At 38.0% G+C, this 72,089-nt stretch overlaps 4 protein-coding genes across 5 annotated transcripts in view; 1 reads left to right on the top strand and 3 right to left on the bottom strand.

The window, feature by feature from the left end:
• LOC132860996 (neuronal pentraxin-2-like) overlaps positions 1-4,247 on the bottom strand; it is an 8,281-nt gene extending 4,034 nt beyond the window's left edge. The window contains exons 1-3 of the mRNA XM_060892322.1: positions 3,396-4,247; positions 1,256-1,508; positions 385-626 (exon numbers count right to left, since the gene is read on the bottom strand). Of these exons, the coding sequence (XP_060748305.1) occupies positions 385-626; positions 1,256-1,508; positions 3,396-4,046 (1,146 nt within the window). The 5' untranslated portion in view covers positions 4,047-4,247. The remainder of the gene's footprint in view (positions 1-384; positions 627-1,255; positions 1,509-3,395) is intronic.
• A 4,560-nt stretch (positions 4,248-8,807) lies between these two features.
• LOC132860997 (chromobox protein homolog 6-like) lies at positions 8,808-15,043 on the bottom strand. The gene is made up of 5 exons (XM_060892324.1): positions 14,859-15,043; positions 14,046-14,089; positions 13,892-13,957; positions 10,854-10,920; positions 8,808-10,762 (listed from the first exon to the last, which is right to left on the bottom strand). Exons 1-5 carry the CDS (start codon positions 14,925-14,927, stop codon positions 9,512-9,514), a joined length of 1,497 nt encoding a protein of 498 aa, XP_060748307.1. The 5' UTR covers positions 14,928-15,043; the 3' UTR covers positions 8,808-9,511.
• Positions 15,044-17,965: 2,922 nt separating this feature from the next.
• On the top strand, positions 17,966-28,445 carry baiap2l2a (BAR/IMD domain containing adaptor protein 2 like 2a). Its single transcript, XM_060892331.1, has 14 exons — positions 17,966-18,191; positions 18,981-19,056; positions 20,849-20,935; positions 21,604-21,665; positions 22,025-22,096; positions 22,188-22,268; positions 22,428-22,559; positions 22,893-23,000; positions 23,094-23,151; positions 23,319-23,526; positions 24,276-24,338; positions 24,412-24,562; positions 26,164-26,204; positions 26,297-28,445. Exons 1-14 carry the CDS (start codon positions 18,138-18,140, stop codon positions 26,370-26,372), a joined length of 1,269 nt encoding a protein of 422 aa, XP_060748314.1. The 5' UTR covers positions 17,966-18,137; the 3' UTR covers positions 26,373-28,445.
• A 2,233-nt stretch (positions 28,446-30,678) lies between these two features.
• Positions 30,679-65,756, bottom strand: pvalb6 (parvalbumin 6). 2 transcript variants are annotated; one of them, XM_060892333.1, is made up of 5 exons: positions 65,533-65,756; positions 32,345-32,413; positions 31,942-32,074; positions 31,744-31,853; positions 30,679-31,168 (listed from the first exon to the last, which is right to left on the bottom strand). In XM_060892333.1, exons 2-5 carry the CDS (start codon positions 32,403-32,405, stop codon positions 31,143-31,145), a joined length of 330 nt encoding a protein of 109 aa, XP_060748316.1. In that variant the 5' UTR covers positions 32,406-32,413; positions 65,533-65,756; the 3' UTR covers positions 30,679-31,142. The 2 variants fall into 2 exon arrangements, with proteins under 2 accessions (XP_060748316.1, XP_060748315.1); XM_060892332.1 differs by lacking the exon at positions 30,679-31,168 and having other exon boundaries at positions 31,417-31,853.
• Positions 65,757-72,089: the final 6,333 nt, after the last annotated feature.

The raw sequence follows: 72,089 nt of genomic DNA, 5'->3' as shown, positions 1-72,089 counted from the left end.
CCCATGTACTATAAATATTAAATCTAGAACTATTAAGGAAACCCATTATGAAACCCATACTGGTTCTATGACGAAGCGTAAATGTGTAAACATAATTGAAGATCCATTATTTAAACCGTATAAATTCTTTAAGCACATCACGGCACATCAGTGGAATATTCTGGAAACCCTTTCCGGTTAATAAACAGGTTGTGTTGTGTGGGCTATTGGCAAATATTCCTTAAAAATACAAAAATACTTCTTGCTCAAATCCAATATATAACAGAAATCACAAAATTTGTTGTACCCTAAAAATAACATAAGGGAGAATGTGTGATTGTCAGTGATGTCACACTGTCTGAAAGGAAGTGGTTGGTCCTGGATGAAAAAAACATGTTTTTTTACCTCATTTTTGATGATAAGCTCAACAGGGCCTTGGACTATCTGCTGCAGCACCAGCTCGTGAGGTTCCTCTGACAAGGCGTAAGAAACTGCCGTTCCCAAGATGCTTTGCGCAGGTCTGAGCCACATGCACACAGTGAGCGCGTGAAGCATTGGGATTGCCCGCTTCACCACAGCATACAAAGAGGTGCTTCTCATAGGAAAAGAGAGTCTGTAACCCTCTGGGAACCTGTTCTCAGACAGACCTGAGAAACAAACAAACATACACACACACACACACACACACAGTCACTACCAGACTACCGCATAATAATAGAAGTGTTTTCTGCAGTTTTAATATTTATTACTATGAAATAATGATATGATTAAAAAAAAAGATTATTTGATTTGAAATAATTCATGATGAAGCTTCACCCAGGAGGCTTTTATGTTTCCAAAGACCGAGCTCTATAATACTTTGATTTCTAAATGTCATGTTTAAAATTCCTGTTTTGGAAAAAATTATATATATTTTTTATTTTATGAACTAAGGTTGTTAACCACTTTCTGTCAGTATTTATATGTTCAGCTTTACAGGGAACCTATGAAATGTTTATTGATGCAGTCTCTCTCTCCTTAGCAGATATGAATGCAACACCATTTTCCAAATCATTAAATCAATGAGACTTGATTAAACAATTTTTTTTGCAGGAGAGTGCTTGATGAAGACATGCTCATTTTGACCAGATATAGACGCAATCCTTTTAATTAAATGTAAAATTTAATGACCTTTTCACAAAATATTTTCCGAGTGATCACACACATACAACCATTTGGTTACTCACTCATACACCCATTTCATTAATCTTTCTCTGTCTTGCTCTCACTCCCTCACCTTGCTCAAGGCTGATAATTCGTTGATGAACAGCGTCCAGTCCGTGATCAATGTGCTGTTGATGTTTCTGCGTTTCCTTGCGAAGTGCTTTCCTCTCCTCTTCCAGGACTTGCATCTTCCTCTTCAGCTCTCGCTCCAGATCCTCCACTCTTCTCTGTGCTACGGCTCCCTGTACCGTGATTGCACTTGAGACACTGACTTTGCCCTTCTGCCCTGCCTCTGTGTGGTTGTGAGCCAGTGGAGCCATTTCTGCCTACAAGAACACTTGTGCATTATAAATGAGTTTTGAGCTCATATGCACTGTGACACTGAGAACTGACGTTAGATAATACTGGCTTCTATCTCTGGCTTGGTATTTGCATATATTTCAATTTATCTTTCAACATAATTTATATTGAATTGACGTGCAGACTCAAATCATGACTATGAATTCAGGACACTGTTTGTTTCCAAGGAGGCCTAAATTAATACCATTAGGTCTAACATAACATAACACAGCAACAAAAGATTATGTAGGAAACCAGTATTAGATCAGTTTCAGGACCAGAGCCTGATATCAAACATAATATATATTAAAATAATGGGGAAATGGGATTAATACATTTTGGGTGAGAATTTTCTACATTTATATTCATGTTCAACCGCACTGCATCATTGGTTGGGACTGTGAACAGCAAGCACAACATTCTACACTGCAGCATCTACAGAACTCATACATCTTCCGAGCCATGTGATCGATCACGCATGCTCCAGTGTGTTACTGTAATAAAAAAATATATACGAATAAATGAATAAATAAGCCAGCTTCTTCACTTGTACTGTCAGCAGCCTATCATTTATTATTTTACTTTTTTTTTTCCTTCTTCTTGATGCAACGCGCATCTTTTTAATTTATGGTCAGGAACATTGACGTTATTGATTTCGAATGAGGTTTAATCACGCAAGAGAGTGTAACGTGAGCACGCGCGCGCTGATGACCGCTGCGGCACTCCTTTGATCAAACGCGGGACTGGCGCGAGCGCTCAGGCTGCAGCTAATTAGAGCAGCGCGTTTCTAGCGCAGGGCCGTAAATCACCGCCGCCGCCGCGACGCGGAGCAGAAATGCACTGCAGGGGGAGCACCGGGGAGGGGGACTTTGGGGAAAAAGCGTTATTATCTGCACAGCAAACAAATCCACCACTGCTCTCCTGAACTATGTGTTGGTGTAGGTGTGTCTGCGCGCGCACGCACGTGTGTGCGTATGTAAATGCTTGCGTTTTGACAGATTGTCTTACCTATCGTTGTGTTCCAGTGTTTTGCACGCTCGTAAAATTCAGCATGCTTCTTTAACATAATTTAAAGCTAAGGGCATCAGCAAAAATGCCACCTGTTGTTTCATGCTAAAAGGGCAACAAATACGCTACCCGCAGTTGAAACACAAATAGTACCAAATATCTGGTAAATTGTTTGACGAAGCTCCAAATGCATGCTACAACAGAAGAATTGGGACAAAATTGGTGCCATTTTTACACAACCTTGGCGACAGTAAGCTGTATGGGACATGACAGACTAACAATTAGATATGCAAAGCTCACGTGCTTTGCGTTTCACTTCTTTTCCCATGTCCAATATCTCAATATTGTCTTTTTTTTTTAGAAGCACATTGTGACCAATGTCTTTTCTCTCTCTTTTCCCCTCCCTCTTAAGTTTGGTTGGAATAATTTTGGCTACACATTTAAATGGTTGAAATTCTATATTATAATAAATAGATTTAAGCGCCGAATGAGCATGAATTTTTTTTCAGTAAACATGACTACATAAAACATAGGCTACATGAATCCATGTATACTAAATAGATTATATACTTTTTCAACACTAAGGTGTGCAGCATTTGCTTAAAAAGTTGTTTGAAACATGCTTCCTTATCATCTCACAATAGTTCTTTTAATAGCAACTTTCTAAAAGGGTTTTATTTTAAGGGGATCTCTCTCTCTCTCTCTCTCTCTCTCTCTCTCTCTCTCTCTCTCTCTCTGTGAGTGTGTGTGTGTGTGCACTACACAATGATATTACACAGAGATACTGCACATCTTATTTTTTGGCCATCTTGGTCTTGTGAAACTAAATTCTGATACACACACCACTAGCTTGTTTGATTGTGTACCTCCAGTTTCTCGATGCGCTCCTTCATGTGCATGATGGCTCTCTCCAATTCCCGGACGGTGAGCGCGGGCGCTCCCGCGTCGTCCTGCATCATGAGTCCATCTCTGCCGTCTCTTCTCCCAACCCGCAAGCCCTGTCTCCCGTGTGTGCCGCTTTCGCAGACAGAGAGTTTCCCGGTGAGCTCGCGGATAGTGTGCTGCTCGGCGCGGATCTCCTCTTCCTGCTGCTCCACGGTGCGCCTGAGCTCTTCTGCTGTGGCGCGGAGATCCCCCCATTGATCCCCCGCATACACAGACTGATCGTCAGCCTGGAAGTCTCTCGGTCCGCATTCACCAGCCGGAACCGGAGTACAGATCAGCCTGCTGACTGTTACCACCTGCTGCTCTCCGCCCTCGCCACCAGTTCTCACGCCGGTGATCCCATAGAAGGTTGGAGACCCCGGGCTGTTTCTCTCTCCGCTGCCATGAAGCGCGTCCAAGGGTCCTGCCCGGGCCACGGAGCCTGACGGTAAGGTGAGCACACTCGAACCCGCAGTCAGGGACTGATTATCGGCGAGCGGCTGTGCGGCGGTCGAGGCTGCGGCTGCAGGAGACGAAGAGCCGCCGTGCACCGCGGCGATGATGCAGATTACGGCTCCGACAAACGCCACCATCCCGGCGGCCAAGATCACAACAATGAACTTCAGGGTGGCGGTTTGAGCAGGCAGTGAATATGAGAAAAGGGGGGAAAAAGACAAAAAAATCACCACAATACTAATTCACCGATTACTCCTCTGATCTCCAGCTGTACACTGTTAATATGGCAGCAGATCAGTAGTGGCTTCTATTTCCTAATGATGCCACCAGTGTTTTCAACATAGTCTGCCCTCACACATAAGCCCCGCCCCCTCATTCTGCTTCAGTCGCTTCTCTAGACAAAAGTCATTCAGACTAGTGCGCCACATCGCGTGCACTTAATATACTGCTTAGTATGCTGTTTAGTATTCTGCCACGGTGGACAATAAACAATAAGCATCGGTACCATGTTATGTTTCATCTCACACAATGAGCTATTATTGTTTCTCATACAGCAGTGAAATCCAGAGTTATTGGAATGAGCAAAAAAGTATCATAACGTTTTAAATATATATCTAAACCGAGCTGATCTCTTAATTTCATGCACAACAGTCTCTAGAGTTTTCACAGAATGGTGATAAACAGCATGAATTCATGGCCCCAACATGCCTTGTGTTTAATGGTTTAATGGTGTTTGGAATATCTTATTTATTGTCCCCTTTATTTAAGATATAGAATTTTTGGTGAATATTTAAATGATGTAGTATGAGAAAATACTGAATTATTTACTTATTTTTGTGAATAAATGACAAAAAACAAACAAATTTGAATTAAATCCGCATTTACTAATATTGCAAATGGTACAAAAGGTGAGGCACCAAACTTTACAGATAGCAGACTGATGTGATCAATCTGTTCTTATATACAGCTGAAAACAACAGGGAAAAATGATGGAAAAGAGAGGCACAGTGTCAAGTAGAACAATTTTACATACATGACCAGACCTACAGGGAGAGAGAGAGAGAGAGAGAGAGAGAGAGAAACATACAGAGTGAGAGATAGAGATGGGGAGAGAGAGATGTACAGAGAAAGAGAGAGAAAAAGAGAGAGAGAGACATGTACAGAGAGAGAGAGCATGAGAAAGAGAAACATACAGAGTGAGAGCGATAGAGATGGAGAGAGAGGAAGAGAGAGAGAGAGAGAAAGTGTGAGAGAGAAATATGTACAGAGAGTGCATGAGAAATAGACACATACCAAGTGAGAGAGAGAAACAGAGTATAATAAACTAAACCAGGCCATCAGTTCTTCGCATCACGTTTTACTGATCAGTTTCTTTTTCAGTCAGCACTAAGATACTCATTCATTACTTCACATCCAACCTCATTTGAAAGAAACTAGATCTCACAGAGCATCGAGTCTATTTTCAGCAATCCCAGTGCACTGCCAAGCTTTAATTATACTGGCTTTAATAGCTTCCTGAAGGCCAGAATTTGATCATGTCACACCCGTAAACATATAAAAGTCACTTGTGAATTCTGTTTCTGCTTCATTCTTGTGATTTTCTAAGTCACTTGTGAAAGTCACGAATCCTCTTTCATTTAAAGGAACACAAAACAGAGGCTAGTTTATTATGTGGAACATTAACATTCAACTAGTGGAAGGAAATGAGCAGACGCCTGAGGCCTAAAAGCTGTTTTCTTTGTTTGCTGGTGGTTCAGTGCCATCTAGTGTACACACGGCTCCTTTAACTACTTTGCCAGATTCCCCAAAATGTGTGTGCAAAGCAAGGTCCAGAACCTACAAGGTATATCTCAGCCCTAACACCTTAATGGATGTATGTGGAGCAGGATGTATAGCCTTGAAACTGGCTTAAAAGATCTTAAAAATGACCTGGATTTTAAATAATATGGTTTCCATGGGTTTTGTATAAGCTGAACACTATTAAACAAACAAACAAAAAAAAAAAAAAAAAAAAAAAAAAAAAAAAAAAATTTGATTATATTGTTTAGCTTCCTGTAAAGACCTGTATTTAACATATATAGAAGTCTCTAGTGTCTGTAGTGTCTTCAAGACAGAGGACTTCCCTGTGTCTCTGTAAACCCCCCCCCCCCAAAAGAAACAGAAATTAGAGGTTGTTACGGGAATGACTGTTAACTGAAATGAATTATTTTTTGCGGATGGTGGAAAAACACCTACAGTATGTAACTACAAATGATTAAAAACATCGTGTCTTTGAAAGAAAGTGTGACTGTGGAGTGCAACTTACTCAAATCTAGCACAATTGCATCCTTAGAGTCTTATTCTAGTTGTGCCAGCTGAATTGCTTTCACTGTCGGGTTGAAAAGTAGGGGAAGTTTTTAGAGCATCACCACACCACACACTTGTTTGCAAAAACCACAATCAAGCATTTATTCAAACGTTTTTTTTCCTTTTCATGTTTTTTTCTTTCTTTTACAAGCTATCCTACTTCAGAGCAGTAAAAAAATTCATGTTCATTTTGCCATACAATTTAAAAAACCTATATAGTATACACCATCAAAATAACAACTTCTTTACCAGTTAAACAAATTACATTTTAAATTATCATCTAAAAAAATCATTCATTATTAAAAAAAAATTAACCATTCATCACGAGTCTGTTTGTCCAAACTCAATACATAATTCAGTATTTAAAAGGCATTATTTTCATGATTACATCAGCAGAAAGAACACCAAGACCTACAGAGAGAAATGTGTACAGCTCCATCAGAATTAATACTGCAGCACTAGAAACAGATAAGGCAGAATATCGTCCTCACCATGCCTTCATTCACTCACTCACACAAGGATGTGTCCAAGGATGCTTACTGCACATAACTGCACCAAATATCTCAGTGTAACGCTGCAAGATGAACACGAATGCATCAGGGATCAACAGAATTAAGTGAGTCTGAAACCAGACCAATGCTGCAGGGGAATAATCGTGCTCTGATTCGGACAAACGTGTCCATTGTGAAAACTAACAGAGCTCAGGTTCTCTACTCTCATCCTGATAAAGAGTTTTCCCTGCTTTAAGACACCCACCTGGAGAAGGCTGTTAATTGTTTAGAGCAGGGAAAATACTAAAAATGTGCAGGACAAGCTCAGGAACCTGTCTTTTAGAGAAATCCTTCTTGTATTACAAGAAACCATTACAATAAAATAAAGAAAAAACTTCTAAATAAATTCTGCAGTGCTTTTATCACCATCACTATAGGCATGTACTTGGATCAAATAAATAAATAAAAGCAAATATGTAGCAGAGCAAATGGAAATGTAAGAGTAAATATAAGCATTTCACAGGTAATACGTATAAAATGAATGTTACTGTAAAAGGTTTCATGGGTGGGTTGTGCAGACTTTCAAGATGCTAAATCATGCAAAAAAAAAAAAAGACAATGAAACAAGCATCACAGATGTGAAGTGGTTAAGTGCAGGAATCAAATAAAAAATGATCAACTAAGGCGATCACAAAGCTTTTCCTGAAGATTTGTGGTTAATCTGGCACAAATATCTAAAAGCTGGGTTTGGACATCAAGCACTCCTCTTAGTTTGGGATGATAGGAGCAATTACAGGGCAGGAAAGTAGCACTGGGGGACCTTTCAGGGGGATTTGTTGGCAAATGGTGAAAGTTGAAGCCAGTGCCAGTTTCTCACCCGAGCATGAAGCAGCAAATTCTTCATTTTGTAAAAGCGCCTGCTTTTCTGTTAGTTTAAACACACAGCCATTGTGTCACTGAAGTCTTTTTGTAAACATGACCAGAGCGTGCATTGATGGCGGATATAAACAGCGCATTATCAGCATTATTGTACGATTGTTACTTGAATGAGATATGTGTGTGTGTGTGTGTGTGTGTGTGTTGATTCCAGTAAAATCCTGGCTGTGTTCTGTAACAGACTGAGTATAAAGGTGTAACAGATGTGTGTTCTCTTCATCATATCCTCTTCATCATATCCTCTAATGACAGACCAGAGATTAAAAAAAGTGACTAGGATTTAGATAAATGTTATTATAATAACATTACACTAACCCTAGTGTTAAAAAAAAAATCATGATCATGAAAAAAGATCATGAAGATATTTTTTCCTTTCCATAAGCATGTTTCACTTATTATTATTAAATATAGTAACAGTATAATTTGAATAGTTCTAATCAAGAGGATGTGCTCTCCTTGTTATAAGTCTTTGCTTTGTGTTTAAGAACATGCTGTTGAGCTGGGCACTTAGCTGGAGCATGCCTTTAATTACAACCTAACTGCAGGCTAAGAAAATTATATCAGCATGGGAATGAGATCAAACAGGCCATTTCCTTTACAACTGCCACATGGCGACCAGTGCTGAGTCAGCGATCAGCATTCAGGAAACCTTACTGGATTATCCACAAAGGAAAAAAATGACCTGGGTGATTACTGTGCTGGAAATGTACCTGACTGGCTCAAGGGAGGAGAGAACCATATCCCGAAAGCATACTGTCTGAATTGTCTTTTAACCATTTTTTTGAGGCTAAATTGTGGAGCATTTTGTATAAAAATAATTATAATAAAGAAATTCCGTCCTGATCTTCAAGATGAATTCATGCTTGTCTAATTTCCTGTCATATGTAGCCTTTCTTACCGGAGACGACTCAAAATAAACGTTCTGAATACAGGATAAAAACAAAAAGAGAGTGTAAATATGTATCCCGGCAGTAGACCTCTGAACACTGAACTATTAACTGCAGGTTGTGATATAAATAAATAACCAAAAAAATAAAAAAATCCCACACCAAAACCTGTTGTTACATAGTCATAAAAGTGTTCGGTGCTTTAAGCCAGTTAATCATTACACCAGACTCAAAAATATTCATATAACCGAGTGTATATCCTCACACACTGCACACAATGTGATGATAAATGTCAGGAAAAACAAATGAAAAACAACACAAGCGCAAGATGAGAAATGCATTTGTCTGCCTCGAGCTAAAGATGCCGCAGATGTCCAGTGAGGGAAGAACATTAATCTCCACCTGGAATAGGGTGAAGAGCTGGAAAGGGCAATACCCTCTATAGCTTATATTCAGCAGCTGTGTTTACTGAGACAGCAAAACCAGCATCAAACTGGATTCTGCATTCATCTAAATCATGATGGCTCCAGAAACTACAATCTTTTTGTCCCCTTGTCTCTACAAGCCGATTTTATGGCTCAATAGTCTAAGAAAGTCCAATTTGTAGTTGCGGGCAAGTCTCAAATATGCCTTTTGAGATTAATACCTTATGGGGAAATTTATTTAAGTGCACTGACTGGTCAAAGTGCAAAATGATCACTGCAGCAGTCAGAATTGTGAAGTGTTATGCAATAAAATGTAAGAGCTAATCATGACCCAATATGCAAATACAAGCCAGGAAACACAGTCGATCAGGGGAGAAACAGCATGCGCATGTAGGGTTTGGGCCATTTCTGTTTTGCATATACATCTAATATGTAATATGAAACTCATTTCCAAACATGTAAAAAGGCAGTTTGCGTGGCATCTGAGTTCAGAGTATTAATTTTTTGGTTGTCACAGTTAAGGGTTTGTCTTTTTTGAAGAAGATAAATTATTGGTGCAGCAGGGAGAGGAAGCTATTGCCGGAAGTCCAGGAGGATGACAAAACTCCTTAATAGTGACAGTAAGGAGGTTGGTTGTAACGTCCGTAATGACCACGTTGGCACACTGTGCAGCCATCTCCGGATGCCAATCCAGATCCTGGTCTTCCTCCGAGGCCTCTTCGGATATAGGAATTTCAGGAACTTTGGGCTGCCGACGGCCACGAAAGTGTGGCCGTTGTCTGAGTCGCCTGTCGGTTCCATGAGGCACGGAGAGATCCAGGATGTGCTCGTTGTCTTCAGAGGAGGACGATAACGAGGAGGAAGAAGAGGAGGAAGAGAACATGGGGGAGGAAGGCATGGCTGACTGAGTCAATTTGGCTTTTGAGTCTGTTAGCTTAGGTGTGGATTTGGCAGCGTGTGAAATTTGAGTGTTGGCCTCACCCGATTGGGCTAATTGATTGGGGTGGATTTGGTGTGAAGGTTGGGGTAGAGGTTCACTGTCTGAGACCTCTGAGCTCGAAGCAGATCGAGGTGGCTCGAAGATTGCTTCTGCCATAGCTGAGGTCTTGACTTTTGAAGTTTGAGAGGAAGACAGCGATGGATTTGTACCTGGTTTGTGACCGCTTTGTTCAGCCTTTGGCTTTTCCGCAGAAGAGTCTATTGAAAAAGCCTCAATTGGCTTTCTAAAAACTGAAAATCCAGAGCCACTCATAGGTTGCTGCAGGCACCTAAAAGATACATCTCCAAACCCCCTGTTCTTCCCAATCACTCTGTTCCGAGAAGGAACTTTCTGCCGCCCAACATGAGACTGAAGGCTGGAATTTTGAGTCCTTTTGTTATTGGCTGGTCCATTCTTGTCCATCACTTTTAGATTTAAAATTACCCGTCCCTTCTTAACCTCACGAGGTTTGACCTTCCGGTTAAGGATGCGGACTGTCTCACAGAAGGGGCTGACTGTAGGATGAGGCGAGAAGGGACCAGAAGAACCAATTTGTGGAGCTAAAGGATCAGGGCGGGGCAAAGGCCGCCGTGCCATGCGATGACATCGGTGGATGTCTTTCTTAAGTTTGGGCTGGGCAGCTCCAGACTGCAGCTTAGCATTGGAAGGGCCACTGGGATGGTACGAGGGTGCAGGTGTAGGTGCAGGTGGAGGTTTAGAGGATGGCTGGGGTCGACTAGGTTTAAACTCGAGGACTCTGGGTGAGCTCTCAGCAGCCTGTGCTCGTGACTAAGGAGAACAATAAAGAAGGTGAATATGGTATTTTTCACAACAGGTAAAATGATTCTGACTATAAAATATATACGGCACATTTACCAACCTTCAAAAGGAGTGTTTTAGGCTTAGGCCCTCTCTTTTTTGGTCCGTAAAGTTCTTGTTCTCTCTCCCTGGAGACAAAAATGATTTGAGGTGAACGCTTCATGAAATAAAGACTTTAGATGAAATGAAAAGAGGGTGGTGTACATAAACATGAAGTGAAAAAAAATGTAATGTCCGCAACACTGTTTATAACTCCCATATTTATTAAATATTTAAAAAGCAACGTTTAGACCCTACTTGGTCTTCTTCAATGGAACACATTTGAACACAAATGTGTTCCATTTGCCTGAAGAAGACCCAGTAGGGTCTAAACTTTATCAGTTTCTTTTGTCCTGCACCTGCCAGAAGGTGGGATGTGCACACAATTACTTGTTTAACAGATGCTGTACATAAACACACATGAGGTGGTTTATATGGTATAAATTATAACTGTAGCTTAGAACCTAATCATGCCATAACTACTCAACATCATTACTAATTATTAACTGATTTCTAATCTATTACATCTGTACAAACCACTAAAAAGAATGGTTGCCTTTTAACAACCAGATGATCTCACTATAAATCAGCTCTCTGACCTTTACACGACACCAGGACGGCTTTGTGAGTGTCAATGATTCACTTCTTTCTGATGATACTGGTGCCTTCAAAATTCTTATCCTATAAGCTCTATTGTAGACTTTAATGACCGCTATTAAAATCTCTGTCCAGTATTTCATTTGTAGTTGCAGTATGGTTAATGTTTGTTTAACAAATCATCTTTTTGATCATTACATAAAGGTAAATTCTTTATTTCCCTGGTAAACAAGGTGTCCCTCAGGGATCAATCCTCATTCCCCAGATTATTACATGGTCTTAGATCCCAGTACTAGGTCGAGCTGTGTTGGACCTAGTACTGGGATCTAAGACCATGTAATAATGATTACAATTACCTGTCCGGGGTAATTTTAATTTAATAGATTCAGGCTTTTACAATATTAATCCCTAGATTATTCAAACTCAATCAAATCACATACACAACCATAAACTGTATGCAATGTAGCAAATGCTTTCTCTGTGCCAAATAGAACAAATCAATGAGAATAATAATCAAAAAAAGGTTAAAATAAGAATAAAAAAATATACCAAACGTATAATTACAATAAAACAGAATTTCTTATACAGATGGGAAGGGGGAAGAAAGTACATAAAAATATTAAAATGTGCATAACGAATGCACATTGATGGTAACAGTATGGTGATGTTGAATCAAATATGACAATTTACCATAATTTTCTCTTCACTGGCATTTCTGGAAAACCCTAGATAGAAATCTCTACATAATTTTATATACTTACACATACCCTAGTACACAAATATACTTATACAAATACTCAACCAATTCTATTGGCTACCCATTTCACAAATCAATTAATACACAGCCTTGCCCTATCTCCATTTCCTTACCTACCCCTATACACCTACCATCTCAGGTCTACCAATACTGGCCTACCAGAGTTGTAAGAGTGACAGCCCATAGCAGAGTTCTTATGTGTCTAAAGTTGACTGTTTTATGACTTAAGAATCATTCATATTGTTATCATCTTACTCATACAGACCACTTCAAAACACTCTACCAACAGACACAACGGCATTCAGAGCACACTCATCTCTGTTCACAATAGACACCAGAGATCAGCGTTAGCCCTATTCACTTTCCTCTACATGATGATTCTGCACTTTCACACACCACAAATGTTGCTGGGTGATGGCAGATTAATGGATTAATCTACACATATGATAGCTTATACAACCAACTGCTTCACCATTCCTTTACTGTTTGTTGTCTTGTGGGTCAGTGGACACACTCCTGTTAACTCCTAATAAAAGACATTGGCCAATCATAAGCTGCTAAAAGCTATTACATTAATTTCTGAAATCTGTAATTAAAGAGCAACTTGTTTATGCAAACTATTGAGCCACTGAAACAAATCTGTCACTAACCAACTGCATAAAAAAACAGCCTAACTGACTTGTAAAAAAAATTCAGGATAAAAGGAAATATGTGGAGACTGAAAAAAATGTAACCTATGTATATGTAAATTCTTGGATTTAACTATACATAGTTTGTAGTTTTGGCTTGATGTGCTGTTGGCACCATGACCTATATTATCTGTTCCAGATGAGTGTCTCTTTGAAGCTTTCGATCAAAGTAATTTAAGTACTTTTAGTCATTAACTGATTCAGGCCATGTACTAACTATGAAAGTGATAAATCTGCCAGGTAAGAACCGTACCCATCTACATCGATGTGCCAATCATCCATCTTCTGTAAATATTCTGTTTTCATATTTACTTTTTTAATACTTACTAATTAACTAATTTGTTTGTTGCTAAATTGGTCAGAAAATACTGTTACAATTGCGGACAAAAAACTGGGATTGGAATTAATTAACCTGGGTTTTTAAAAAGTTCCAGACCATTAGGTAACCAACAATGGGAAGTTATGAATCTGCATATATAATAATCCAGATTGCATTCAAAGTATGATATTTTTGACTGCAAAACACAATACCCACAAAAGGTAGGCTTGAATGCAAGAATGCATTTGCCTTTTATTTTTTATTAAATATTTAGAATTTTTTTTATTTTTTATTAAATATTTAGAATTTCCCTGGGGATGCTCTGATCTCATGTTCTTATTTACAGGATTCAATACTGACATTAAATTGCTGAGTTTCAGTCAACTACTGATATTGCTCTCCTCAGAGGAACCAAGTTGACTCTCTGGCTGGTTACATGAACAAATCTTTGTTGAGTGTCAATGCAACACGTGTAAACAAAAACATACTCTGATCTGGTGTCGTCAAATCTGATCTGACTGAAACCAACAACTAGACTGAAAGTAACAACCCGTACATAAAATATAAACATTCAAAATTATTACATTATCACACCACTGTATCCATATATATTTTTTCCATGTATTTTATATTATATATATATATATATTACACACACACACACATACACACACAGACATACAGAGACTCAAACTCACTTTTGTTCAAAGGCAGCAACAAGGCGGTCATCAAGTATGTTCTCTTCAGGCTCCCAAGTGCTGTATCTACACAAAAGAGAAGAAGTTATTTTATGGAAATTTATTTATTAACTGGATAATAATGAAATCATGCTGAACATTTCAGATGACTTACTTTATAGCCCAGCCTTTCCATTTCACCAAGTACTCCATGCGTCCCTGAAATGAAAACAAAAGCACATGCAGTAAAGTGACTATACAGATCTCCAGTACATCAGTTACTTCCACTGGGATAAAGACAAGCTGCGACAATAACAGGATAATAATCAAAATCTACACATTATTTTTTGAAAGCAGACTAGAGTTGTGAGGAATACGGTTCACAAAAAGGTTTATACACATAGCCATGATTTTTGCAGGGCTTTTCTAACAAAGGGTTCATAAAAAAGGGCTGTGGTTAGAAATCGATATATAAGTTATGAGAGTTAATGTTATTCTTTGCTCCAAATGAGCCTTAGCCCTGTCTCCAGCCCAGGCAGACTGCTCTTTGTCAAAATTAGCAAGTCGGGCAGACACAAAACAGCTGTCTCCGTGTTACAGGCTAACGTTAGCTTCACACCGCTAGCCTGCTGGCTAACGCTTTCTGCATCACAACAGATTGTACAATTAACACAACATGAGCACGGAACACAACAGCTAAGGCACTAAGAGTAGATATTTAATCAAGTTTGGGTTTTTTCCTCTATAAACAAACACAAAACTGTGCGTATGCTTTTCATGAACCGCACCTAAAATACGGCATTGTCACTGAAATTAATTCACTCAGTGTGTGTGTGTGTGTGTGTGTGTGTGTGAGTGTGAGTGTGAGAGAGAGACAGAGAGAGAGACAGAGAGAGAGAGAGAGAGAGAGAGAGAGAGAGAGAGAGAGAGAGAGAGCAAAGTTTAATCGCAGGCCGCAATTCGCCCCGAAATTAAAAATCACGCTAACCTTGCGGACGCGGCGCTTCAAGATGGCCTCGGCGGCAAACACGCGGTCCCCCGCCGCTGAAAGCTCCATAGTATGGGACAGCAGGCGAAGCTTTGCCCGGTGAGGAGACGGAAAGGAGCCCCGCGGTGATCGGGGAAAACAGAAACAACAGACAGCCGCGCACAGGCCGACCAGTGACTGTGGGCCGATGGCGTCACGTGACCCTGAGTAGGGGAATGCTGCAGCTAGGAGACAGCTGTAGGCGGAGCGTAAGGCGGGGTAACTGTCGATCATGTTCTCACTCAACCAATAGTCTTTGACTTTGCTAAATTGAAGCGAATGGGCTGTATGAAATTCAGGAATCATATTGGGAAGGTTTTTGAATCTCCACATTTTCAGGGCTTTTCTCATGGATATTCCTTTCTTATCTTAAGATCTGTAATCACAAATTTTGAATATTAAATGACAAAAAAAAAAATTAAAGGAAAGAGTGTGTTTTTTTTATTTATATTTTTATCATTTGTGTTCTATGATTCTGTTGTATACGTTTTATAATACATTGTAAACTGTGCCTCAGTTTCCCTGAGCCTGAAGTGTTATATATCTGAAGTGAGACTATATATATATCTGAGCAAAAAGATCAAGAAAATTAATTAATCAATTAATTATTTAATTCATTCATTCATGAATGAATTAATTATATTAATTAAATAATTGTGTAATTTGATATAATGCAAATTAGACTAATGCAAAAAATATATAAAATAGACACTCACTAGTTTTTTTTTCTATATTAGCATATTATTCATCTTCTTCGTTTCAGTTATAACAGTAGTAATTATCAGTATGTATAGAAATAAATAAACAAAAATAAATCACCTGATCTGGCATAAATGGCAGCTCTTATTCATGCCAATACCACACTCATATATATTCTCTGATTAATGGCAGTCAATCTATTATTCTTATATTAAAAGTGGACTTATTTTTAACATAGTGTAAGACCTCTATTAAAAAATAAATACTTTGAATGAGATGATGAGATTAAATCAAGAAATTAAATCAAATTTGAATTTGAATTTATTTGTATAGTGCTTTTAACAATGGACATTGTCTCAAAGCAGCTTTATGGAACATAAACATAAAACAAAAGGTTAATATATAGAGTAATATAATACAAAAATTCAAGATTATTATTAAAGATATTTAAATGTGTTTGTGTTTATCACCAGTGAGCAAGTCTGAGGTGACTGAGGCGACTCTGGTGAGGAAAAACGCCTGACTAATCTACATTTAAACTGGGAAAGTGTTTCTGACCCCCGAACACTCAGGAAGGATCAGGAAGACTATTCCAAAGTTTGGGAGCTAAATACGAAAACGCCCTACAACTATTAGTAGACTTTGATTTTCTGTGAACTACCAGAAGTCCTGAGTTTTATGATCTCAGAGAGAATGAAGGATTGTAACATGTTAGAAGACTGGTTAGACACATGGGAGCTAAAGCATTTAAGAGCCTTGTATGTAAATAGAAGCAGTTTGTAATCAATTCTAAATTTAACAGGTGGCCAGTGTAGAGATGATAGAATTGGGGTTATTTGATGATATTTTCTTGTCCTGGTTAGAACTCTGGCAGCTGCATTTTGGACTAACTGTAACCTATTTATTGAAGATGCAGAACAACCACCTAGTAATGCATTACAATAGTCCAGTCTAGAGGTCATGAATGCATGAACTAGCTTCTCAGCATCAGATACAGATAGGATGTTTCTTAGCTTGGCAATGTTTCTAAGGTGGAAGAAGGCTGTTTTTGTAATATGGGCAATATGATTTTCAAAAGACAAGTTGCTGTATAATATAACACCAAGGTCTTTCACTGATGAGCTAGAAGTTACAGTACATCCTTCTAAATGGAAGTTGAAGTGTGAGAGCTTCTGTGTACTGGTTTTTGTACTGATAAGTAATATTTCTGTCTTATCAGAATTTAAAAACAGAAAATTACAGGTCATTCAATTTTTTAATCAAGTAGAATCAAAAATTTCATTCACAGACCAAAAATGAATGAGCTATTTTACTCAGATGGGCCCTGTTTATCTGTTCAATTTAAATTTTGTTTATAGAGTACATTTAACACAACCGAATTTGACCCAAGGTGCTTTACAATACGAAATATGGTATCCAAAGACAATGACAAAAACTACAATAACAATAGTACATAATTAATTAAAATTAATTTAGCTTTAACACTCAGTTTTGGAGAGGCCTCAACGTTAAAAGGTATAGAGCTAAGATGCAGATGCAGAAAAAGCACCAGCTTTCTTAGCTTTTCAACATGAATGAGGAATGGATTACCATGAGTACCAAGATAATACAGCAGTGTGCAAAAAATGTTGAAATGCTGTGAAGCAAAGATATCAAAATAATAAAATGTAACATTTCCATGTAAAACTAATATTATAAAGATCAGTTATACTATATACAAGCAAAAAAAACCTAAATAAAAAATTACAAAATAAAAACAAACAGTAGTAGTAGGCTTGTAGGTTTTTACCGGGGATCTTTGAAAACCTGGCACAGTTCTTCTTGAGACTGTTGCACTTTTTTTTAAATTGGAAAAGTATGGAAAAGTGGCATAACACGTTGCCTTTTTTTTGTAACATAAAATTCTTTTTCAGTTTCTCCAGAGGTGTGTGCACATGAAGGAAACCCCCCCCCCCCCCCCCCCCACACACACACACACACAGATACAGTTTGATTTTACAGCTTTGGCAGGATGATCTCTCTGTTCCAGGTGGACAAGTCCACACCCACACCTTGTCTGTCCTCTGTTCAATAATTCACAGCTCACAGTTTCAATAACACACACACTCTCTCTCTCTCTCTCTCTCTCTCTCTCTCTCTCTCTCACACACACACACACACACACACACACACACACACACACACACACACACACACACACACACACACACACACACACACACACACACACACACACACACACACAGATACAGCCACACCTTGTCTGTCCTCTGTTCAATAATTCACAGCTCACAGTTTCAATAACGCTCTCTCTCTCTCTCTCTCTCTCTCTCTCTCTCTCTCTCTCTCTCTCTCTCACACACACACACACACACACACATACACACACACACAGATACAGTTTTATACAGAGGGCAGCAGATCACAGACAACAGGTGGTGGACTGGACAACTATTTGTCTAATGTTTGTCTGTGTTTATTTACTTTCATTTAGTTCTTTGTTTTGACTTGTTTGCTTTTTCACAATTACTGAGCTGCAAGATGTCAGGACTGAACAATGACCAGCTCCATCGATCCACTCTGGGAATATATATGGTGAGTTGAAGAACTTCTCACAGGTCTCACTATCCACATCACAATTTGTAGAATCAGTTACATATTTCACAAAGTGGTACTTTCTTGTTAATATAATGTGCTCAGTTCCACTTATGCTGTTGCAGTACTTTTTTCTTTCCTTGTAGCTGGGGTTGTACTCATCATTGTTGTACCTTTGATATGACGGACTCACAAGAAAATATGGCTAGAATCCATTTTGAAAAAAAAAATTAACATATGGTACATCATTGGACTGTAACTTCCTTTTTGAGTAACGCTTTAAAGGTACACTTCATGCATAATTCTTGGTTCTGAGACACTTCTAAGCACTTTTAGGATTCATTTAGCATTCTAGGATATATGCTAAAAGTACACTTAAGGACAGCACCACAGCAACAAGGAAATGTACAGTTTATTATGGGCCTCCAATTAGCAGGGTGTGAAATAGTGAGGGTTTTTTTGTACTAGCGATACAAAAATTCCTCTTACACAAACACTGTTATTTGGTGACTATAATAAAAAGGAAGATCCTGTGAGCATTTGGTTTGCCTTTGGTTTCTTCTGATCTACTGAACAGACCATTTCAATCCAAGATATCTTGTTAGTCAATTCAAATTCAATTCAAATGTATTTGTATAGCACTTCGCTTTTTACAATTGACATTGTCTCCAAGCACCTTTACAATTAATTGGTGCAACTGAAACTCCATTCTCATATATAGCGAAAATCTCTCTCTCTCTCTCTCTCTCTCTCTCTCTCTCTCTCTCTCTCTCTCTCTCTCTCTCTCAGACTCTAATGGACCAGTTCAATCCCAGTCTGCAGAGGCTGGTGGTACTCGGGAATAACTACATTCAGGCTTTCCAAGGTAATGAAACCAGTTCGAGTGAGAGATATGTGAGAGCTGGGAGATTCCAGTGAAATGGGAGGTTTGAAAAGGGTGAGCGAAAACTAAAGGAAAAAAGCTGAACTTTGGCTTTAAGAGTTCAAAAGCAGCCACTGTATTTCACTAATAAATCACACAGCAGGTAATAAAGATGCCTTTGACTTACAGTAACATTAACAAAATAACTATTACTCAGTGTTGTATAAAGTACTAGAAAGCAATACTTGAGTAAAAGTATCATACTAGAAAAAGACTGGTAGAAGTGAAAGTTACCTTTTAGAATATTACACAAGTAAAAGTCTTAAAGTATCTGATATATACTGTACTTAAGTATCAAAAGTAATTTTCTGATATTTAATGTACTTACGTATTTGAAGTAAAAGTAAAAAGTAAATTTCAGTGATTTTCGGTAGGCATAAGAGCAGGGGCGGTTCTAGGATTTCATCTTTAGGGGGTTTTAGCCCTCAGTGAGAATTTAAAACAAGAAGAGTTTTATATTATATTATATGACTACATAGTAAGCTAAAGGTTATGGTATTATTAAATGGCAAAAGTGGACACCAAAATTTTATGCATGATGTAATGATGCCAGTGTTGAATCAAATCAGTTTACGTATGTGTGCATTCTCTACAAACAGTGTGTCCAATGAATGCAGTCATTAATAAAAAAAATATTCACAAGACAAAGACCAAATCAATAAATGTTATTTTTATTTAGTATTGAATGGATTGTTTTCATTAATATTTTGTTTGTGCTATCAACTCTGGTAGTAAGAATAGTGAAATTTCACTGCTTTTGGTTGCCGTCTTTACGGCTTTCCGCCGATTAACGTTACAGATAAATGCCTCCAGCTCTGACTGCGCGTGCACGCTGCGCGTGCCTGTGCTTCTCCGTGCGTAATGCAATCTAGGAGCAGTGATTCGCCAAACCTCCCTTATTGCAGTCGCACACATTTCTTCTCATTTTATTTTGTAGTAACGAGTAACGAAGCTGCTTAGTGGAAATATAGCAGAGTAAAAGTATACATTTTATCTAGGAAATGTAGTGGAGTAAAATTGAAAGTTGACATAAATTTAAATAGCGAAGTAAAATACAGATACGTGAAATTTCTACTTAAGTACAGTAACGAAGTATTTGTACTCCGTTACATTACAACACTGCTATTAATTGATTTTTTTTAACAAGTTTAGTATAAACTAATAAACCTATTAATAAACCCTGTATAAACTATTGTTTAAACTACTTGTTTAAGCCTGTATAAACTATCCATAAGTAAGATTTACCCAAAACTTGAAGAAAATATCAATATTTTCACTTGGAGACCAGAGTTCAGTTCAAACTCGATTAAATAAAAATAAAATGTCAGAAAAATTAAGTAAAAACGCAAAATTCTTAAAAAAAACATGTCCTTGTCCTGACATGTTTATTTTGAACATATGATTAGGATTGTGAAGAAACAAGTAACCGTGAAATGATAAGGTTTTGTTATCTCTAAAAATATGTTGAATATTAATATTCAAAGACGATTTGTTTTAGTGCCATTCAAATCCATTTCCTTGAATGTTTTTAATATAGTTTAGTAAAAAAAAGTTAAGGATAAAAACAGAACAAGGAATACATGAAAATGAGAAAGTAAAGAGCATTTCTTTGTGAAAAGAGGAGTGAATAAGCAGGTTTGTATCTTAGCTTGTGTTTATAATTTCTGCTCATATCATCACTCATAATGCTGTAGAGTAATAACATGTACTAACAGTATGTTCCCTATATGTCTAGCTCTGGCTGCAACCAGCGAAGACTACTTTAGTGCTCTTGGTAAGATGGGTGAACAGGCCATGCAGACAATGCCATCCCGTTTACTAGGTGAGATCTTATTTCCATATTGTAGTGGACTGGGTGGGGACTAGCACTAGCTGAGGTATTAGCTGTCAGAGCCTTAACACTCTTAACCTTAACTCTCTCTTTCTCTCTCTCTCTCTCTCTCTCTCTCTCTCTCTCTCTCTCTCTCTCTCTCTCTTTCGACTGAGGTCTGGGACTCAATTACTGCTATTAGTTCGTGGGTTCACACAGTGATAAAGAACACTTATTTAATCATATGACCACTTCTTCATAACATGACAGACATGTGTGTATGTGTGTGTGTGTTTGCTTTTAAATTTGCAGTACAAAAAGAGTGAAATGGAGAGAGAAAGAAAGAGAGACAGAGAGGCACATGTACATATGCAACAGGACATGTGTGTGTTTGTGTGTGTGTGTGTGTGTGTATTTGTGTGTGTGGTGTTGTGCTATCAGGTAATAGAGGTCATAAATTATACATGATAACAGACCAACAGCTGCGACCTTTACAAGCCTTACCACCCCCCCCACCATTCTTTCTCTCTCTCTCTATCTCTCCTCTCTCTCTTCTCTCTCTCTCTCTCTCTCTCTCTCTCTCTCTCTCACACACACACACACGTACACACACACACACACACACACACACACACACATAAAAGGAATTATTAAGACCATTTGTTTGTGTGTATTAACAGGTGACATACTGATACAAATTTCTGAAAATCAGAGAAGACTTACCAGTGAACTTGCAGGAGTGGTAGGTTTTTTTTTAAACTTTTCTTTTCTTTTCTTTTCTTTTTTTCAGGCGTCCCCTATATACTCTACAGTTACATAATGCTCACACGTGCAAACGTGTGTGCAATACTGCTTTATTAAGGCTGTCTTTAGAGCTTACAGAGAATGAAGCAAAAAACAAAACAACAAAGAAAAAAGTACACAGTAATCAAGAATTCTGTGGTTGGAAATGTCTTGTTGACGAGAGCGGTCACACCAAGGGCAGATTGTTTCGGGGCTAACAGGAATGCTTAGAAACCATGACAGTGTAAATTTGACTACTGTACTGATTTGGCCACAATACATTTTTCATCACTGTATGTTGTGTGTCTTTGTATTTAGTTTCATTGGTTCCACAATGAAGTACTTCAGGAAATGGAGAACAACAGCAGGCTGGATAAAGACTTCATATTTGTCAGTTGCACAACCCTTTACAGTATTAAAATCACTCAAGATATTTAAACAATAACGACTGCATATTGATGAGGCCATGTTGTTTCTCCAGGACAGTAAAAGGCGCTATGAGATGGAGGTGAGGAACCAGGCGATGGCCCTGGAGAGACAGCTGAGGAGAGGGGGATCTCAGGTGAGGCTACAGTATATGCTGCTTCCTGATACAGTCAGGTAAAAACAGAGGAGAGAAGAGGAGCGGTGATAAGGCTGATCAGGCTGGTGTTGATATAGAAGCGTGTGAGAAGGACGATGGTAATAATAACATGTGGGTGTGTAATGTGGGTGTGTGTAGGATGGTAATGAGTATGTGCAGTTCCTGAAGGAAAGCCACAGAGATGCCCAGAGAGAACAGGAAAGAAGATATCGCTTTCTGGCTGAGAAACACTGTGGACTCACTCAATCCATTGTATATCTCATGAACAAGGTAAAACATTCTCAAATTTATGATCAATAATTCCAGAACAAGGTATTTTGCATAGCAGCACCTTGTCTTGAGGAAATCTCTAAAGTTCCTCATCATTTGATCATTTTAAGATTCTGATTCCCAATTCAGACACTTAAACACATATATGTCTCATATACAGTATGTTTTTATGTGGTTCTCAGAATCAGTGTAGTGACCTTTTAACATGGTAGATAAAGTACTAGGAAATTATACTTGACTGAAAAACTAGATAATAAAGAACCCATTTCTCCCTAAGTGATTAGCTGAGCAATAGGACAGAAGTGTGTTTATCATTCTCATTTTGCCCCACAGACAGGGAACTCCCTACAGCAGAGAGCAGAGGGTTGGAAAGAGCAGGTGAATCAGACACGGGGCTCTACATCTCGTCCAGGCACCACATCCAAACTGGATTACATGGACGTGAGAAGCTTCAGAACAATAAAACAGCTTTAATTTCATTTATCTGAATAGGCAAACGATGTTACAGTTTTTGCTTTCCCCATTCTCGTTCAGGTGGAAGATCAAGGTCAAGGGTGGGCAGAACAGCCTCTAGGCAGAGTGCCCTCCAGAGGTTAGAATACAGAGCACAAGGAAAAAAATTCTCATTGTGTAATCTAACCTCTATCTTATGTCTATCTATCTATCTATCTATCTATCTATCTATCTATCTATCTATCTATCTATCTATCTATCTATCTATCTATCTATCTATCTATCTAACTGTTGCTCTCTTTCTAGGACCATCCCCCCAACCGACTCGATCCCGCTCCAGCTCATTTGGAGAACTTCGTGGATTAGGTGCTGGTAGGATGATGCGAGCATTGGTGCCCCACCACCCATCTTCTAATTCTACCCTCTTGCCATTCTCCAAAGGAGAAACCATTACAGTACTCGTGAAAGAGCCTCGGAATGGCTGGCTGTATGGTTGTTCTGAGAGTACAACCCGGTGAGAAGAGTTAATTTAACTGAAAAAATCATACATATGTAATGAATGAGGCTTATTTACCTACAGCAGAATGCCAGAAGGTTTCTTTTCCTCTTATATCACGGCAATTTTGCCTGTCATTAAATTATTTTAAGAACAGCATCTTTTTCAATTTAGTTTATAGTTACACTAAACCTTGTGGAAATTCATGAAACAGGCTAGTTCCTGTTATCCTTTATATTATAGCAGCTTTAAGCAATCATTCTATCACAAGCATCTCTTATTTCTTATTTAGTTAATAAGCCAAAATTTGCCGCTTGTCATGTTACAGGTAATTAAAGGATAGCACAAATTCCCATGATAGACATCATGATAGACATCGTGATTCCCATGATAGACATATGCTCAAAGAAAATATCATCATCCTGTATAAATAATTATACAGATTACTTGTAATAGAATAGTTACTATTAAAAACAACACATTATTTAATCTTTTTATTATTAATACTGGAAGTCCATTTGAATAAACTGTTTCACAAAAAAAAAGATTACAAATTTGAACAAGGGCATTAATGTAAACCTGTTATTTAAATGACCGTCAGAATTACTGTCAGAACTGCTGTTATAGAAAATGAATGAACATTTTGTACTTAAATTTGTAACATTTAACAGTGTTTTGGTAACTATGAGCCATGAGACATTCACCTGTTTTATGTAGTTAAGCTTAATTCATGTGTGGTGTAATTACACTTGTGAATGTGTTTTTAGACAAGGCTGGTTTCCAGCTGCATATGTTGGTACATTGGAAGAATCTCGACTGCCTGACTTCAGGTGAGCCAAGATCTCAATCTTAAACAGCACGAACCATGTCAATTTAGTCCCTGACCTCTGACTTCCCTTTCAGCAGCGGCTTTCTTAGAAGCAGCAGTAGCATGAGCAACCTTCTTGACCAATCATATAACAACCGAACGAATGCACCTCCACCTCCTCCACCACCTCCTCCAAGTAAATCGAACAGCTCACGCTCCATTACTCCCACTTCTTCTGAAAACAAAGTAAGTGTGAAAGAAGTGGGCATAATCATGATCGAGTGAAGGCTAGATAATGTTGAGTTAACAAAATGCACTGGGAACCTTTACTATGATAAAGGGATATCACAAGTGCATGAAATATTTAAAGATGATTAAGCTTAGAAACAAAAGTTTCTAAGTTAGAAAAGTTAGAAAAAGTTAGAAACACCTGCTGGCATAATAATGTGAGTAAATTCAACTTGACAAATCAATAAATTCACATAACGTAATCATTCTATCATCTTTTACACTGTGGACACGAGTAAAAATTTTACATCTAAGTTTCTATCTGTTTTGTTCTATTAAAGGTATATAACATTTATTTATACAAAATATACCGTATCATTATAATTTTTCATCACTCACAGTTAGCAGGTTAGCTGGGTGTGTTAATCATTTATGTATTGGACATATTTATTGGCACCACAACCTAAGCTCAACAAGAAAATTACCAAAATACCAGTCTTTAAAAGTTAATCATACAAAACCTCACAATGTTTAATGCTTTATTCACTTTCACTTTTAGCAGTATATTATGCATTTTAATGCATTTTTGTAACAGGTTGAATATGTAGTCAAATTGTATCTTAAATGTTGTTGGTGAGGTTTACTGGGAGTTGAGTGATAAGTCTCAGATCACTGATTTGGCCAGCAGAGGCACTGTGGCAAAGTTCTCTTCTCCATGACGCCTCAGCCATCATTCTGGTGGATGCAAGGAGACAGCTCCAGCTGCTGAGGGTCTGTTTGCATGCGTGTATGCGTGTGTGTGTTATTGTTCTTGCATGGTGTTTTTTTCATTGTGGATCTAATGCTTGAATTGTAGTTTGAGAGCAAGAACATGATATTTCCTTGTTACTTGATGGTGCATTCAAGTAATGTCAGAAAGATTGTGTTTACGATTTGAACGCATGTGAAAGCCACCACATTGCGATCATTATTGTGAATAACTCTGGCTTTTCTTTGAGCTGGAAGCGAATTAGTAAGAAAACATGCTAGATTCATTTGATGCAATGTCTGTAGTCGAGGGTAAATTTGGTAAAATTGAATGCATTTCAGATGGTTATTTCAGACCTTGTTTCACTAACCCTAACCCAACACAAATTAACAAAAAAATAACCTTGCTAATTGCCTGTACAAAATTAAGTAGTGTATAAAACGTAATGATAAAGTTTACAGTGGCTTCTTAAATTGATTAAATATATAAAAAGCACCTGATGTGTATTCTTTGTTTTTCACTTTTTAGACGTAAAGTCTAAAAAAAAAAAAAAAAAAACTACTGCATTTTTTGTAGTTAATTAAAAGAAGCTTCCACCTCCATATTATTCTAACCAAAGTGACTTGATCACACCCAACTCATAAATAGGAACTTTTCAGGAGGACCTGAATGCAGTTAATGTGTGTTTGGGTGTGCACGAAAAGCTGTGAGAGACTACAGGTCTAACTACAATAAATAAATAAATAAATAAATAAATAAATAAAAAACTCAGGACAAGAAAACACATTTCTTTGTACAATCAAGTCAATTGAAGGGAACATTAGTGGGATTTTCTGACTACACCTCTAATGTTTTGTCCTTACTCTAACAGAGACATGACACCTATGACCCTCGACCAGAACTTTTCCCAAGGTACAAACAAACCACTTTTACACAAAAGTTGTATAATATTGACTTTGTCTGTTTAATATCACTCCTCAACTCTTTGTGCTCTATTTGTTTAGAGGTACAAACCCTTTTGCAACAGTGAAGCTGAAACCCACCACAACCAACGACAGATCAGGTCCACGCATATTATAATGTATTTGACCAGCGAGATCTGAGAGGCATGGAAACAGGGAGTCCAGCACATCATAAATCTGTTTGCGGTCTGACCAGCTGTATTCAACTGCCTAAATTCAATTCAGTTCAATTCAATTAAAATTTATTTGTACAGCACTTTTTAACAATGGACATTGTCTCAAAGCAGCTTTACAGAACATAAGAAACATACCAAAAGTTTAACATTATGCAAAAATTAATATAACACAAAAATTCAAGATTAATGTTAGACTTATATTTAAATGTGTTCAAATTATCCCCATTGAACAAGCCTGGGGTGACTGAGGTGACTGTGTCAAATAAAAACTCCCTTAGATGGAAAAGGAAGAAACCTTGAGAGGAACCAGACTTAAAAGGGAACTCATCCTCATTTGGGTGACACTAAAGGGTGTGATAATAAATACACAGTCCAACATTTGTGTATTGATGAGGAGGTTGTTGTTCTCAAAGACCACACCTAGTTGTCATCTCCTCTTTGAATGTCCGAAAACTTCATAAAGCGGAACACAACTGGAACATCTATAGATGCCTCATTATCCTCACAGGGTTGACCGCTTCTCAATGAAGGTCTGAAATCTTCATGACACAGAACACAACTGGAGCTGGGACAATCTCTGGATTCCTCGGCATGGGTAGAAAAAGAGAAGCAGTGCAGAGGAATAAGCGTAGCTGCTGTTCATAATATTAGCAAATGCTAGATGATAAAAGTGCATTTGATCAGATGTATTAGAGCACAAGGTTATGGGAAGTATCATGTGTACGCTTGACTAGAGAGATATGTCTGTAATCTGCAGTTAAACAGGGAAAGTGTGTCTGAGCCACGAACACTGCCAAGAAAGCTATTCCAAAGTTTAGGAGCTAAATACAAAAATGCTCTACCACTTTTAGTAGACTTTGATATTCTGGGAACTACCAGAAGTCCTGAGTTTTGTGATCTCAGAGAGCGTGAAGGATTGTAGCGTGTTAGAAGACTGGTTAGATACATGGGAGCTAAACCATTTAGAGCCTTGTATGTAAGTAGCAGCAGTTTGTAATCAATTCTAAAGCTTAACAGGTAGCCAGTGTAGAGATGATAAAATTGAGGTTATATGATAATTTTTTTCTCGACCTTGTAAGAACTCTGGCAGCTGCATTTTGAACTATTTGTAGCCTATTTATTAAAGATGCAGGACAACCTCATAGTAATGCATTACAGTAGCAATAAAGCCTGTCTCTGAATACCTGTGTAATTTTATAAGCGATCTAGTAGAATGCTATGATCTGTAGTGTCAAATGCAGCACTAAGATCAAGTAGAACTGATAGTGACATGCAGTCTTGGTCAGAAGCTAAGAACAAGTCATTTATAACTTTAACATGAGCAGTTTCTGTGCTGTGATGGGGCCTGAAACCTGACTGAAATTCTTCAAAGATGTTGTTCTTCTGCAAGAAGCAGCATAATCGAATAGACACAATCTTTTCAAACATTTACTTTGATACGTTGAACATGTAATTTGATAGTTTGTTAAGTTCTAAATTAGGTTTCTTAATGAGTGAATTAATAACTGCTAACTTAACATGGCCTAAAAACCTAAAGCCTAAAGCCTTGGCTCGCATTTCAGCTGGTCTAGAGAGGAGGAAAATGACAGTAAATATTTTTGCTATCTCAGTATATAAACTGCAAATTTTTGCTGTACTTAGAAAGAAAGTATGACAGATTGACATCTGAGATTACAATCTGAGATGGGGTTCAAAATTATTTCACTGATTTGATTATTGTCTTGAATGTTTTCGTAAAACATCACTGTTTTTTCCTGCTCTTAATACTGAGTGTATTTTAAGGGATACATCCAGGACAGAGCAAAAGAATATTTTTCCTGTATAGTCTTTTAATATAAATTACATCCTTTGAGATTAATAGTGATGTTAAGGGTTACAATTTCTATGGAAACAATTAATTTTTATATTGGATTCATTTGTATATTGGATTGTTGGATGACCTACATAATCGAAGACTAATAATAAATAGATTAAAAATGTGTTGTTATTTAATAAAGACAAAAAATGTTAACATGGTGAAGATTTGTGTACGGTTTATGTTGACGTTATATGAGTCTCCAGTGTCAGTGCTTAGGCATGGTAAGTTTTCCACCTGCTTTTCTTTCTAATGTCAGTAAAGAAAGAAATAAGAGACACTGCTATGTAACCACCTGTTTATAGTTTTTTTCTTGTAACTCACTTTTAAATGTTTATACATGTCAGTTCTAATGCTAGCTAGCTAACAGAGAGTGACAAGATATGTTCTTAGTCATTCTTAAATGTCCATAGCCTAGCTAACATGAGCTAATGAGTTTTAGTCTGAATAAAGACGTATAGTTTAAACTTGTTTAAAAATCAAATATTGAATATTGATATTAATGCAAATAACTACTTAGTAATAAGTAGTTTCCTTCAATACATAAATTCTATTTTGAATTTAAGAACAGCAATGTACTTAGGGACTTTAAGGCAAGTGTCCCTCATGAAGATGAGGGGAAAGATAGCAAGAAGGTACAAATTTTCACATAGAAATTTGATGTGCTTTAAAAAGTTTTTTTTATATATTTTTGTTAACACTTAAGTCTTAAGTAGTAAAGAATAGTAAAATGAAAAAAAAAGAAAGTCTGTGAGCATGTGTGTCCAAATGTTGTATGATATGGATTTAAATACTAAATAAATGTCTTTTTTAACCCTGTTTCTTCCCATATAAAAGTCCATTGTCTATATATTAATTGGATCTTTCAGGTCAGTGACACTGAGAATAAAACTATAATTGTAAATAAATGAATTGCTTCTTTTATAGCTATTCCTGCATGATATATCCTGCAACAATATATAAAACATGGTTAGTTTAGTGTTAGTGATTTTTTTAGTTTAAAATATTAACAAGCTTCAGAATTCCAGAGGTGATGTGAATATTTATCTGAGATTGATTTTGGGGATAATATTTTACTTTGGACAGAACAGGTTTCCTGATCAAGTTATAGATCTTATAGATAAACACACCCATAACAATGTTTTCAATACTTACCCAAGTCTCTAATTGTATATATACAGTATATACAGTGAAAAAACTTATAAATGCAACACTTTTGTTTTTGTTCCCTTTTTTCATGAGCTGAACTCAAAGACTGAACTCAAAATGACTTTTTTTGTGAAAACAGAATTTCTCTCAAATATTGTTCACAAATCTGTCTAAATCTGTGTTAGTGAGCACTTCCCCTTTGCCGAGATAATCCATCCACCTCACAGGTGTGGCATATCAAGCTGCTGATTAGACAGCATGAATATTGCACAGGCTACAATAAAAGGCCACTCTAAAATGTGCAGTTTTTATCATACAGCACAATGCCACAGATGTCGCAGGTTTTGAGGGAGCGTGCAATTGTCATGCTGACTGCAGGAATGTCCACGAGAGCTGTTGCCCATGAATTGAATGCTCATTCTTCTACCATAAGCCATCTCCAAAGGCGTTTCGAAGAATTTGGCAGTACATCCACACCAGCCCAGGATCTCCATATCCAGCTTCTTCACCTCCAGGATCGTCTGAGACCAGCCACCCGGACAGCTGCTGCAACAATCGGTTTGCATAACCAAAAGATTTCTGCACAAATTGTCCGAAACTGTCTCAGGGAAGCTTATCTGCATGCTCATTGTCCTCATCAGGGTCACGACCTGACTGCAGTTCATCGTCGTAACTTGAGTGGGCAAATGCTCACATTCTATGGTGTCTGGCACTTTGAAAAGGTGTTCTATTCTCAGATGAATCCCAGTTTTCACTGTACAGGGCAGATGGCAGACAGCGTGTATTGTGTCATGTTGGTGAGCTGATGTCAACGTTGTGGATCAAGTGGCCCATGGTGGCAGTGGGGTTATAATATGGGCAGGCTTATGTTACTGTATGGACAACGAACACAGGTGCATTTTATTGATTGCATTTTGAATGCACAGAAATACCGTGGCGAGATCCCCCATTGTTGTGCCATTCATCCACGACCATCACCTCATGTTGCAGCACGATAATTGTGCAAGGATTTATGCACAATTCCCGTGGAAGCTGGAATATATATATATATATATATATATATATATATATATATATATATATATATATATATATATATATATATATATACATATATATACTGTATATGTGAGTGTGTGTGTTTGTGTGTGTCTGGCCCTCAAGATTTACAGGATTAGTACATGTGACAAAAAGCTATAAAGATGGCAAAAAATAATGACCTTCAATGAGTCAGAGACCTCGAGGCATATTGTCTTATTTTATTTTTTTCTTTCACAGTTTGACCTACTTCATTTGGTGTATTTCACAACAGCTCTGTAAAAGAAAGGAGTGAGGGAAAGATAGAGACAGGGCAATGGAAAAGCAATGCCAAGGAGTAGAGAAAAGAACAAATGATCAACTGATAAATGGAGAAGGGAAAGTGAGAAATAAAATAGAATGCAGAATAATCCAGATGAAGGAGTTGGGCTATTCCTCTGAAAAGATTTACCACTTATACTGTACTTCCAAGATGAAGGTTTGCACCTCTTCACCTGTACACTAACACTGAATCACATTTGTATAAAAAAATAATAAATAAATAAATACATAAATACATACATATCATGATAGTAGGACATGAGTGAAAATGTGCAATGTGTGTGTTAGTGTGTGTGCAGGGAGTGTGTCAGGAGTCATTAGGGCAATGTGATGGCCTGGACAGTGTTGTTTACTCATGGACAAGCGCAGCAAACTCTGAAGAGAGAGAGAGAGAGAGAGGAGAGAGAGAGAGAGAGAGAGAGAGAGAGAGAGAGCGAAATAAGGGTTAGGTTAGATCTTTTTTCAGTTGTTATTAGTTGGTAGTAATTACAACACAAACTCATTCTATATCTCCCTCCATTCTATTTGCTGTGATTATTATACTTTCCAGATCTCACTATTTGATTACAAACTTTTTTTCTGTGCTTTTTTCCACAAGATCTTTACATTATAGCATGGAGGGCTTAAATTTACACTTCATTCACACTTATATGAACCAGGTGTATGTCCTGTTTCTTCAATTAATCAAATCAAAGACAAAGAGTAAAGGCAGATCAGCTCCTACGGCTGCTGTAAAGAAGAACCTGACATATGCATGTACTTGGCATCGTGCCATCTTACTTTCAATGTCTGTCAAATGGAAAAGTCTTCCTTTTGCAATTCACCACAGAAAAGAAAGAAGATGATAAAAAGCTATTTACAAATATAAGCTGTAAAGGTCTTTAAATGGCCAACAGCCTAGCACCTCTTCTGTTGTTTAAATCTCCTGCAATGTTGCATATTTTGCTCACCTTCCACTCCAATCTTTCCGTCTCCGTCTTTATCAGCTGCCTTTAAGAAGGCTTTAGTTTCTTTATCAGTCAGATCTCTTCCGTTGGTAGCAAAGCCCTTCAGCACAAATCTATATTCACAATAAGACATATCAGAGAAAATGAACCTCAAATACATACTAACTAATTAAACCTATTCTGTATGTGCCCATGTCTCACTTGAGCTCCTCTTCCTCTATAAAACCGCTATTATCGGCGTCCAGTACGTGGAATGCCTTCTTCACATCCTCAGCCGATTTTGCCTTCAGTCCCACCATCTCGAAGAACTTCTTATGGTCAAATGAGTCAGCAGCTATAACAATATAAAATCAAAATTTGATTAGAAAAATAGTCTACAAATTGAATTCAGTTTGTATTCATGCTATTGGATCTTGTGAAAATCTGAACAAATCTATTGGACTTATGAAATGTCCGATGGGTTCACTTCATAGTCCACATCATGCAGAAGATTAATGAAGAAAACTTTCTTCATCGGCAAAGATGAAGCCTTGGCCTACAAGGATGAATTTGTTGTGCTCTAATCTTTGATTAAAGGAAAGGAAAGAATAAACGCACTCTTTACCTTTGAATGCATCCAGGGCTTTCTTAATGTCATCAATGTTCAGGATACTGCTCATTGCCATTTTTGCAGCTAGATATGAAGAGAGATAGATAGACAGTGTGTGTGTGTGTGTGTGTGTGTGTGTGTGTGTGTGTGTGTGTGTGTGTGTGTGTGTGAGTAGAGAGAGAGCGAGAGAAAGAGAGAGAGAGAGAGAGAGAGAGAGAGAGAGATATCAATTCAGTATAGTTTTCTGTACTTTTCTTTGAGTCTGAGCAACAACTAAATTAAAGAAGTCACAAATGTCTAAATAACAGCTCATGGAAACAGAAGATTGGATCTTATATCTAGTTGTAGTTTTGTCTGAATACATTTTGAAAATGTGCAAATGAAAATCAGTTCCCCGTTCAGAAATGAGATGTGCAACATTTCACAGAAACACAGTCCCAGACTCCTACACATAGACACACAATACAAGATGTAATGTCTAATGCTGCTATAATGAGTTCATTCTCACTAACTTTCACTCTTAGACTCTTCATCTTCTTGATATTCCACACCTTGTATCACATTAGGTTCATTTCCTCTCTGCCCTCTTTATGTACCTCACTTCTAAAACAGGCCACCACAGATTTTCTTTCATGCCTCTTTTGCACGTTGCAGCTGACCCCAACATATTGTCAAGCCAGTGATGGAAACTGTGCTCTTGCACTGAAATGACCTAGCAGACTGGATGTTACGGATTCGCCAGGCTCCACACTCACTCTCCCGCAACTCTCCGCTTCGCCTGACTACTAATTACCATCACCTGGTCCCATTCACCTGTTCACACATATATAAGGACTGCTCATTCATTCATTCCCCGTCCAGTCACCAGTCACTACTACGCGAGTATTGTTGCTACCTGCCTGAATTCTAACCCTTTGTGGATTTTTTTGTCTCTTTCAGCTTTTGTTCATCTGGTTTTTTTTTTTGTTCAGCTCCTGTCATCTGTTCAGGATACTCTCATCTGCTATCTGTGACTGGCATTTGTGTTTGTGACTGGCAAACCCATCAACCGATCCTCCATCAACTCCAAGACATGTGAGCTCGTTCTGACAGTGGGAGTCCTACACCGGAAAACCATCAGATTTCTGGTTCTGGAGAATTCCACCACGGACGTCATTCTAGGGCTGACCCTAGGACCGTGGTTAGTACAACGTCATCCGGAGCTCTCTTGGGAAACGGGTGAGGTGAGAAGATGGAGTGATCACTGTTTCCAATCCTGTTTTGCACAACTACCCATTCCTCGCCATCGTCCTTCTTCACCCATGCCCGTATGTTCCACCACCATCGAAAGCCCAAAGGCAGATATGTCAATCACCTTCTGACATTAATTATACAATAATTTATTCATTCATAGACAATACACATACATGCATCATGATTGGAGATATTTTGAATTTAAATGATAGGATTTGTGGCTTAAGGGATTTTCCGGGCAGAAAATCCCTTAAGATCCCCAGCAGCAGAAAACGGCATATAGGTTAAGGAAGAACCAATTTAGGCCTAGCCTAGAAAAAGAGTCCTGGAAGACAATAGATGACCTTCTGACCTTTGAAATTCCTTTTTCGTGCAGAATTGGAGAACAGATTTGTTTTTTCCCAGAGTTGTATAAGCACCTGCTCCTGCAGGTGATGTAAAGTTGCAAAGGACACTGCACACATTGCAGCTTTCATATTAGCTGTTGTTTCACACTGCCGTCCTACCATCAGGTAAAGGTCAATTGACTGAAATCTAAGCTGCTGAGCGCTGGGATCTGAACAGCCTCAGCAGTGTTTGTCCTGATATAATCTCACTGTCTTTGCAGGTGAATAAACCGCAGCCAGCACTACCTAGAGTTCTGAAGAGTAAACCTGCTACTTGTGAAATACACAGTATTCAATTAAAAAGAACAAGCAAATATGAATTAATAATCTAATCTTTCTGCGCAGTTATAAGGCCAACATCTAATATGTAAAGTCTGATATAAAATGTGTCAGGTCTCTGTTGGCTTTCAGTTTGAGATTCCCTCTGTTGGTATAACCTTACACAGAGTTTTAGTGGTCGAATATAGAATATAGTTTTAGATGCTCATGAACAAGCACTTGGGGCATCTCAGAGAGCAGAAGACTCTGAAACCCCTGAGTGTATACTTTCATATTAGCAATTAACCACAAATTTCCTTTTGTGCCTCTGGTAAAAGACTTTAGAAGAGTGCCACACTGCCTCACACTCCACTTTGCTGACTCATTTCTGTGTAGCAATGCACAGATTGAACCATATCATCAAGTTCGACGATGACACGACCATTTTGTGTCTTATCAGCAAGATCGACGAGTCAGCATACAGAGAGGAGGTGAAACAGCTAATTGCCTGGTGTAGAGCCAACAACCTGTCTCTGAATGTTGATAAAACGAATCGCTGATCTCTGTAGAGATCGGAAAGAGCATCACATTTCTTGGTGTTCATCTAGCCAAGAACTTCACCTGGTCACTCAACACCAGCTCCATCACCAAGAAAGCCCAGCAGCATCTCTACTTCTTACAAAGGCTTAGTAAAGCTCCCCCCAACCTGACATCCTACTGTTTTACAGACTGACCATTGAGAGCATCACTGTCTTGTTTGGGAACTGCACCATCTCTGATTCCAAGACCCTGTAGCGGATAGTGAGGAGAGTCGAAACATCATTGGAGTCTCTCTTCCCTGTATCACAGACATTTACACCACACACTGCATTCGCAATGCCAACGACCAGGCTGTGTAACAGTTTCTTTCACAAGCCATCAGACTCCTCAATAAATGAGCTGAACTGTACTGAGCACAATACACACACTGTGTAGACTGTACTAACCTTCACCAAATACACACTCTTCCAATTTACATCTATGTACACACCACCACCCATATCAAACTGTTTACATGCTGTTTTTGCACACAGTTTTTGCTCTTTGCACATGCTGTCTTTCACATTTCAGTCGATTGCTGTTTTGCACAATACATTACAATACCTCATATAACTGCTGCTACTATATTAAGCGTTCATAACAGTATTGTTTGTTTGCACTGTCTTCTGTCCTGCACTGTCTTTTTGTCTTGCACTGTTTGCACCAGGTTGCACAGATGCACGCTCTCTCTTTGTTTTATGTAGCACCATGATCCTGAAGAAACTTTCACTGTGTCTCATTTCACTGTGTACTGCAACAGTTATATATGGTTGAAATGACAATAAAAGCTTCTTGATTTGACTTGACTTAATGTAAGCCCTTCCAACAGACTGTGCACATAAATTCATCAGACACTTTATTACACAGCTTCTTCAGTCTGCTGCCATCAGGGAGGAGACTGCAGAGTCTCCGGGCCAGGACCAACAGATTGAAGGATAGCTTCATTCATCAGGCGGTCAGGAAGCTGAACTCACTCTCGAACTTGCCTCCACTTCCCTTTCTGCCCCAGGCACCACAGATATATGAACACAACACACCCCTCCAGATCCCACATCCCCAGGTCCTTCCACTCACACCTCCCCCCCCCACCACCACCACCAACATACGACAACATGCACCAGTCACTTTGTGCAGCATTTCTCTGCTCATTTTTCAATCTATTTGCCTATGCCTTGCACTGTTTTATGCATATGTCAATTCCATTGTTAATATTATGCACCTTGGGACTGAGAGAAATACAACTTCAATTCTCTATGTGTATGTACTGTACATGTACTGTACTGTGAGTTGACAATAAAGAAATTTTGAACTTGAACTTGAATTAAGAACATTCGCACACTTTTTATCAGTGATTATCCAATCTCACTGTCATGTGCAAGTAAACACATCAAACATCAGAATGAAATTCTCTGAACTCAGTGGCATGTTTGATGGTGCCAGATTTTTCCGAAACTGCTAACCTCTTGGGATTTTCACACACAACTGTCACTAGAGTTTACACACAGAATGCTGCAAAAACCAAAAACATCCTGTGTGAAGCAATTCTGTGAATATGATAATAAAGATGTAGATTTTTTCTGATTGCTACAGAACGAGGTTTTCTATTTCTAGGAAGAAAGAGCGTAGATCTTTTTATTTTGAAGTTTAAGTGATGCATTTTTAATAGTTATATTTAAACTATTTATTAAAGCATTTGCTTGTCCAGTGAATAAAAAAAGTGCACGTTATATATTCAAAGTCTCAGTGGTAAAATTATATTACATTATATCATATAGTATGTGCATGTAGCCTCCTGGAGGTTCAGCGGCAGGATCCCGTACTCTCATTGCCACGACCCTGGTTTGGTTCCTGGACAGGGAGCTTACCCAGCCACTGAAGAATTTACTCTTAGTGCCAGTCCGAAGCCTGGATGACATGGGAGGGTTGCATCAGGAGGGGCATCTGGCAGAAAACCTCTGCCAAAATCTAATATGTGGACCATGTGAGCTTATGTAATGACCCCGAAAAGGGAGCAGCAAAAATACCAACAACAACAACATATAGAATAAGAAACCGAATGTGTATATGATACGGCCTCTTGGTGTGACATTTGTTCAACTGTAATTTATTAAGTCTGCAAATTCAAATTCTGGATCGATCAGCAAACAGTATGCAACCTACCACTAAAGACTGGAAAAAGACCAGGTTCTTTTCTGTTCATCACGGTTGTAAAGAGTGTTCTATGTAAATCCTAGAGGCTGTTGCAGACCTGCAACCATATTTAGCAACAATATATGTGCTTACATATCAGAACAGAGTTGTGTGTGTGTGTGTGTGTGTGTGTGTGTGTGTGTGTGTGTGTGTGTGTAAAACAGGAACAGAAATATTGTATAAAATTTCCAGTAATGCAGATGCCCAAAGGTTGAGTCAAGGTTGAGAAACTGGCTTTGAATTACCACACAAGCAGAAGTGCACAATATATGCACTCACAGATCAGAGCTGTGTATTAAATTCTAAGATCAGCATTTTCTGAAATACTCAAACCAGCCCATCTGCTACCAACAGCCATGCCTCAGTCACAGAGGTCATATTTTTACTTCATTCTCATGTTTGATGAAAACTAAAGCTCTTGAATTATATTTGAATGATTGTTAACATTGTTCTGCTTCCACATGGTTGCCTGATTAGATAACTGCATGAACATGCAGCTGTACAGTTGTTCCTAATAAAGTGGACACTGAGTGTAGGTCAACTTTCTGTTCTGTTGCCCTGATTTCAGGTCATGGATTGCTGGTGGATTGCCCTGATTTCAGGTCATGGATGTAAACCAGTACAGTACATGCCAGTTGCACACAAGACTTTAGAAGATTTAAGAGTAGGGAATTCTGTTGCTGTTCATTATTAACGTCATTCTGTCCAAAGGGGAGCTAATAAGAATGACATGGATATAATTTCATATGTCTGGTCGGTTTATCAAAAAAAAAAAAAAAACGTATATAATGTGACTGCTGATTAGAGTACGATAATTGTAATGCAAATGTACATGACAGCTCTCCAAATTGTTTTTTGGAAAATGTAATAAGCAGATCCAGTTACTAATAAAACTATAACCAGCTAAATACAAATACAATCAGTGGGTAAAAAGCAAGTAGAGTGATGGTGGACTTTCTTGCCCTTAATCTTTTTTTTCTTTTTCTTTTTTATCCATGACAAATAAAGAACAAGATAGAAAGAGACAGAAAGAGAGGAAAATATAGTAATAAAGAGAAAACAAAAAAAAGAAGAATGAGATGAGTTCGATGTACTGGCTTTAAATGGCCACACATGCAGAAGGGCACTTGTAGTCCTACAATGATGTTTAACAACAAGATATGAGCTCACAGATCAGATTAGATCAGAGATTTTTGGTCTATTTTTCTGTCTGTCTGCCTGCACTGATGATCCATGATAATTTTCTTTTACGCTAATTCTCTTTTTATTATTGCTATTATATTTTTTTGCTTTCCAGTTCTACATAATTCATCCTAGCTACTCTGAAGCAACAGAAACCGAACAATGCAATGTAAGCCAGTCTTCTGCCCTGAACTAGATTGTAACTTGTGGTCAAATAAACATGGCTTCCACCATTTTATATTTACAGCATGTGGCAGTTTCTATCAACAAATAGGTTGATACTGGTTCACTTGGTCATGGACGATGTGCGTCAGGAAGCGGTAGGTCTTTAGACATTGTTCGACAGTTAGCAACTTATTCCACTACTGACTGGAAGCCATAATAGAAAAGAGTCTTGACATGTATCTTCCTTTTACCCAACTCATGTGATTGCAAGAATTGTTAATATGTGACTAATCCCTTTATTGTTTTGGTCATAAACATCCCTGAGCTGTCCTTATAATGTGGACCTTCTAACCTGCCTGAAACACAACGCAATCAACAATTAGGATTAATCCTTGTGTGAATAACTGACTCAAATGGCACAAAAGGTTGCACATTAGATTCATCGCTTTCCACACAAATCTGGGTCTTACTGATCTGCTCTATATCTGGCTAAACTGCTTTCTCTCCCTGTAGGCTGGATATTTCACTCTTCTCACTATATTCTTTCATTAACAACAGCCGCTATTTTAACGTCTCCCTCACTTACCGTCCTTGATACAGAGCTCCCTGACTGACAGGACTAAATAGATCAAGCCCTTCTGCAGGCTATCGGAGACACCAGAAACTCCAGAAGTCCTGTGCCCCAGAGAGAGGAATGGATGGATGAAGAGATGAACAGAGGTCTTGTGAAAAACGCAAGCATGGTGATGGGTTTATTGATCGTTGTCTCTGCATCTGGTGGAATTGAGGGCAAAGTAAGATGGTTTAATGTGCATGGTTGGAATTACATCTGTCTGCTTATCTCTGATAAAACCAACTAACAAACTACATCCAAAACAATGCCAATGAGTAATAAAATACTAAACAAATGTGACATCTAGAATTCTTTAATCCTGTTTGCAAAGGGGTTGTAAAAGATACTGATTAAATTTCACTCACACACCAAGAGCTATCAGGAAGCTATTTCTCTTCAGAAAGAAACTCCTGTAGTTACTTTCTGGTTAATGTTCTTTGCCTTAAGGAGTGATATTAACCAGAAAATAACTCATTCGAGAGACAGGCCAGATTCAGCACTTCCACCATAAGGAGGTTAAAAAAAGTGTTGTACAGTATGTGTGGTTAATTGTTCTGCTTTCTGTACATAGAGCTGTCACTTACTCTGTGTTTTTTTTATTATTGTTCCCACTTATTGGTGTAGACTGTGTGTGAAAATTCAGAGATCAGCAGTATCTGAAAGACTCAAACCAGCCTTTCTGGTGTCAACTTCTGTGTCACAATAAAAGTCAGATAGATATTTTTTCTTCATCCTGATGTTTTATTGAACAGTAACTGAACCTCTTGTCCTTTATCTGTATGCTTTTTTCCCCTTTGTGCTGCTGCTACATAATTAGATAACTGCTTGTATGTGCAGCTTAGAAACATTGTGCTAAAATTGTAAGAAAACACAGTTGTCTCTTTGGTGGTTAATAGATTTTCATTCTAACTGATGTATTTTAAACTTTTCCCATGTTTTACATGTGTACAGGGTTAAAATGTAACGTATTGTAATGTATTTTTACAATATGTAATGTATTTTTAGCTTTATAGAACAGTGGTGTTATACACATTGCCTGATAAATTTGTATGAATTTAGATGATTTACAATATAAAAAAAAAGTCTCTTTTATTCCACTAGAGGGCGATATTTCACAACACAATACAATGCCATAGACTCAGCTACTTGGCGATTTGTGCTAATTATAAATAGTTTTTCAACATGAGGACAATCTGACCTGTAATCCAAAATTTAATCCATTTCAATTCCAAATACAAATATGGAAAGGTTGGGGTGGGAGTTGGAATGGAGGTTATGCAAGACCATTAAAGGTAAAACCATAATCTGTGATAATGAATGTTATGAAGCTTTCAGATAAACGTTGATGCAATGTATTGATTGTTGTAAATGTGATATTGGGCTAATAAACATTTTATTGTCTAGTAAATTTGTCATTGACTCGTTATGCAGGCTGAATGCTTTACACTGTCTCTGACTATAAATCTCTCGTCCAGCTCTGTCTCAAAAAGATTCAACACAGGAGAAATGTGTGAATGCAGAGGGATCAGAGAAAGACAAAGATGGAAAGAAAGATAAGTGAAGTTAAAAAAAACAAAACAAAAACAAACGTTCAAATGAGATGGTTTACTGAGGTTTCAGCGGAGCTGCAGTCAGACACAAAAAGAGCAGAAAAGCTCTGATATTTCCACAGCATCCAACACCAACCAACACATCTTAGCTCTGAAGTGCACACAAGAGAGACGTTTTCTACCGCAACTGAAACGCCATCCTTCCAGAACAATTCACACCAATGAGCATTGATAGAATAAGCAAGACCACTGTCTCTGGCAGAGAAATTATATTCATGAACATCACAGTCTGATAAGGGTTCAAACCGTAATAATCTCTGTTATGGTCATCTAGGGTCACTTTCAAAGTGATTATAAAAACCATCACAGCCTATAAATGGTTCATTGAACTTTTAGAAAAGATAAAAAGCTTGTAAATGAATGCAAGAGGCAGATAGACAGCACTAAGCTGTCACGGTCAGGTGCACTGATGATGAGATGGCAAGTCTCCAGCTACCTCAGCTGTTACGAGACACCTGCTGGCATCCGCAGGTTATCACACGACTCTCTGCCAGCAGGACATGGCAAAGAGATTATGGAAAATCATCATTTTTTATATTTCTTCCTATCGTTCTCTATTCCACACCTGTAATTGTGGCCCAACGGTGCAGCATAACAGAAACCAAAATTCAAACCTAAGAGAGATGGTGAGAATTTGAAAGGTAAAGATTTGACTGAATAAAAGAAGTAGATAAATAAATGTTATGAAATAAATGATGAATGCTATGAATGAAATCCCTGATGATAGAGAGAGAGGAAGAGTGAGGTAAAGATGGAAGAGAAACCTAGAGAAATTATCTAAAATCTAGATAATTACAATACATGGCAGCAAGACGAAGAAATTTATAAAAATGCTTCACAAAAAAAACAATAAACAAAAAAACCTAAACAAACAAACAAAAAATCTAACAGTTAAAGCCTACCAAAGCTCATGTTAATGTTGTGTAAGTTTAACATTACTTGGCAGGTTTAAACACACTCTGACCTTTACATAACCCAAACACGGCTAACAGCAGTGTGGACTCGAACGTGAGCTGGATTGTTAAACGTGAGAAAATAATATCACTTTTATAGGTGCTTAGGAGTCTCTAGCACACCTACTCATACCTGCTCTTTCTGACCGGAGCTTTAAAAAAAAGACATAACTAAGAGATTTTGAGGAATTATCACAGCTCTAAGCATTATCACATCTGCAAATATATAGCAATATGAAATAATGTGAAGTTCAGAGTCAACTTAAGGCACCTTCAATGGTAATATGCTTCACTAAAAGTTACTAAAAAAAAGAAAATCCTAAAATCTCCTCCAAGCTTGAGAAACAGTTCCTGGAAAGTTTCCTTTGGTGGAAACACACCTGCTATAGACTCATACAGGTATATGTGAGAAGAGAGAGGACGTGGTATGATGGTGCTGCACAACTGAGATGTCTATCGAGCTTCCTTAAAAAAAATCACACCTATGTTCTTTTTTAAAACTTACTTTGATCAGATGAATGATGAGAGAAGAGAAACTGTGTGTGTGTGTGTGTGTGTGTGTGTGTGAGTGTGTGTGTGTGTGTGAGTGTGTGTGTGTGAGTGTGTGTGTGTGTGTGTGTGAATGTGTGTGTGTGTGTGTGTGTGTGTGTGTGTGTGTGTGTGTGTGTGTGTGCATGTGCGTCTGACACCAAAGTTGTGTGCTTCACCAGTCTGTTATTGAACTGCTCTGATGTGACAGATAGTCAGTCACATTAGATCAGTAAACACTGGGAAGAACACACTACAGGTGTCAAGAGACCAAGAGAGAGAAAGAGATAGTCTCTCTGAATTAATGAACTCTTGATGAGGCCACAGCTGCTTCTCTGTTCCTTTAATAGTCTCTACTAATCCATATGTTTAATACGACCACAGGATGGAAAAGGAAACAAGTTCAATAAGAAGGGAGAAAACACAGAGCCACGGTCGTTTAGAAGCCGTTTTATTATCTACTGTAAATTAGTAAGACTGAGGTGGTGATATTTGGTGTTAAGAGCAAAGATAATGTTGAAGGATATAATCCTGTGGTCCTTTGGGAGAAGAATACTGCAGTGTGTGTGAGTTTGTGTGTGTGTGTGTTTGTGTGTGTTTAGTTTATGACATTTATTACTAGTGTCACTTGAGCAGTAAATACACTCACACACACACACACACACACACTCACACACACGCACACACATACACACACACGCACACACACACACACACACACACACACACACACACACACACACACACACACACAGTTGTGTTAGTATTCAGGCATGACTGGACATGTTTACACCAAACTCTGTGACCTTTAAATAGAAGTGCACCAGATCCAATACTGTACTCATTCTTAAATAACATGCTGCACTGCTTTTAGCCATTATTCTCCTTCAGCAAGATTGTATCTTCATTTAGAGTGGATGTGGTTTCCACCCAGCTGTGTACAAAAAAAAATCTCTGAGGACACAGTAGATTATTTGATTTCTGATTAGATCCAAACTACAGTATACATCATCCCTCCAGCAATGCAGCACTGCTCATGCATGTCCAAAGTTATACACTGTACCAGGAGCTCAGGGAGAACCGAGCAAATGATAAATTTCCCACATCACAGAGGACACTTTGACTACAACATTTTTATTTCTGACTTTTAATTCTCTAGACTTTTTTTTTCACTCAAAGTGTAGTCTGCCATGCTGTCAGAGTTATGTACGCACTGCTTCAGGCTGCAACGAGTTCAACCGCATTGCGGCTCAGAAACTAATTCAGCTCAGGGGCTTTTCCCAGGTGCACCCTCTCAGGAGCTGCTTCAACAGTCCAGGGCACCATATCCTAATTACCATCAATTACAGGGGCTCTGGATACAGAGGAAAGGAGAAGGTGTAGCCATTAAAAACAGTTCACACACCAGCTGCTCATGTGTACTCAAGGGCTCTGCTTTTAATCCAGTCCATTTATTTCCCACAGGCTCTGTATAATGCAGCAGTGAAAGCATGAACTTGCACTAAAATGTACTTAGGGATCAAATTTATAGACATCCTACAAGACATATGCTGCACTAATTCAATTCTGAGTCCAATTATATGTCTGACCGCAAACAATTATTGATTAATAATAAATAATAAAAAAATTGTTTTGCTTAGCCTTTACATTTAACTCACCAAATTGTTTAAGCATCAGGTAAATATATTGTAGGTTAATGAATGTAAATCCATTTGTTGAAATTTTAAAAGGATTTCAGGGGCTAGGGCAGCCAAATCTCATGAAGATTCATTCATTCATTCATACATTCATTCATTTATCTTCATTAGCTACTTTATCGTAGTCAGGGTGATAGTAGGTTCAAAGCTCATCCCAGGAACACTTTGTGTGAATGCAGCGGGAAAACATTCTAAGTAATATGGACAGAGTTGTATTTCTGAAGCTATCAAGCAGATATATTGCATACATCACATATCCAGTGATCTCTATGTTGCCTGTTTCATTGTTTTACTGCATTCTGTGATATCAGGATGAGGAGAGAGATTAAGAGAGTAAAGAGAGGGTTGATGCAGTAATAATTCTGCTTCACAACTCCAAGCTCCTGAGTTCAATCAAGAGCTGTCTGTGCAGAGTTCCACAAAAACCTGCAGGCAGGCAGACTGGTTACAGTAAATTGCCACTAGGTGTGAATGAGAGTTGTGTGTGTGATGTGTGACTTGTGCCCTGCAACGGACTGCGGCCCATTTGGGATTTGAATTCACTTGCCTTGCAGCCAATGTTGCCAGAATAGACTCCAGATCCACTGAGACCTTGACAAGGATAATGCAGTTACTGAAGTGGGAGTGAGTGAATTTTGTTTATTTTGGTGCTACAATGCACTAAAATCATTTAGCTAAAACAATGAGAACTAATATGCCATTTAACTATATGTAAGTATAGACATTGATAAGTTTATTCAAGCGTACACAAAGCTATGAATAAAAGAGTTTTGGTACATTGTTTGTGTACAATAGAAACCCTCTGTTAGTCAGTGTGTAATCAGATTTTCCATGCACCATGTCATTTCACTGTGCATTGTAAAGGTTAGACCAATGTAGTTCAGCTCACTGACAGAACATTTAGTATGACACTTGCACTACCATTTAGTGAATAATTTTGTGCTATTCATGTTTTTGGAAAACTTCGCCTGGTTCTGTATTCAGTGTACAGATGGACAACAGTTAACAAAGTAATGCAAGCAATATTCAGGATACTTCACTATTCTGATGAGTATAATCATTTATCCTCATCAGGGCTGCACTGAATCCAAATACAATGCACCACACACACACACACACACATTTTTTAAAGGAGGAAGGACATATGAGAACATGGAGTAATCCACATGTACATATACCGAGAAGCTGTGAGACATGAACCACTACTCAGTGTGATTAAACTCATTAAATTAAATACTACTATCACTACTACATATACTACTACTACTACTACTACTACTACTACTAATAATAATAATAATCTCTATATTCTATTGAAACTTTTAATTATTTTTTTTAAATGGTATAAAAAAATCATTTAAAATAACATGCATAATGTACCATAAAAACATCAAAATAAAAACGTTATAAAGTTGAAATAATAATAACAATAATAAAAAAAGATTCTTCCGGTGTAATAGTTATAGAAATGGTGATCAAAACGTAATGGTGAAGAGAATGGACATTATATTTATTATTATATTGACAATTAAGTATTAATATAATAAAAATCAGAATGATTAAATATTTATTTGTAAAATAATTATAATTATTAATTAATTAATTAATTTATAATAAAAGTACAATGGAAGAAAGGAACTCCTCACACATTAACACAATTACTGTACAGGCTGAGGAACTGGCACAGTGGGAAACATCTGCTTGTAGATGTTGGTTTTTTTTTGCCTCATTTTGCAAAATTAGTCTGCCATCTGGAATAGTATAGACTATTTCTTTAAATAGGCTCCAATCAATTCAGTTCGTGGAGCAATGCCTTCGTTACCAAGGGGTTCGTCCATCCTCATAGTGACACTTTGATTTAGATTAGATTTACTTTTACAGCATTTGGCAGATGCTCCTTATCCAGAGCGACTAACATTAATCTTACTCATGAGGGTAAGGGCCTTGCTCAAGGGCATCGTGATGACCCTGGGATTGAACTCACAACCTTCCCATCAGTAGTCCAACACCTTAACATATCACTCCTCTGCACATCTTCACATTTTCAGCCATTTCTGGGAAAAGCCACATACATTTCATCGTGATTATGTGAGTAATATGTGATCTTGCACATGGCATGTGTGACTCAAGCACACATCTGAGAATAATATGCGATGAATAAAATCACATGTTTCACATATGGAAAAAAAATACTTTGTGTGAACATAAATAATATCTGAAAAGAAATGAATCCTGTGTAAAAAAAAATCATATCATAAAAAATACGGAAATGAAATGTTTAAAGAAAATCACATAAAAGCACAAATGTTTTAAAAACATATGGTAAAAACCAAAATGTTTGCAACATTTCCATGGAAATAATGTGTTAATTTTACACATTTAATGTGACTTTCTGCAAAGGGTTCTAATGCAGTACATTTGATGCGTTCTGTTCCGTAGCTTTTTTTAAATTTCTTTTCTAAACTCCAAAGCAGTTTAAACACTCTAAGCAAGTTGGGTTTTTTTTTTCTTCTTCTTCTTCTTCTTCTTCTTCTTCTTCTTCTTCTTTTCCATTTGAAGGCTTCATGGATCTATTAGATGGTCAGAATTTAAAGCTAGCATGCAGAGACCTACACATCAGCAAAGCGTGTGGATTTTCATGAGTGACTCTTATTTTGCACCATATTCATTTGACATGTGTGGGAATAAAACAGTGCACATACTCTTTAATAATGAATGGAGGAAGGAGCAGAGGTGTTATATAATGAAGGATGAAGAATTCCCCCTACACATACAGTAAGCTAAAAAAAAAGGTTATACATGTTACATAACAAACCAGGGGTAATGAAATTTAGTGCAAATGAATACAATACTGCATTAGAGAGAGAAAATTATGGGGACTGTATTATGGATCAATTAGAAAATCTATTTAGTTCCTATTCTGTGTGTATGGATAGACACAATAGAGCAAAACAGAAATAAGAGGTGTGTAGGGATCACATTTGCTTGTGTAGGAATTACACGTATTTAGTTTTTTGGATATGCATCTTCATGCATCTTTCTTGCATCTCTAATGCTGATCAGTCATCCATCTATTTCATGGGTGTCCAAGCTTCCTGTAGTCCCGATATAGAAAAAACATACGGCATCTATCTGAAATAAACAATAAAAATTAAGAACTAAATAGTAGGGATGAGCGAGTACAGCATTATCTGTATCTGTATCCGTTAACCATATGAATTATCTGTATCTGTATCTGTACTCGGAGTGGGTGGGGCCTAGTTAGCTAGTGTTATAAATATTACAAATTAATTATTACCAGTTAAAGCCCTGCCCATTCCAAGACAAGCCCCGCCTACGGGTTAGGATGCAGATACAGAGTACAGATACAGATACAGATAAATCATATGGTTAACGGATACAGATACAGATACAGATAATGCTGTACTCACTCATCCCTACTAACTACCTTTATGTTTTTATGAAATACAGCAAAAACGTGTCAGACACTCAGTGTCTGGTTACTGGTTAGAGACAGCTGAAGGTTTAAAAAAGAAAAAAATCTCCGACAGGCAGAGACGCAATGCGAGTCGCATTCTACCAAGCAAGCACCACGTCTGAACGAACCCACGTTTACCAGAACTCTACTGGTTAGTAAGTACGTATTATTAAAGTTACAACCCGAAGTAAAAAGCTGAAGAAACCTTAAACGTTAACGGAAAAGACCCGCGAACCCGAGTGACTGAGGGAGAGACAGAGAGCTGTTCTGTGTGTGACTGTGAGTGAGTAGAGCGAGACACAGCAACACAATACATCTGTATGTGTGTAGGGGAGGGGCGCTGTGACTAGCCTATCACAGAACGCTGACACAATCATCTACCCAATGATGATTTTCATTCAATCCGAGCACAGATATTGACTCGTATTACTCGTATAATACTCGTACTCGGCAGAAGTGCTTTATCCGTACCGGATACTCGTTTCAGCCGAGTATCCGGCTCATCTCTACTAAATAGCAGGTCTGCTGAACAGATGCCACGCCATTACTTTTTAATTTAAGTAGCTATCCTAATATGTGACAATTGAGGTCTTTCTGTTCTTCTTTCTACACCTACATCTCTGTAAAAAGTTAAATTCTGTGTGGTCTGTGTGTGCATTATTACTTATTACTTGTTTTTAGGTGAATTATTATCTAGTACAGTATATAATTTTAATCACCAGCTGATTTCTGGCTTATTAAACACCCACTTTTCTGTATTCCTGGAGGATATATTTTCCCTTTCTTTGTTGTAGCCATTTTTACCCAAATGTATCACTAATACACGCCTAATACTCGTTAATACTGTAATTATTCTCCTGTAGAAGGTAAAGACGAGCAAATGCAGGAAGCGATTGGTTTTTGTAGATTTGGTAGTTTATAATAGCGACTATATGTACATAACAGTTCAAACCATTTATTTTTCACTTTGAACTTTTTCACTTTTTTACAGACTAATGCTAATTTAATAACATGTTTTACTTCACTTATTCTAATCATACAGACTGATTTTGATGTCAGATTTATTACTGCAGCACTAATTTATATTTACCAATTTCTAAATTATAATTATAACTGTTGGACAATATCTTGACAGGTTTAGTTACACCTTATGTAAAAAGGTGACGAATATGACAATTCCTAATTAATATTAGCATGTTAGCATAGTGTATGCTAACATAGTGTATGCATAGTGTTTTTGGATTTGTCGGTTTGTCCTGTCATTTATTTTAGTTCTGACCGATCGCTGTATTGCTTTGTAAGTCTATATATTTCATGAGCAGTCATACAGAAAAGGTTGTGATAAAATCATAGTACCCTTTCAAGGAAACTTGACACTGCATCACCGCTGATGCTATGAGAATGTTTCTGAAAAGGAAGTTGTGTCTGAAACGTACATTGATAAAGTGATTACCTGTCAGCAAGTCCATATAAGGGCATTTATGTCACATATGTCTAATGCAGAGAAAAAAAATATATGATGTTGTCGACTAAGCATTTTAAGAGGTGCATGCATCTGTGCCCCTGCTATATTCCTCTCAAGGTTTCTTCCTTCACATCTAAGGGAGTTTTTCCTTGCCACTGCTGCCTGAGTCACCTCAGACTTGCTCATTGGGGATAAATACATACACATTTAAATATATTTAATATTAATCTTGATTTTTTTATTCTATTAATCTTTATATTATTCTTTATATTAACCTTTTGTTCTATGTTTATGATCTGTAAAGCTGCTTTGAGACAATGTCAATTGTAAAAAGCGCTATACAAATAAACTTGAACTGAATTGAACTGAATATCAAATAGGATGACATGCAGGTCGGCTCACAAGGGAGCCGTCTGTGTACATTGTGAGGGATTTCCTCTACACAAACTTCCCTGTATTTTCCAGCCAGGTGTCTGCACCTTGTGGTTCATGTCCCACATAAGCCTAGGTGGCGCATCGGCTTCAATCATGTAGTTCGCAGGTTGAGTTAGCGGAAGCGAAGCAAGAGACAGGAGCTTGTGCAGTGATGAGAGCATGCTGCTTTCCGCATCGGGCACTTAGAAGCTTGATGTGGGTGAAGGGGGGCTTTCCTCTTTTGATCTGCCATTGCAATCAGTAGAATTAGTAGCTTCTTGAGGTGGTAAAGTGTGTTGTTTCTAAATTGAATTTAGATGTGCTTGAAGAGGAAGTTAGTGTCATCCATTCTAAGCTAGACGACCGCTTTCCAACTTTAGGCCACAGGCCTCCTCTACACAGGCAGCAGCCATTTTTCCCAGACCTCCATGCCGAGGCCTTGAGGAAATCCCTTTTTGGTGCGTTACCCTTTTTGGTGCGTTCCCTTTTTTACCATGGGCCCCTGTTCAGGTTTGTGCAGCGGATTCTGCTCTGGGCAGACACCAGTTTTCTTTCACTGAGAGCGATTTTCATCCCAGAGCATGTAAAACAGACTTCCTATTGAGGCAGATGCTGAGTCCCAGGGAATGGCGACTCCACCCCAGGTACTGGAGCGAATTTGGCAGATTTTCAGCAGGCAGAAGTGGATCTGTTTACCCACTGTCTGCTATGGTTTTCCTTCTCTCGTTAGCCCTTTCTGGGCCTAGATGCCCTGGTACAGCCATACCAGGCTTTGTCTGTACACCTTTTTCCCAGTAGTTCTGCTCCCACAAGTCCTAGCCAGAGTCCACCACGATCAAATTAATCTTCTTCTACTGGCTCCTTGTTGGCCCTCTCAAGTGTGGCTCTCAAGTCACTCTATACAAGGTACCCTTCAGTAAGGATCTCCTCTCTCAGGCACACCCCTGCTCTGAGATGTGGAAGCTCTGGATCTGACCCCTGAGGTTGCCTTGGGCACCATATTGCCTCGTCCAGTTCCTTAGCCAGGGGTGTTTCCCCTCAAAGATATATTTGTGCTGCAGAGGAAATATACCTTTATCAGATCTAAAACATGCAGGGCTATTGATGTCCTGTTCCCAGTCTGCTCGTATTCTCTCACATCCTCTGGCACAGTAATCGACGGGTGCGTGATGGCGTGGGTATTGATGTTTCCATAGCATCAGCTCTGATGCAGCGTCGAGTTCCCTCGAAAGGGAACTATGCAAGATTACGTATGTAACCGAGTTCCCTGAGAAGGGAACAACATAGATGCCCTTATATGGACTTGCTGGTGTGTAATCATTTCATTGTGTGTCCTTTCCAAATCATTAAATTGGCATGTGCACACAGAGCTTTAGACACCACTTCCTTAAAGAAGCGTTCCCCTAGCATCAACCCTGACGCATCATCTCATTCCCTTCTCAGGAAACTGGGTTACATACATAACCTGGTGTAGTTACCTTTTTCTTGTGAGTCATATGGTAAATATGAACTAAGGAAAAAATTGAAAGTGATAAGCAGATAAAATTCAATATCATCATTGGAGGCTGCTGTTTGGATATGTTGCTTTACTGTGTCATACCTAATCTACACAGAGGTGAGAAAATCTCACTTCAAATGTTTCATGTTTGCTGAAATTGTAGCTCTGTGTCATGTACATGTGTTGAAAATGCCTGATGGTTTGACCCTTGCTAGTGTGAACAACAATATTCCTTCCTGCCTTGTTTTGCAGATCAGTAAAGTCAGCAAATTTCACAGAGAGTCACATTTAGGAGTTTTTTACCAGTTCCATTCAATCCAAAATAATTTGCACTGGCTTTGCTGTGAAAAATATTTCATTAAACAGACACAACCAGAATTAAATGAGTCTGATTCATCCTTTCAGAGAAGTAATTACTTTTTCAGGAGGAAAAAAGTTGTGCAAATGTGTTACCAGCATTGTGAGAAGCACATCAGAGAAGTAATACAAAAGTAGAAGAATTAGTCTTTACTGCATTGCTAATAAGTTGGAAAGTTGGAATTTGTCATTCACTCTTCACATTGCATATTAAACTATAAGCCGAACATAAAAATATATGGAATTAATAATAATAATAATAATAATAATAATAATAATAATAATAATAATAATAATAATAATAAGTAGAAGAAGAAGAAGCACATAACACATGCACAATTCAAACTTTTAAAAAACAAGTTTTTTAAAAACCACCCATGTTTGTTTAAGTCTGTAATATTTAATTTTATTTATTTAGCTGGTGATTTTATCCAAAGCATCTTACAAATGGGCAAAGTGTATTCCTGACCTCTGAGACTTTAACTGAATCACAATGAAACACACTGAAACACACACACACACACACACACACACACACACACACACTGATTCTGTGCAGAAAAATAATAGAGGAGTATACCGCTTATCAGATTCTGAAGTGTTGGCCAGGCCAACTTGGCCTATTACAAGATCAATAGTCTGACCTTTGATGATATGACAGCTTGAGTCTACTTAGATACTGCTTCAGCAGAGGTAGAGGACACACTGTCAAACCAGAATTTTTTTAAGAATGTGTCCAAGAAAATAATTTGAAAAGAGGTAAAGAATGCAAAAGGGTGGGGTGATAAGAAACACAAAGCTGTAAATGCAGAAAACCCTCATGAAGACATACTGATGAAGACCAAATGAACTAGCTACCAGACCTGTATTCTGTATTCAGAAAACTGCACTCTGTCTGCAACACTCGCTCAGACCGGAACACACACCGACAGTCACTCAGCATGACACACTGAGAGCGACAGCAGCTGTAATGAAGAAAGGCACACAAGAACATGAAGGAGAAGGAAATGAAAAGAGAAGAATTGAAGAAAAGAGGTGATAGAGCAAAGCTGAAAAAGAAAAAAATGGATGTCAGAGAGTGTAATGAATAAAGGCAGGTAGAGAGAGGGAGAGGGAATGATGGCAGGTAGTGAGAATCAGGAGGGAAAGATGATTATTTTTTCTTATTCTAAAACAGATCTCTTATATGCTTCTTTCTTTATCCTATCTAACAGAATTATACATATCTTACCACATGCATTTCACCTTGTTCCACCTGTTATGTGAAAATATTTAAATAAATTGTGCAAAATCTAGTGTATGATAGTAAAATGATTTATGTCACACAAATCCTGTTTAAGCCATCTACATATCTAGACATGTCTTCCCTTTGCTTTCTATCACTCGCTTTCAGCAGAAATGACAAATTACTCTATCATTAGAGAGACCAGAAAGACCAAGATCAAGAGAAGAGCCAGATAAACTTTTTTCTATACCTAAGTCAACAACATGTTTGTTAGATTCTGTTCCAACTAAATTACTGAAAGTGTTGCATAAAGCTGGTGAGCCCTAAATCCTTCAAGTTGGCAGTTATTAAGCCCCTCATTAAGAAACTTAATTTAGATCCACAGACCCATTATAAACCTCCCGTTTATGTCTAAAATGTGTCTATTATTATTTATGTCTATTAGAGAAGGTTCTGTCTACTCGATTATGCTGCTTACAGCTTAATACTGGAGAACAATATCTTTGAAGATTTTCAGGTTTCAGGCCCCATCATAGCACAGAAACTGTGCTTGTTAAAGTTACACATGACAATCTTAGCTTCTGACCAAGTCTGCATGTCACTTTTAGTTCTACTTGATCTTAGAGAGATGTACGATTACTACTAGCTCATCAGTGAAAGACCTGGGTGTTATATTAGACAGCAACTTGTCTTTTAAAAATCATATCGCCCATATTACAAAAACAGCCTGCTTCCACCTTAGAAACATTGCCAAGCTAAGAAACATCCTATCTGTATTTGATGCATTCATGACCAGACTTCCAGACTGGACTATTGTAATGCATTACTACGAGGTTGTCCTGCATCTTTAGGCTACAGATAGTCCAAAATGCAGTTGCCAGAGTTCTTACCAGGTTGAAAAAATATGATCATATAACCTCAATTTTATCATCTCTACACTGACTACCTGTTACGATTAGAATTGATTACAAATTTATATACAAGGCTCTAAACGGTTTAGCTCCCATGTATCTAACCAATCTTCTGACACGGTACAATCCTTCACTCTCTGAGATCACAAAACTCAGGATTTCTAGTAAGTCTACTAAAGTCTACCATAGACTTTTTGTCTACCATAGCCTTCCTGACAGTGTTATGGTTGGGGTTAGGGTCTCAAACTTACTCTCCCAGTTTAAATGCAGATTATATACATATTTCTTCTGTACAGCTACTTTGAGAAAATGTCCATTGTTAAAAATGCTATATAAATAAATTGAAATTGAATTGAACTGAACTGAAGACAGTTCACAGTCCCAAATGACTCTAAAAAGAGTATAAAGAATAATAATTACTTACTTTTACTCAGTGACTCTACACAGACTTTCCAAATTCTTATAAATACACACTATTACTATTAGTTTAGTGCAATTATTAACTAAAATGCTTAAAGTTAAACAAATGAGCAATAAAGTTTAAGTTAACTGCCAGTCTCTTGGATGAAGTGTCCTGTTTTTGCTGTTGTTCACCTCAAAACCTGTCACCTCACATGGTTGTGAAGAGTTATTACTTGATTTACTTTAGACTTCTAGTCTAGTCTTAAACCATTCTTCTTTAACCTTTCTCATCAATGAGACATTTTCATCTACACTGGAACTGCTGCTAGTTGGATATTTGGGGATTCTTCTGTGCACCAGTCTGTAAAGTCTAGATGTGTGTGAAAAATCCCAGGAGATCAGAATAATCAGACCAGACCATCTGGCAACAACAACCATTCCACTGTCATTGAAATCATAATGATCTTATTCAGAAGTTTCACAGAGTTTTATTAAACTGACACTTTTGACCTGTAAATTATATACAGTATACATATATATATATATATATATATATATATATATATATATATATATATATATATATATATATATATAGTGTATTCTAACATCCAACCATTTATACACTTAGTACTTTACATTATTAAACGTAAACAGTAGCCATTGAGAATTAGATTGGATTGAGAAATTGTGAACACTGAAATTGGGAAAACATTTGGATTGGCGTTTTTGTGCAAACAAGAACACTTTGTGCAGACTGGGAGTGGACTGGGCCAAACACTTTCTGATGATTCAGACAATATCAGATGTAAATGAATAAATGTGATGGCAGAAGCCTAATAAAAGTCATTATATAGAAATCTAAATCTGCACTGATGATCATTTGAGAGACTGATTTAAAGAGTGATTTGACTGGACACTGGTTTTGAACGGTTTTGTACTTTGGGTTTGATAACAAGTCATTACAGCACTCTTTAAAGTGAATAGTCTGGAGAAACCCGGGAGCCAAATCCTCTCGTGGTGCTGTGCTGTTACTGATAATGTGTCCACATGCTTAGTCTTTCTCTCTATCTCTCTCTCTCTCTCTCTCTCTCTCTCTCTCTCTCTCTCCCTCTCTCTCACAGACACACACACACAGACACACACACACACACACACACACACACACACACACACAATATGTGTGTCAGAGCCAGGTTGCTTGATGGAGCTGTTTATGTATTCCTCTTGGCAGTACCACACTGGCCTCTAATAATCCGACACAGAGATAAATAATTGCCAATTACCAGTAAATGCTTGCTACTTCTCATTCAAATTCATTTGTAAAGGAATAGGGACTTTTCTTGAAAATTCTTTATATAAATATTAGCATGCCGCACTAACGCAGACATGTATACATATAAACGAGGAAACACCCCCTCTATATTTAAATAGATACCTGATACACACTACACTTTCTGCATCCAAATCCCTCCTGAGCGTCTTTATGGAACCATCAGTCCTGTTATAAAAGTTTTGCAATGCTACACTATGCTGCTCTGAGCATAATAAGCATGTGTTATGATGACTATGTTATGGTCGATGAAAGTGCTCCCAGACTGCAATATAAGTGAGAAACTGCAGTAATATGGACGACATCAGAATCTTGGAAATCCACTCTCTGGGACTTTGGCTGGTTGTGGGTCACACAAATCCCAGTAGGAGTAGTAGTATGAATGAATTTAGTATTTGCTATGGATAACATAATCAGTATGAAACTTGAGATGAGTGTGTGCACATGTTCAACTTTACAAAAATTTTAATTCACTTATTATGGAAACACATTCGTATATCAAAGAAAGAAACGCTATTAATAACAATAATTTTAGAATGTCACCAATATAATTAGCCCTTGCTTTATCTCTACCTTAAACAGTTATGCATCACCACTTTAGTCTTTTAGTCTTTTAGTATTACCAATTACCATATTTGGAGTTATAGTCTTCATGTTATGCCTTTTAGGTATCTCCAGAATGGCTCGGAAAATTATTCATCATTCAAATCAGTTTCATTCTTTCATTAATTCAACTGCTCCAAAATCATTTCATGGTTAAATATATCCATGAAAAGTTCAACTCTCGTGGATAGTTGGGTCAGATAATGTAGCACACTTCTCCCACATTGCCCAACTTTAGAGCTTGTTATTTCATTGCAATAATAGCAAGTATTGTGTATTTGATGGATGAGTGCATCCTTACAATGTATCCAGAAAGCTGCCTTTAGGAGACACACCAAAAATAAATCTGGAAACGAAAAAGGAAGTTTTGGATCAGATTTTATATTATGAATAGGCAGTGGAATGGGAGCAGGGCCTTCTTCCATACAACACACACACTATTAACAACTCTTAGATGTCAAATACAGTCAATATAATCAGGCAATAGATGAACAACCACAAATTAGTTCAGAACAAAAACATTTTTTTCTGTGTTATCTGTTCTAAACTTTCATTAACATTCTATTTAATTTTCTTCCTTTCCTTTCTTCTCCGCTCCTTGTTGTTCCATTTTGGTTTATTTTAAGGAATAACCAAAAACCAGTCCATCTTAGATGTCCACTGAAGATGTCCACCTTATCTCTCTCTCTCTCTCTCTCTCTCTCTCTCTCTCTCTCTCTCTCTCTCTCTCCCCCCCCCTCTCTCTCCCCCTCTCTCTCTGTTTTTCTGCAGGACGTATTTTCTCTGTTCCTATTCTTGTCATGTCCACAGCTTGAGAAAAAAAACTCCAAATGAAATCAGTATTCAGCATCCGTGTGTGTGTGTGTAGGACTTTAAAGCTTGGTTTAGAGTCCTTGTGAACATAATTTCTGAAGTCAGCACTTTTCATGTTTAGTTGATCTTTAGACACACAAACCTAGACACTCACCCAACACACACACACACACACACACACACACTCACACACACACACACGCACTCAGAGGAGAGGACCTCACATTCATATCTTTTGTTTTGATATAATATTATTAGTATAAGCAGTGAAGTGAATCATTTTAAAGTTGCTCCAAACATTCTCCCATGCAAAGCTTGTCAAGTTTGCATTCCTTTACTAAATGTCCCAGGAAAGATAAGCAATGACACACAGTCTTAAAGTAGTAGCTAATTTTATATCATGACCTTTTAATTCTGATCCTATGCAGCATCACATACTCTTACACACACACACACACACACACACAAACATATATATATATATATATATATATATATATATATATATATATATATATATATATATATATATATATATATATATGTATATATATGCTTACTATCATTGTGTGGATCTTCCATTGACATAATTATAAATGCTGCTCATTGAAATTATGCCTAAAATCAAACCCTAATATTACCCCCAGAATCCAAAAAGACATCGCTTTTGTAGGTTTTCAATAAGCTTTGTTTAAGTTTTATTTCCCAAAAATTCTGTTTCCCTTGTTGTTTCCCTTCCCTTGCCCAGCGAAATGTCCTAGCAAGGTCAAACCTCTCAAAGGTTCCCTGCCTTGTGGGGATGTAATAAAAACACACGTCACTCTACTTAGCATCACCAGTCAAGCAAGTAAGGAGCATACTTTCACCAGAACCAATTAAAGGTCAGTTATATAAAGCGATTATAAGATATGTATATAAATGAAGCATGAGTTCAAAGATGAATTAATCACTGAGAGACATTCAGCTCCACCGTGACAAATACTATCATATGTGGAGAGATAATAGTCCAATTCTCTTTTCACACTCTATCACACACAGAGAAGCAGAAAGAAAGCTGACGACTCTGATAGTCTTTATGAATCACTCTTTTACACACACACACATGCACTCCACACGCTCTATGTAATCCCGGTGCTTAGAACACTGCCTCAACTTTTCCATTTCAAGCTATGCCTCTAAGGTCTGCAGCCTAATTATGATCCTCCTATAGCTCATCCTATAGAGTAGGCTTTCAGTGCACTTCCCTCTATACAGAATGGCACCACACATGACCACATGTTTATGTGCCTGTAAAATGTTTCAGTCATCCGTGTCAATCTGAAATATCAGTAAGTAGTAGACATTACAGTGACAAGATCATAAAAACACTTTAGCTAAACAGAAACATTAGTTCTTGAAGACTGTATAAGTCATTTAATAGTACTAGATATAGCCACTAGATGTAGCAGTTTTTGAACTGAAACAAGTTCACACAATGAAAAAACACAAATGTGGCCATCAATTACAACCAAACATCAAAAAAAATTTCAAATGAATTAGCATAGATTTAGCATCTTAATATCTGAGTTGTATTACAAATACAAACTAAGCCACACCCTATTTGTGTCTTATTTCTGATTGCTTGTCTGTTTAAGTTTCGACTTTGTGATCGACCTAAACTTAAACTTAAAGCCAACATTGTTCTTGCTTGGTCACAAGCCAATAATAAGTGACACACACTTTATCCTACATGAGCTAAGAGTGAAACAGGATGAAGTCTTCTGGTCCCTTAAGGTCAAAGACATGCTTAGAGCTGTTAAGGTTAATTGCATTGTGTTACATGGTCCAGGGGTCTGTCCAGATCCCTTGCCTAGATTTATTTTCAGTACAGTATATTCAAGAGACACATTTACAGTCAAACCCATCCCCACTTCTTCACGGTTACTAATCAGAAAGGTTTGACTGACTTTCTTGTGATTGCATTTCTCAAAGCGAGTGTTGGGCAAACCCACTGAAAAGCCCCCTTGTTCCCCCTCAGCAGTGTCTGGGTTTCTGTTTCAGGTACCCTTCTAGTCTCAATCTGATTCCTACTGACCAAATAAGTGTCTGACCTCTGTCATAGAGAAACAGTAAGTGAAAGAAAGAGCAAGCACGCCAGTAGAAATCAGCTCATGTGCTGCCACTTACAATGGCTCTACTTTTAAAAGACTAAAGCTGAACAACTAGGTCACATCAATGCATTTATTTAAGGCACCCCCCCCCCCCCCCTCTCAACAAATGAAAAGAGAATTGAAGACTATTTTAGCCTCTTTTCCCAGCAGGAAATGCCTGTGGTGGTGATCTCATTTAGCAGGTCAGGGTTTGGTTAATTGAAATGTATGATTCACAGAGTGCCATGATGATCTTAGTGTCAACTAAAGTTAGACACCACCTTTCTGATCTCTGAGACTGAGTAAAAATTCTCGCCCTAAAAAAAGTAAAAAAGAGACCAAAATAGACCTTTTACTAGGATCTATCATTTCAAATGAAAAAAAGCATTTAAATTGTATCGGGTGGTGAGAGAGACCGAGATAGGTGGAAAGATGCATTCACTTAGGAATTTAGGGAAAAAAACATTTGCAGTTTGATAAAAGACAGGGATCTTACAGAAACAGTGCAACAAGACAAAACGATTATAAACTGTATGTAACTGGGGTTCTATGAGTTTGTTTTGTTGTGAATTTACTGTTTGGTTGCTTACTTGCTGAGTACTAACTGCAAAGGATTCTTTGCTGTACCATGGAACACAATGAATACTATCATCAACAAGCGGAGAAAAGGTGAAGGACAAAAAAGACATTACCAAGAACAAGATGTTCTTGTAAAAGTAGATGAAAGGAGAACAAGAAAACATAACCATACTGGGGCACCTTCTTGAATAGCTAGCAATTACTGGTCACTCTATATTTTTCGTATGTTTAAGTTATAAGAGTAAGGTGGCACATTTTCAAAATAAAAACCTCCATAAAACATCCAAGCTTGTCTAAATATGCCCCAAAAATCTGATGTGACCAAGGTAGAATTTGAGCATAAATCTAAAACATTTATTTTTGTTATAAAAACAAGCCAGTTTTTCACCAAAAGTGTATTAAAGCATGGTGGTGGCAACATCATGTTATGAAGTTTTTTGTTTTTCTTTGGTTTTTGTCTGGATTCTTATGGTCTCCATATGCCATTAAAGGTGGATACAGATCTTACATGGTTTATTTTTGTGTCAAAACAGAGGTTTATATCCACTATATGAAATGTCTAGGTTTAACTGTGCTCATAGATAGCTATTAAATAGAGCATCTAATTCCCTGTTACTGGTACTCTGTGTAAGAAGGAAGGATTTTCAGAGATGTAGTTATTATGTAGAAAATTTATCATGATATTGATATCATATCACCCTCTTCTAGAGCCTCTACACACACAAACTGCGTCTCGAACCGCAAACATGCAACTTGTCCCTGTCAAGGACATGGGCCACAGTCGATATTTTTCATCGGTTCTGACAGCAAAATTATAGCAGCAGAGGCTCAAAACCCTCTGGAGCTCTGCCAAGCAAAGCCAGAGAAACTCAAGCCAGGGAGTGAACCAGGGAGCACACGTAACTGCACAATCACTGCTCATTCACTTAGAAATAAACCGGGTCCCATCTATCTAAAAATACATATTTATAAAGTAGCAAAGTGACTCCGATTGTGCTATTAAGACTTTTACATTAAACATCAGCTCCCTTATGTGAGCGTTAAAGACACACCAGTTAGAGGCACCAAAATATGTTGACCATTGCATTTTGACAGAGTTATTTGGCACGTTTGACCATGGCAGTTTACACCATCCTTCACTGTGAAAATAAAATAGAGATGACTACCAGCACATCGCTATAATTCAGGAGCTGCATGGTTGCCTGCATGGTGGGACTCGTTCTGCTACAGGAGGGTGTGTGTAAAACACTGCAGGACGGGGAGGATGAAACAGTGCAGAATGTTAATGTGAGGCGTATTCGTGTCAGTATTTATTAAAGGAGCACTCCAACATTGGATGTACCACATTATCCAGTATCTAAAACATGTAGCACATGTGTGATTGTTGCACATTAATCTTTGACACATTTCCCTGTACTGAAAAAGAACAGAAATTACTTTGATTACTTAAAGCAGATTTACAAACCAAAGCACTGAGTCCATACCTCAAATCAATTCATTGAGAAGTTCAATAATTCATTTATTTTTCACAGACGAATGCCTCTAAAACTGCATGTCACTTCTGCTGGGCACGATGTATAGACCACATTGCTTGCTTTATTGCTTTTTTAATTAGTATTTCTAGTGCAACGGTGAATGAGTCAACCTTCATGCAGTAGAGCTTGTGCATGCTGACATTGTGGTCTCCAGTCTTGTAATGATGAATAATTAACTTTGCACCAATTTCTATTTTAATTAGCACATATTATGCATTTCAAAGGGCATTCAGTGATCACTTGGTTATTGCACCTTCACTTGGACCGATTGTGTATTCCCTAGACGAACCCCTGCCCTCTTCAGACATTTAATGAGATAATTATTAGATAAGTGTAGCAGTCAGAACTTCTTCAGGTTGAAGACAGGTTAAAACATGTGCCGTGTCTTATTATTGCACATTTCCTTTCATTTGCCTAAAAAGCTTATTTGTGATGAAGTATGAGTTTTTACAGTGAAAAAAGTGTCTAGATATCCCAAAGCTACAAAGGAAACACTCTGTTACAGGTCTTAGGATGAGTCAGGCTGGAGGGAATGTAGTCGTGTGTGTGTGTGTGTTTGTAAAACTGTGACCAAGTTTGATCCAGAAGCTGCCTACATTTTGTAGATATCCTCTCTCACTCTACTGTACATGCACACACACACACACACACACACACACACACTCACAAACACACATAACGTGTCTCTGCCAATACTCAATTAGCTATCCAAACACGCTCTCTCCTACACTCACACCTACACACACACACAAACCAAGTGCCAAGAAATCACTAGATGCTGTTTTCCCACCTTCCCTTCACAAAGTACATTATACAGTAAAGCACTCCACTCCATACCACGCCACGAAAAAAAACAAAAAAACACAACCCACCCACATACTAAATCAGGAGCTTGATAAAGATATCAAACTCTGCAGGCTGGATGAACAGATTTTCAGCTTAAAACATATTAAATGGGCAAACCTTCATCTTCATTAGGAGTACAATTCAGCACAAGAGCTAAAGAAGGATTAATATGAAAACCCACTGCAGTGCAAGAAAAGGCTTACTTACTGTAGTCTCACATACACACAGGCACTGTCACAGATTTGCACACACACATTCAGATGGCCATTTCCAGTTGACAAATTAATAATCAATCAGAGTATGCTCACAATGTGTGAAGTGTTGTTCAGTCTAAACTCTACATGGCACATCTGCAGTGTGTAAGTGACTGACACTGTGGAACAAGATGAGACATTTCTCTTAACACTTTACACAAAAATCTTAGCCTTTAACAAAAGGTTTCTCTTTCCTTTCCTCATTCTAAGAAAGGGCTCTATTTAGGTTCATTGTATATTTGCTGTTCTTCTTCTGGCTGCTCTGATTAGTGGACATTTTTGATTTGTCACAGATATACACCCTTTCTGACACAACCATTCCATAATTTTTCCAGGCTTGGGACCACTTTATGTGCGAGGCACTCAGGCTTGTGCAACCCACCAGTGACCGAGTCAGTTACCTTCCTAGAGAATCAACCCCGGTCGACAGCAGTGACAGCATGGGACCCTCGGCTGTTAGACCACTAGGGAACATAGGTTCACTGTGTAATTAAGAGTTTTAACTGACACATTTTTTTTAGAAACTACATGGGCTCTACAATCAAATGTTCATAAAAAAGTATCCCAAGTACAGTAGAACCCCTTTTTGGACCCATACTGTAAATATCCAACTCTTAAAAAAACACTATACTGATTTTTAAGGGCGCTTTAAGATAATTTTGAATAATTACGGTTCTTAATTGGAACATTTGAAGACTTTGTCAGGAAGGAATTAGTGCTTAATGAGTCTATAATGAACTCCAAAATTACACTGACCTATTAGTTCCTAAAGAGCTCTTGGCTGCACAATTCCACTCAACAATAAACTGTTGTAGAAAGGACATAATTTACATTTAAATAATTTACTGCCTAGTGTCACCCAAATAAGGATGGGTTCCCTTCTGAGTCCGGTTCCTTTCAAGGTTTCTTCCTTATATCATCTCAGGGAGTTTTTTTCTTGCCAACATTGCTTCAGGCTTACTCATTAGGGATACATTTTAGGGATAAATAGCAACTTAAATTTAAACGTGGATTTTTAATTAAGTCTGAAAGTCTTAAAGCTGCGGGCATGGTGGCTTAATGGTTACCACATTCTCCTCACACCTAAAGGGGTTGGGGGTTCGATTCCCGCCTCCGCCTTGTGTGTGTGTGGAGTTTGCATGTTCTCCCCGTGCCTTGGGGGGTTTCCTCCGGGTACTCCGGTTTCCTCCCCCGGTCCAAAGACATGCATGGTAGATTGATTGGCATCTTTGGAAAATTGTCCGTAGTGTGTGATTGCGTGAGTGAATGAGTGTGTGTGCCCTGCGATGGGTTGGCACTCCATCCAGGGTGTATCCTGCCTTGATGCCCGATGACGCCTGAGATAGGCACAGGCTCCCCGTGACCCGAGGTAGTTCGGATAAGCAGTAGAAAATGAGTGAGTGAGTGAGTCTTAAAGCTGAATTGAGAAAATCTCAATTGTTAAAAGCGCTATACAAACAAAAATTGTTATTTGAGCTGTTTACCACAGTCTACTGGAGTTAAAATAAAATAATGAACATGAGCTCAAAGACTTTCAGCTTCAATCTGATGTAATTTTCATCCAAATCAGTTTGGACAGTGAAGGAACATCAGCACATTTTACAAGTGGTACATTTTTAGGGACCAAAGGTCTTTGGACGGCATGAGGTTGAAAGTCGTGGCGAAGCACTGCATTAGTTTGTCTTTGCGCATCATCCATCCTCTGCAGCAGTTCCTGAATGCAGCTGTTTGACTTGTTTTCAACCTTCCCATGTTCTCACATACAGCCACCTCATTGCTACACTCCCTCTGACTTCCTCTAGCGCCCCTCATCACATTTAACATGCTGATACTTGCCTACAAAGCCAAAAACAGACCTGAGGTGTATTACAGCTCTAGTATACTGTGACATATGTCCAACTATTATATAAACCTGACTATATGCTAAATACATATTTTAGTTAAACACTATTACTGTATCACTCTAATGTGGGAAAAGTTGGATGAAATTGCATAATAGAATATTTGGTAAGCCGTTATTATTCCTCATTTCTTGCTAATCCTAAACTATTTATTATTGTATAATATATTTATCCTGTACTGTATAGTTGCAAACTGTGTGCTGATAGAATTCAAGTGTCCGTAGACCTCCATTTAAGCTTTCTCTTTTTTTCACGGACTTGTGTCACATATCATTTCCAATGGTCCACAGGAATCACACATATGCTACAGATGTGACATATAGAGATTTAGGCTGAAAAAATGCTGATGTATTTCTTCAATGTGTGACCAAGAGGGTGGGGGAGCAGATATCCATTTCATTTACCACAGCAAGCAGCTTGTGCTTGCCTGCAGGAGTGATGCATTTTACACACACACACACACACACACACACACACACACACACACACACACACACACACACACACACAAACACACACACACACAAACAAACACATGCACTTTTGTGCTATTACTGCAAGATGTCTCTGCTGGGATAAGCTTCACATAATACACTTCACTAGCTGACATCCTCCTTAAGAACACACACACATAAACACAATGCCGAGAGGGCATGCATCAGTCTCGAGAGACATGTTAATGTGTCAGCACGAGTGCAGCAATTCTGACCCAGGTGCAGTGATGCAGCTGCTAAATCATGAGTCCTTATCTTTTTACTTTTGTCCTCTTTCCATTACTTTCATCCAAATTTTACTTTCTTTGCTATTTTTTCATATACCTTTTTTGTCTCTCTCTGTTTGAGCTTGTTAACCATGCTCATGCACATGCACATCTTGGAACACTGACATGCATGCACACACACACACACACACACACACACACACACACACACACACACACACACACAGCTGATTGTGCATGTTAAAGTCCTTCACTCTGTGCAGCTGCTTCTGCATTCACAATCTGCTGCACAGATTAACTCAAGGAGACACTGTTTGTGTTTGTGTGTGAGAGAGAAAGAGAGAAGGAGAGAGAGAGGAAGAGAGAGCGAGACACAGACAGACAGACAGACAGACACAGAGACAAACAGCCTTCATGGTCATTATCATTTCCATCCTTTTAACCTTCATCAATGCTGCACTGCATTACACTGCTATAGAAGTTTGTGTGTGTCCTCTTCTTACTCTAAAAGTAAATTCTCCATTCTGGGATAGAAGGAAAGAAAGGTTGGGAGCTGTCAGGCACAGGTCATTTATTTTGTCCAGTCCATTCACCTTTTTTATGCAAACACACACAGGGCTCAGACGTCTGTCAGAGCTCAGCTGTGGTTTGTGAATGGAGTATTAGACAGAGATGATGCTGCAGCGATACAGAGATTCGGCTTTACGTTCTCTCTCTCTCTCTCTCTCTCTCTCTCTCTCTCTCTCTCTCTCTCTCTCTCTCTTTCAATATTTGTTTCTACACTTCATTTTCTTTCTCATTCTTTTTGTTTCCAGACAAGGCATGCAGTGCTCTCTCGCTCACTCGCTTACGTATTCCCATTCACAACCTTCCCTCTGTGCATTCTCCACGCTGCTGCTTTTCTCCATCCCACTGACTGCGTTTAACTCTCCTGCAGCACTCCACGCTCTCACACAGTCTCAGCTTTCCAAAACATTCTCATTTTCTAATTTACTTCCAATTTTTGTCCTTATTGGAACCTGGATTTTGTAATTTATTCTTTTTCTCTCCTCCCATTTGCACTTTTTCTTAGCTGGTGTGCTTGCCCTGTCTCTTGCCTGGGGTTAAATAAACATGTACCCATTAACCATTGCGCAGTGTGTGTTCTGTCTTCTAGCTCGTGTAGACCGTGTGTATCCTGCACATCTTAGCCAGTGTGAGTGTGTGTCCTGTCTCTTATTCGGTGTAGAGGTTGTCCTACCTCTCAGCCAATGAAGAGTGTGTGTCCTGTGTCCTACCCAGTGTAGAGTGTGTGTCCTGCAGCTGGTGGAATGTCCCAGTGTGGAGTAGGTGTTCTGTCTCTTACCTGGTCTTGAGTGTTGACACTGGGTCCTGGCTTGAGTACAACAGCTGGACAGGATTGAATAGAGTAGCTGAGTGACCAGGAGTCAGAGCACACTGACAAAGGAGACAGAGAGAGTGATGGAGAGATAGAGAAAGAGAGAAAGAGGAATTATAGAGGAGGAAAGAGAGGCAGAGACAGAAGGAGAGAGCAGAAAGGAGAGGAAGCACTGAGTAGTTGGAGGTGAGATGAAGGGGAGAGAGAGTGCGAGAGAAAGATAAAGGGAGACTGAGAGGGAGGGAACAGGGAGAGAGAGAGAGAGAGAGAGAGAGAGAGAGAGAGAGAGAGAGAGAGAGAGAGAGAGTAGCTGCAAAAGAAGAAGAAACAACATGGAGGGGATGAAAAGCGCTTAGAGTAAAATGTGAAGAGAAAGACAAAGGGAGAAAGAAAACATCAATACTCACATGGGCTTTTATAGTTTGTATACACTGGGATGAAATATCAATTCTACAGAACTGTAATGCAACACAACATTGTGAGATAGATAGCTAGATAGATAGCTAGATAGATAGATAGATAGATAGATAGATAGATAGATAGATAGATAGATAGATAGATAGATAGATAGATAGATATGTTGGTAGTAGGAATAATCAGAAATAGCAAACCAAACTAAATAAATTGGAGGAAAAATGTTATATGAATAAAGCGCAAAAGTTTTTTTTATTAAGTAGATTTACAATTACTTAATACCATTCTTACATAAAAGAACAGAAGGAATTATTATTCATCAAAGTTGTTTCTAAACAGAAACAAATCTGTCTAGTTTATTAAAAGTGTTGTGTGAAAAAAAAAAAACAAGCTGCAATTTTTTTTTTTCTTCAACACTAAACTCTCCTTTCCATCCTCATGGGGATTGAAACTCATGGCATTAGTTTGTCTTTGTGCACCATTTAACTTCTAACCCACAGCACTAATCCAGTATCTAGCTGCACAACTTGTTTTTAACCTCCACCAGTTCTCGCACAGTAACCCCATTGCTGCACTCCCTCCACTGGCTTTCTGCTTCGCCCTATCAGATTTAATATACTGATTCTTGCCTACAAACAAAAAGCAGACCATCATCACATACAAACACATCATACTCAAACATTACACCTTTAAACATCTAGCATCTATTTTGACTGGAAACGCTGTCCTTTAAAATGCAGGCAAGACTTTTCTTTCCTCAATGCGCTCAGGTGGTGGAATAAACATCTATAAACTGGAGACCCTGCAGCTATGAGACAGCTGTGCCACCATGGTGCCTTAGATATACATCATATTCTTAACGCACAAAAAAGCTACTGCAATGTTTACTATAAGTTCTTATCTCATGTAATCCATAAGATAGAATAGAAAAATATTCCTCTGAAGCTTAAAACTTTCACCAGATTCGGGCCAAGACGTATTATGTGATGTCATCACAACACACGTTCAGCTAAAGCTCTCTTCAATTCACATGTTGTTGAACATGTGTGCAGCTACCATTGAAAGTACAGTAATACCATGTGTGTCTTCACTGGTAGGAGTTTAAAATAAGAATCCTGTGCTTATAGTTTCACCAGTTCAAGTAGTTTGCAGCAAAAAAAAAAAAAAGAATAAAAAACACTGCAAAATCAAACATTAATCCATAAAATCTCTATATATGAAACCATGGAGGAACTAATTAACTTTAGGTTTGATAAGACTCTGCAGAAGTTGAAGTCTGTTTTGTAGTATTTGAAGTACTTTGATGTGGAGTGTATGTAGAGCTGTGTAGAGGTTGTTTCTGGTACTTTTGTGATGAAATAAAACAAGCTTCACTTAAATTCAGCATTTTAACATTTCACATACTGTAAATGTGATCCAACATATTTAATGAATGTTTTTCACAGTAAATAATATCTACACTTAAGTTCCTGTGTAAGCTACTAGCTTTAAAAACACAATGGCTGGAGGGAAATATTGATTTCAAAATTGCCACATAGCTTTGCTGCTCTATTTCCCCAAGAGACTACAAAGGATGTCCTCTTAACAGTGGATGCTTGTGTGTGTGTGTGTGTGATTCTAAGTGACCATGAAGTGTAAGGACTCCTAGAGTGCTGATGAGGAAAAGCTTTTAGGCACAGATCCCAAATCAGTTGGCCACTAATGAAGTTCAATCCCCCAGTGGGGCACAGACTCAGTACAACTGGAACTTACAGAAAACACACACAATGGTCAGGACTGTACAATTACAAAATACAGACAAAAAAAATATAAACGTTTTTTTAAACTGCTGGATGTAATGTTTGGTGTCACTGGGAGAAAAGTGATATCGCAAGGTACTTTAGGTATGGCTGCATTTTTTTAATCCAACCAAGAAGGGTCCACACCTGAGTCCACACCTGGCTTCTGCTTCAAAAACACATTTCTTTCTGGGTAAAAATGGACACCTCTGACCCACCTGCATATGTAAGGATAGTCAGAAGAAACCCAGATGAAACCCATATGAACAGGAGAAGAACATGCAAAACTCCACACAGACAGTAACCTGAGCCTAAGATTGAATCAGGGACCTGCGATGTGCTTCTGAACCAGAGGCATTATAAAATGACAACTGTTATTTTGCACATACTGAATACCAGCAAAACTGAAACGAAATCAGAGATGGCTTTCAACGTGACACAGAAAAGCACGGATTGCATTAGATATACCCCAGTGACAAGCAGGCTCCATAGATATCACACTCTGACATGATACCGAGTTAAGAAACTGTGTATAACTATTTCACCCTAAGTGAATAAACATTAAGTGTGCTTGGTGCAGACCAGCCATAAACTGAACCATTAATCAGGGTTCATGAACTCTCAAGAGAAGTCTAGGTGCAAGATAAGAACTGAGTGTTACCTTATAGACTCTGATGCAACCTTACATTACTTGTAACTTTCAGTCTGGGCATCTGTATTTCCCAACAATGAAATACACAGTGTAACTCTGAGTTTGTGTAACCTGAAACACAGTAGTATATTGTGTAAAGCTTTGAATGTTATTTGAACTGTATTAGAGAGCCTCTAGTGGAAGAGAGAGTAAAGGACGAGAGGATGAAGGGCGGTGAGTATGTTCAGCTGTTAACGATTAAACTCACTAAGTGACATTAATGTTATGAAAGATCACACCTTCAAATCTGAAGAGAAGAAATATTTATGACTCCTCTCGAGGTCTTGGGCTCAAGGGCTAATAAACTATCATGCTTGAATCCATTTATCATTACTAATATAGACTCAGACTCTAGTAATCCTGTTTTGTTTACTGTTTCTGTTATTGTACAACCCAAAAATATTTTTTGTGGTATTTTTAGTTCTGTACATGTTAGCTTTCCTTTTTCTTTTTTGCTTTCCCATCTTTGTGTGAGGCAAAAACAAAACAATACAAAAACAAAATACTGGAATCTTCGTTCCAGTCTTAGAAGAACATGCAACAAAGCTGCAGATGTAGTAGCCTGGTGCTAAAGGTGCTCAATTACTGATCGGAAGGTCATGAGTTCAAAACCCAGGTCCACCAAGCTGCCACTGCTGGGCCCCTGAGCAAGGCCTTTAAACCCTCAATTGGTCATTTGTATACACTGAAATAAACAAAATGTCATTCACTTTGGATAAGGGTGTCTGCTAAATGCCATGAAAGTACATTATCAATCTAACCCAACAAAAACAGTAAAGTGATGATTTTAACTTTTCATGTGCATGTGATCCTTGAAAGCTCTTCTTCATTAACATGGAATATTCCCAGACACATACACACAAAAATATTTTTTTGCTTCAGGAGTTATAAAGACACAACATTCACTACACTAAAATTGTTCATCATATGGAAGTAAATAAAGGAATACATATTCATTATGTATATTAATCATATATATGTTACTAATAGTAAGAATTCTCCAATACATAAGCTTTACAAACTTGAATAATATTCATTTACTACCTGAGATCACTAAAGATAACTAAACATAGATATGTAGCTCATAAGTGTTTACAATGGAAATTCAGGGCATTTGCATAATGAACTGTCAAATTAATTATTTAATCATAATAATGATTTAATTCTGTACGATAACGTTAATATGATAATACGAACATGACACTACATAAATACATACTGTAACATAAAAACATAATCATAATAAATGCAGTTTAGCAAACTAAACAAACTCTGACCCATACTTTGAATCACAAATTTTATACTCAACATGAAAAACTATTTAATGCACAAACATAAGAATGAGATTTAACAAGAACAGAGCTGAAATCATATCCTGTTTGTTAAGTGTGTCATAATCAGGATGATATGATCAGATATATCTGTTGTCTAGGTGAAACCTCAGACATATCTCTGTAGGGTGTCATTGGAGATCTGGACTTTTTTAACTGGCTTGCAACAGATTTGAGAATGGCGATTGAAGATCATCTGTAACTGTATGTATAATCGACAGAGTGCGTAGCTTTTCATTTTTTAAAATGAATCCAAATCCTATTGTTTTCTTTTGGGGACAAAAACAAACAAAAAACAGGCTTGTCTTATAATGGTTTCAGTGTTTTTTTTCCAAACACATTTAGAATGTCGATGGTTTCATGGTTTTCACTGCCATTATCTCACCACAAAAAACATAATGCACAAACCTTCTGTGCAAACAAAGACATATTTTGGTATAATCCCACCTTTATTTTCATTTAGTTTGCATATTTTCCTTCCATCTGGATGAAAAGGAGGAATCTGTTGAGACTTTTCTTCTCAGCAGTCCATGACCCAATCATAAACAGCCCACTACTTGAGAAACACAGGTATTTCGTGTATGAGGAAGCAGGTAGGATTGGTCAGAATATCTGAAGTAGAAGATTGGTGTGAGATTACAGACACAGTCCCACATACGTCTTTAATCTCAGCCACTGCTCTAGAAGTGCATGGTTGCAGATTGAGTGGCTTTTTTCATTTCTTCGTACTCACACTTCCACACTTCCAGGACGAGTGTGCAAAACTACTGAACGCTGTGACACGCAAAGAGCTTTTAGAAATGCCTGTGAAAGTAGGTTGTTCTTGGCCACATTTTGTTTAAAAAATACACCTAGCAGATTATCTTCCCTGCAACTGAATGAACTTTTAAGGTGCAAGGCTGAGCAGCACCAATCCAGCTTAAATCTGGGCCAGAAATAGCCTGCAAACCTGTGATGAAAACAATAGCCAGATCATAATATATTGCACAGCTGAAATAATGTTTATGTCTGGTAAAATCTTTAGACCTTATAAAACAAGCTGCACATTTAAGCTTTAAAACAATCCACACTCTATAAGGACCATAGAGAAGCAATCGTTTTTCAGCACAGTTTGATCAATACTTGTTTATATACTGTGCATCTCGGCATGTTTTTGTGTGGAGGTTTGACTTTGACTTGAGGGGGTGGATCAGGCTTCATTCTGACTGGATAATGTAACATATTTATGTGTACCGCACGTCCCCCTCCCCCTTTTTTCTTTTTCATGAACTCTTTAGACGAAAACTTTTAAGTTGATTGTGCATCTGTGTATCTGTATTTGTGTAGGCTTTGATGCGATGTGCAAGTGTAGGAGATTTGTGAGTGTGTGTGTTCCATGCTGTTACATCACCATGCTCTCTCGTATGCATGGTGGGCTCAGAGTCTCAGTGCTTTAAAGCTGCAGCAGAGCAGAGCAGAACAGAAACCAAGCTGATTCCCCTTTCAGAAACAACATGGTTTTACACATTCATGCATGATGTAGTATGCAAATTTTTAATCTGCAAATTAGATTACATTAAAAGTGCACAGATTTTAATATTCTAATATTCTAGGACGGCATGTCGGTGCAGTCAGTAGCAGCAGCTGCCTCACAGCTCCAGGGATCCTGAGCTCAGGTGTTCTGCTTGTGTTTGGCTTGATCCAGATTCTTTATTTTACTCAAAATAACATTAAAAAACATGCAGATTGACAGCTTGACCGCTCCAAATTGCCCCATAGGCTGAATTCTCCCACTTCCTGCTCTGTGTTCCCAGGTTTGCCTCTTGTATCACTGCAAAAGCCTGTAAACATGTGATAAAGTCATTGGTCATCTCAAGGCTTACTGCTTAATAAAGCAGAGAGCAACACAAACAATAGTTTTATACAGGATGTTGCTTCACTGTGTAGGAATTAATGCTATTCGTTGGCACAAATGCCTCATCGACAGGTTCACATGTACACGTCGGTTATAGTCATTTCAACCACATCTTAAGGAAAATTGTGAGATTTGAAAAGGCATTGAGCCCCTCTTTGAAAATACGTCATTCAGGTTGTCACGTCACACAGGAAATAGCTAGACTGTATACGTACTTCATTATGATATTTACTTTGTGTTAATCACAGCAAGCAGTTTACTACCGTTTACTAATTATTTATAGAGCATAGCAGAAAATGCCCAGACTTAATGACACTGATGGATAGTGATGAAGTAGAGATTTGATTCTGATTCAGATCATGCTTTTAAAAATGTTAAAACACTTAAGTAAATTAAATACAGCAAACCTTGAGCTA

The sequence above is a fragment of the Tachysurus vachellii genome, chromosome 18 (genome assembly GCF_030014155.1).
Source record: "Tachysurus vachellii isolate PV-2020 chromosome 18, HZAU_Pvac_v1, whole genome shotgun sequence".
In the NCBI taxonomy this organism is placed as follows: domain Eukaryota; kingdom Metazoa; phylum Chordata; class Actinopteri; order Siluriformes; family Bagridae; genus Tachysurus; species Tachysurus vachellii.
The sequence above is the reverse complement of the archived record's forward strand: the minus strand, read 5'-3'. Positions and strand labels throughout refer to the sequence as shown.

Excerpts from the sequence above, each read along its gene's own strand:
- pvalb6 (XM_060892332.1), bottom strand. The coding sequence starts at position 32,405 with ATGGCAATGAGCAGTATCCTGAACATTGATGACATTAAGAAAGCCCTG. Across the intron at positions 32,075-32,344 it reads AGCCCTGGATGCATTCAAAG|CTGCTGACTCATTTGACCAT; the intron begins GTAAAGAGTGCG and ends ATATTGTTATAG. Across the intron at positions 31,854-31,941 it reads ATAGAGGAAGAGGAGCTCAA|ATTTGTGCTGAAGGGCTTTG; the intron begins GTGAGACATGGG and ends TTGTGAATATAG.
- LOC132860997 (XM_060892324.1), bottom strand. The coding sequence starts at position 14,927 with ATGGAGCTTTCAGCGGCGGGGGACCGCGTGTTTGCCGCCGAGGCCATC. Across the intron at positions 14,090-14,858 it reads TGAAGCGCCGCGTCCGCAAG|GGACGCATGGAGTACTTGGT; the intron begins GTTAGCGTGATT and ends TTTTCATTTCAG. Across the intron at positions 10,763-10,853 it reads CTAAAACACTCCTTTTGAAG|TCACGAGCACAGGCTGCTGA; the intron begins GTTGGTAAATGT and ends TGTTCTCCTTAG.
- baiap2l2a (XM_060892331.1), top strand. The coding sequence starts at position 18,138 with ATGTCAGGACTGAACAATGACCAGCTCCATCGATCCACTCTGGGAATA. Across the intron at positions 22,560-22,892 it reads TTGTATATCTCATGAACAAG|ACAGGGAACTCCCTACAGCA; the intron begins GTAAAACATTCT and ends TTTGCCCCACAG. Across the intron at positions 24,563-26,163 it reads CCACTTCTTCTGAAAACAAA|AGACATGACACCTATGACCC; the intron begins GTAAGTGTGAAA and ends TTACTCTAACAG.